At 42.3% G+C, this 72,089-nt stretch overlaps 1 protein-coding gene across 1 annotated transcript; it reads right to left on the bottom strand.

Annotated features, from left to right (window-relative positions):
- Positions 1–21,932: 21,932 nt before the first annotated feature.
- Positions 21,933–46,288, bottom strand: RAD21 (RAD21 cohesin complex component). The gene is made up of 14 exons (XM_084279850.1): positions 46,210–46,288; positions 39,079–39,252; positions 37,379–37,508; positions 34,932–35,031; positions 33,854–33,960; positions 32,780–32,983; positions 32,109–32,234; positions 31,799–31,921; positions 30,451–30,674; positions 29,916–30,081; positions 29,373–29,524; positions 27,746–27,895; positions 26,121–26,204; positions 21,933–23,745 (listed from the first exon to the last, which is right to left on the bottom strand). The coding sequence occupies exons 2-14, from the start codon at positions 39,220–39,222 to the stop codon at positions 23,554–23,556; spliced, it is 1,902 nt and encodes a 633-aa protein (XP_084135976.1). The 5' UTR covers positions 39,223–39,252; positions 46,210–46,288; the 3' UTR covers positions 21,933–23,553.
- Positions 46,289–72,089: the final 25,801 nt, after the last annotated feature.

Genomic DNA, 72,089 nt, shown 5'->3' with positions numbered 1-72,089 from the left:
CCAAAAATCTGTCTAGCCCATCATACCTCTAATAGCAGACGAAAGCTGTTCCTCAGGAACAGGATGAAAATAGACAAAACATTTTTTTGGTGCTTCCCCAGACAACTTTCCAACTTTCTGACAATTTGTTAGGGAGTTCCTGACCCAGGAAAAATATTTTGTTTTTAATAACACACAGTGATTTTCTGCTTCACTAATTTGTCCAGTCTGTCCTTGAGACCATGCAAACTTCAAGCCTCTAATTTTCTGTGGTAAGGAGCTTGAATTTGAACACGTGTTATGAAAAATACTTTCAGTGTCTGTTTTGAATGTAGTGCCTACCAGCTAACCCTTGTAGTGGATGAAATATCAAGCAGTCATTCCTTAGCCATCCCTCCCATGCCACTCGTGACTGCATAAGACCTCTGTGATATCTCCCTTCAGTCATCTCTTTTCCAGGCTGAAGTGTCTTCTGCAGTACCTAACAGCAGCAGCTATCAGGAAACCAGATTTCAACTTATTAAGCCTGCTTGAGAAGACCAGAGTGTCTCTGCTTTCTGCTGGACAATCTTCGAGGAAGAGCATGGGCAAGAAGAGTCTTGTGAGAAAAGGAGCAGGACAGGAACTCTGCATTCATTGGTTTGTCACCCACTCAGCAGGTGCCTGAGCTAAATGCCATTGCCCTTGGATGTGTCTTGGCTTCTTGCCTGTGGAGTGATGGTGTTAATATTTCCCTGAGCTCCCAAGCTCTTCAGAAGTTTAGATCACTGCAATGCCCAAGTCAACTGGCGACTGTACTGACACTCTTGTAAGAGCCTAGTCTTTGTCCAATACACAGCAAACCCTAAATAAAACTCAGCTGTGCACATGACGTGGTTGCAACATTGTACCCTAAAATTAAGATGTAAATGATAATCTGAATAGAATAGAATCAGAATAGCCCAGGGAAGGGACCTCGAAGGATCATCTGGTCCAACACGTCATGGGAAAGGGAGCTTTGGTGGACATTATCTAGCAGCCTGTTCAATCACATCTTGAAAACCTCCAGCAATGGGGACTCCTCCATGTCCCTGGGGAAGTTGTTCCACTGATTGTTCTTGTTATAAAAAAATTCTTTCTTCTGTTTATATGAAAACTCTGCCAGCGCAACTTGTTCCCATTTTCTTCTCCAAGTGGCTCCTTGCAAATACAGTCCCCGTCCTCTTTGCACCCACAATGATTAGGTCACCCTGAGCCTTCTCCAGGGAGAAAGACCTAAGTCCTTTAGTCTTCCCTCACAGGGCAGGTTCTCCAGCACACTGATCATCTTTGTGGTTCTCCTTTGGGCCTTCTCCAGTCTTTCCACACCTTTCTTAATTGCAGGGGCCAGAACTGGACACAGTACTCCAGGTATGTCCTGACAAGGGCTGAGTAGAGTGGGATGATCACATCTCTACCGCTGCCAGTAATGCTGCTGCGGATGCAGCCCAGGATCCAATTTACCTTCATTGTTGCAGCAGAACAGTGCTGACTCCTGTTCGGCTTGTTGCCCACTAGGACCCCCAGATGCCTTTCAGCAATGCTGCTCCCTGGCCACACCCATCTTAGACTGTCCTGGGCTTTTTGGTTATTCTGTCCCAGGTGCAGGACCTTGGGCTTGTTTTTGTTTAATTCCGTCCGGTTCTTGCCAGCCCACTCTTTCCACATGTCCAGGTCTCTCTGTGCAACGCCTCTCCCCTCTGATGTGTCTGCTGCATCACCCACTTTGGTGTCATCAGCTGACTTGGTGAGGGTGCTTTCAATCCCATCATCCAGATTGTTTATGAAGATATTGAAGAGTTTGAGGCCCAGTATCAGTCCCTGAGGGAACACCACTTGTGACGGCCTATGGCCTGAGTGCAAACCACTGATTATCGCCCTCTGAGTGCAGCCTGTTAGCTGATTCTCTAGAATCTCACAGACCACCCACCCAACCTGTACCTTGCCCATTTGTCCAGGAGAAGACTGTGGGAAACGGTGTTGAACGTTTTGCTCAAGTCCAGGCAAACAACACCTACTGCTTTCCCATGTTGAGAGACGTCATTTTGTCACAGAAGGTGATTGGGCCAGTCTGGCACAACTTGCCTGTGGTAAATCTGTGCTGGCTTTTCCAAATCTCATGCTTCATTTGATTAGTGATGCTTTCTAGGAGGACTTGCTCTGTTACTTTCCCAGGGATTGAAGAAAGACTAATGGGCCTGCAGTTATCTGGGTCCTCTTTTGGGCCTTTCTTGTGTGTGGGTATGGCATTTGCCCTCATCCAGTCATCTCCCTATCTCCCTGGCTTTTCCTATACCACAGACAAAGGCTTTGCACTGAGAAGTAACTCTTTTCCTTGCCCTGTTTAGCAGTGGTCCTGTGTCTTCCCTATGCTTCTGCTCAATGCTCAGGTATCTGAAGAGCCATTTCTTGGTGTTCTTGATATCTTTGGCCTATTTGAGTTCTAGTCAAGCCTTAGCCTTCCTGACTGCCTCTCTGCATGCCCTAGCAAGATTTTTGTAGTCCTCAGTGGCTGAATGGCCACATTTCCATAGCTGGACTATTCCCCCAAGACCTGTGACTGCATTTCTATCCCTCTTCTAGACCTCAGCTCTCAGTATTCACAATGAGGTTTTAGAATTAGTGTTGCTAATTTATATTTTTAAAATTAATTAACCTGGATATTAAAAATATTGTACAAGGTTTCTGCGCCATCATTAGAATGCTTAGAGAATTGCAGAAATTCCTTTTGCATTGTGTAGAAAAGAAGTCAGATTTGTTGTTGCCCTAAGCAAGAATGATACCACTGGCATCAAGCTTGAGTCAGAGAGAAATCCACACCAAAAAATATCCAAGATCAGTGCTATTAGAACCCAGGCAGGCCTGCCAAGCTTCAGAGCTGAAGATAGTAAAACTAAAATGGGAACATGGCATTCATACAAATCACTCTTCTGTGCCAATCAGTGGATTTTTTTCCATCTATCTGGCTTTTTGTGATGTCTGGGGAAATTGATTTGAAGTCTGCATTTATTTCTTAATGCTAGTGAGGACTAGAACATTGTTATTGCATATGCTTGACCATATCAAAATGGCACACAATTAGCTTCAGTTATGTAGAATATCTGAGGGATGTTTAATTTATTAGATTTTTAATTGGTCTCTGTGTGTAACGGACTAGGAGAAGGTAAGAAATAAGGCTGCATAATTCATCTGAAAAAAATCTTGTTTCCTCCCCTCATTCCTTCCTTTTCAACTGTTGGGATTTTTTTTTAATTTGTTGCTGTTATTTATAACTTATTTAATTATCTGCTTTGGAATAATTTTTGGTGGCTACTTGCCAGTTTACTAATATTCGCTGCCCACTACCTGATGGTGTCACAAACACACCATCTGTTCACTTGAGCCTTACGAAAGTCTCTGAAGTAGCTAGCTGAGTCAAACTGCAGGTGGTAGGATTGCTCAAAAGATATAATCACCAAAGTTCTAAATAACAAAACTTTTCTTTCATGTATGCTTTTTTTTTAAACAACATTTGGTTAAGGCTTTCTCAGCTCCCCTCCTATTACACACAAACTTACCTCCACCACAAACAAATCTGGCACCGTTACACTGAAGAAGATTAATGCCCTGCTTTCACAAATATTTAATATATTTTTATTTTTATGAAAGATTTATCAGCATCTTTTTTCCATGATTAGGCCAAAACTGTGTGTCCCAATCCTTGGACACATCTGTCCTGATACCCTACTCACCTGCCTCATGGTAAGCATCACTTGTTTGGTCTATATGAGAGGGACGTGAACACCACTTATCTTTGGCTGTACCCCTGCATCAAAGCCAGATCCCACCAGCCTTTGAGTCTCGTTCCCCCACTTCTCCTCTCACTCCTCTCCCTCTTTCCAGGTTCTCTCCTTTCTGAAAGCCATACAAAAACTTGTGGTATTTAGGTGCATTGGTCTTCTGCAGGGGCATACAAGGTGAATGGACAGTGAACTGAGCAGAGCTGCAGCTGACCAGGTGAAGAACAAGAGTTTGGGGATGCATTTACATGTACAGGTACATTAGGCCCACAAAAGCAAATCTAACCTAAAAGAGGAATCACTGAGACTTGCAGTTACTAAATTCAAGTAAGTTTACATATATTTAAATCACTAAGTTTACTTTAAGTGAAAGCTTAAAAGTAGAAATCCTGCTCGTCGGTTCAGAGAAAAATGCGTAGTCCTGATAAGATTTACTCATCACTAATGCCCTTGGCTTTACGACTGTCCTTATCTGAGTGTTATGCTGGTAAACTTTTCCAGGAACGGGTTTATGATCAAAATCTCCTCATAGATTCACACAAGTTTCGCAGTTGCCCCTGGGAGCCTACCCAGTATGTGATCTAATGAGCTCCCGAACGGCATTAGGCAACTATCTCACACCAGAGTTATTAGGCACATTAAATGTAAAACTCAGTCTTGGTTCATCTTTCTACCAGATTATGGCTGGGAGAGCAGATCTGAAAGCTGGGAGCGCTGGCTCAGCCTCCTGCTCATGCAGGACAGCACTTGCGGCTGGGCTGTTTGGCTGCTGTGCCCTTTCCTTCAGTTACTAATGAATTAATGCCCGTGAAAACATTTTCAAGTAAGAAATCTCAGTAGGTTACAAGAATAACAATATCATTCTTTGAAAAGGGGAAATAAAGCGATATTTTTGGTGGGATGGTGGATATCTCTGCAGGCTTTTACTTAACTCTGTGAAACAGCCAGTGTTATTTCTGCGACCGAAGATTAATTTCTGTGCCATTATCAAATGTAACCCTCAAGGAATTAATTGCATTTGTATCTCATATCGAAGTCCTATTTATATAATCAAGCAATCTGGAACAGATAAGCCCCTTCTTGGGAAACCTCTGCTGCTCGACAGTATTTGACTTTGCCTCAGACAGGTTATGGCCTGCTGGGAACTGAGGAGCTCACTAAAACACCATTTGTAATGCAACGTGACAAATCCCGGAGCCAGGGCGATAATCTCTGCAAACTCTGTACAAACAGTCCCTCTGTCTCAGCAAAGGTGATTAATGGGCTCTGCAGAATCAGCATATGGCCCTCAGTATTAATTACTTCAGAAGGACACTAAATGGGAACCCCAATGCCTGCAAAAGCTCGGGGGGAAGGCTGGGGGATTTGTGAGGTCAGGCTGGACACGGGGCCCTGCGCTCAGGCTGCAAGGTAGAAGGAACGTGAGGCAGCCCAAACTCCCCCTGGCAGCCTGGGGGAGGGCTGCAGACTTGGAGTGGGGTCCCCCAGGGTGCAGCCTTAACTTTAGCTGAGCTCCATGAGTGGGATCACACCGACTTGCCTGGGGTAGGTACATGGGCACCGAGCTGCTTCTGGATGCAGCTCTACTCATCCTGGCCCTTCCTGTGCCCATGTCTGGGCCGGGGTGCTGGTGGGTGAGAAGGCCTCCACTGAGCCTGGTTTGGAAGGGAGGACACAGAGCACAGTCAGGTGGGGACTGGGAAGTGGGGGGGAGGTGGTCATGCAGGAGGGACCGTGGTTTGCAGTATTCCCTCTGTCTTTACCATAACTGATGTGATTTAAAATGCATAGGCCCTTCGTAAATTATTGCAGCTCTACTGCAACGAGTGAAACCGTGCCGATTTATCTCCAGGGAAGATCTAAGCCTAAATGTTTTACAGAGAAAGAAAGGAGATGGAGAGAAGTGTGCATTTATCTTTCCACTCCGTTCTCTGGGCCTCATCCAAGGGGAAAACTTCTACATCTTGTCTCAGACCTTTAAATCCCAGCTGTGGGACTCTGGTTAGAGACCCCACGGAAAAGGCTTAATGAATTTACCATGGATTTCTTCTAATTCATTAAAAATATGTCAAATCCAGTAAAGCATGCTAGCTTGCCTGCATATTTTTCACTTGTCCCAGAGAAGTCTATGGCAGGGATATCATTGCCCATTACCCAGTGATGGCACAATCCCAGCGGCTCTGCTAGATATGATGTATTTATGCCCATCAGGCTGAGCTCCCAGGTGCTACACCAAGAAAGTGATTTGAATTGGGGTAAATCATTCGGTCATTCTGATTGTTCGGTGTGATCCGGTGACCACACAGGACTTGGCAGTGCTTGGACAGGAACTGTGTTGACTACTGATGGTACTACATCAGGTGTGGAGCCACCCTGACTAAGAAGGACTTGATCCTCTTGCCTGTGTAATAGCTTGTGCAGTCACAACGGACCTCAGCAAAAGAGAGGCTCAGTTCCCTGCCTTTTGTTATACATGAGGAAACAAAGGCAGAAATAACTTTCCCATTTTACATGGGAGGGGTAAAAATTACAGCGTTTTGGCTTCCTTGTCTTGTGCTTACCACAATGTCCTAATTCATTCTTAAAGGGCATGTTCATGTCATGGTCACCCTCTCGACTGAAGTCATACACCAACATGGATGAACAGGAAAAGATACCTACTGGGACAGTCACCAGTGCTGGGTGCCAGGGGATTACAGCATAGGGAAATGAATGGAACAGTTTTTCCCTTGCTGAAAGCACTCACTCGTTATGTATTACACCTGATTTCTAAAGGCACTCATCTGAGCAAGAGTTATAAACTCAGAAGCTTATGAATTGGCTGTAAAAACAGTACTAAAAATCCTACCAGTTGTCTGTCAGGATCTTCAAGCATCTTTAAAACTGTGGCTGTTTAACCTTCACCAGTGAAACCTGAACTAAATCTCCACAAGTAAAAGCTCGCTGTTTTCTTTGCACCACTCTGTCTTGAGAAGAAAATGCACAAAATGTTTGGAAAACAGCATAACGTTTGGCTTTACAGAGTATGTTCCCCTGAAATTGCCTGGATAAAGGCAGGGCAGTGAGAAAGCCACAGCCACAGCGAGGAGGCTGACATCTCTCTTCTGAGAAATAAGACAGCCTGAATTTTAAAGGGACTTTAAAAAAACCAAGCAATTAAATAAAATAATGATTCCAAACCATTCTGAACCCTGGTTGATGGGTGGGCAGGGAGGGCAAGGGAGGGCAGGGACAGCAGTCCGCGTAGGGACAATTAGTCCAGAAGGTCTGGAGGGAGGATACCCCTTCACATCCACATGAGGGGCTCTGTGTCATAAACAATTTGATGGACATTTTGTCTTGGAATATCAAATTCAGAGTTTTGGATGTGTTAAAAAGAAGCATCTTGAGGAACAGCCTTTCCCCAAGGCAGAGAGGTCAGGAGAGCAGTGCCTGGCAGTCTGCTGATGGCAACAAATGCTTGGAGAAGTGAAAGAAGAGTTGGTCTAGGGGGCAGCAGGCTTCTCTTTTGCACCTCCTGGAAGGAGTCTTCAGTCTTCTCGGGGAAGTCTCTAGCTTCGGTGGTATTCAGAGAGAACAGTTAACCAGTAACCATTGGCAGCAGGCAAGCACGAAGAGGCCGCCTTAGAGAGGAACCACTGAGAGCTCTCTGAATTGCATTTCCTCAAACTGGAACAGGACAAGATTGCGACATCTTCTTGGCATGGCCCTAAAACCAAAATGATTCTTCACTGGCTAAATAATTTCATGTGCTGGTTTAGACTACAGCCTGCAGCCTCAGATGGAAAGGAAGCTGGCTTTTCCTTAAATTCTGTCCCTTGCTCTCACGAGAGCCTGAAACACACCTAACATAAAGTAATTCCTTCCACTGCCAACCTCGGACTTCAGTTTGATTACTCACTGTGTTAATTTAGTGATTCCGTGATTTGAACCCATTGGTTTATTGATTTAGTCCTAATAGGAACCCTGATGCAATCACAGGATTGTTCCATTTTTAATTAACTTAGCAAAATTGTAGCAGATTAACCCTTGCTGCCTTGAAAATAAACCCCCTTGCCTATTCTTTTCAATAAAACCATTTGGATAAAAACCACCACACCAGTTTGTTCAGTCAGACTGCTCCACGGATCAGAGGCCCGAGTGCAAACCTAATTTAGAGTAAAGTATTTCCAGGCCACTTGATTCTTCCTTCAGATTAGTATGAATCCCACATACAGTACATGGAGAATGAGAGCAGCGCAGCAGGGAGCATGGAAAACAAAGCTGGCCAAGGAAAAAAGACCTGTTCTCTCATACCACTTATTTTTTCCAGAAACATGCCATTGAATCACATAATTATTTCTAACTTAACTACTGGCAGGTAGAAAGGTTCAGAAATGCGATTTAGACATGAACAAAATAACTGTTCTTACCAGTAGATGGATTTCCAGGTGTCAGGCTATTCAGTGGGGTGGCTTTAAATAATGGCCATAGTTCATATTTGTATGGTACCTTACAGTCTGTTCTGCCTTCTGTCACGTTTGATAAGGAAATAGTCCACTTACTGTATTGAAATTTCAAGTGCAAGTCTCTGTAGAGAGTAATCGTATGGTTCTTAGGGCATTTTACCTTCTGGCTGTCGGGTGCTATTATTGAACTTTGCAGCTAGTTGCCTGTGCTTTTTGCAGCATGATCATACCTTTCATTTCTTTCTCAGCACTCTTCCTGTTAGCAGCTGCTCACAGAAATCTCCAGTGATGGATGCCCAGAACAAAGTAATGCTGCAGAGTCCAGGCCCATGGACCTCTTTCCTTATTGTCCCCACATCTCAAACAGGGAGCTCCTGTGCTTACTATGTGCGTCTCTCTGGCTCTGTCAGAAAGATGCTGCTTTTCTCTGCCCGTTTCCCTGGCCATACATGTATTATATTTACACCTGGTACTCTTATTTGTACGAACCAGAGCCAGAAGAACTCATTGTGAGGTGAATGCAAGCTTTTCAAAAAGTGCTATGGGTTGGTTCTCAGATTTGATTTTTCTAAATCAAACCATGCATAGAAAGAAGGGGGAGAACGGGTGTGTTGTTTGCCTAGAGAAAGTAGGATGTCTGTAAATTAAAAGATGGGTAAGAAACACCCAGAAATTACCAGAATGTTGTTGCAGCTTGACTTGAGTTTTCAAAACTACCAGTGATAAAATGAACTGCTTCTCAAAGACTTGTAAAAAACCATGGGGCATTGACTACAAAGAGCTTGAAGCTGCTCTAATGAAATCATTGAATCAGATGTGTGCAAACAGCTGGAAGAGGAAAAGAGCTGGTGCAAAGACCCTGGGATAAATCGCTGACCAAAGTAACAGAAACTGCAGGAATATGTCAAATTTGTTAAGTGTCAAGGAGAAAAGGCTGCTGCTGACCACACTGCTGCAAAGGAAGAGGTGGCTGCCAAAAAAAATCAAAGGTTATGAGCCATGAAACATCCGCAGCGTGAACAAAACAGACCCTCTCTACTCAGCAGCTCTCACTGGGCCTCTTGCCACTTCTGGGATCTTGTAGAATGAAGGAAAACCAATGGCCAGAGCTCTTCGCTGAGCTGGTCCTGCACGTCCACACAGGTGGGAGCCTCCGCTGATGACAAGGCCACTCCAGGAAAACCCCTGATGATCCTGTGCTTTCGGCTGAGATGCACTGGGGATGCCTGGGACCTGCCCCGGGACTCTGCTGGGTCAGCGTGTGATGGGGAAGGACGGTGGCTTTGATCAGCATGGTTTGCCAGGGGCCATCACAGCAGCCCCACGGCCTTTGTTTTCCTGCGTGTGATGTGATATCGTAGTGCCGTCAGTATTTGAGCTGATTTTTGATACAGAATGAGCCCATCTGCTCCCTGCTAATGGAAATATTTCATTTATCGTCACGCTTTCTCCAGTTTTCAAACTTAGGCTGCTGAGCGAGTTCAGAGGTGATCCTGTGCATCTTGTGAGCGGGATAGAGCAAACAAAGAGGCCACAGCCCTGCCAGCTCACCCACTCATCCCTTCACAAATCCACAAATCCATGTTTTCCTGATAAAGTGCTTCACAAACCAATATTATACACCAAAAAGATTAAGCTTTTGAAATGAAGGCAGCAGCTGGTGCAGTGGGTGAGCAGTAACTGGAGAAAAGAAGCCTGCTTAATATCAAATACAACAGGAACTTTACAGCACTTGGTTATTTTAAATCTGGTACAATGGACCACCCTCACTCTATTCACACACACACACACACACAAGTAAATTAGATGATACTTAATTTTCTGTGTCTCCCGTGGAAGAGTAGGAGGTTGGCTCTACTCAGCCAGAAGAAACGATGTTTCCCAGAGTCCCCACAGTTTCAGTTCAAAGCTCAGATCAATAAGGTATTCCCATGCCTTAGAATAAAGACTTGTAAATATGTACTTGCCACCTGATTCTCTTTGTAATATAACCAGGGGGTATGTCTCAACAAGTGATAATTGGAAAACAACCACATGTGAGAAATCACCTTCCTTCAGCAAGGAGACAGCCAAAAATAGAACCGAGCAGATCACAGCCCCGGGCGCTCCAGGATCTTTCCACATGAATGAGAGCAAGTGGAAATGAAATGGCAAAATCAGAGCTGATGACAGCCTGCCTGCCTGCTAGATGTGACCTGCAAATGGATTTTAAAACATTTCCAACTACTGTCACAATTCAGGCTGCATATTCTTGTTACCTACACACAGAGGGACATTTTAGAGGGAAATAGGAGGCTTTTTTCCCCAGCTATACCTCTTAGTAGGTATGAGGTAACCCCAAAGCACTTGGCTTGGTCTGAGGTATCTGCTATGCATCTCTCTGTTCCAAGCTCTCCTAGTTCAAGTTCAGCAAATCATTTTAGGAATAATGAAACTGCCATTTCCATCAGATGTGAATGCTGTGCCAGCCCTGGCTGGGTGCTAGGGAGCAAGATCTGTTGTTCAGGTTGGAGCTTGGCAGGAAGAAGTGGGCAGGGCGGGTTTCAAGAAAGTAGTGGGGTTTTAAGAGCAGGAGTCCAAATCCAGGGTCTATTCGGTCTCACATCCCTTTTCAACAACAGCCAGGTAGGACAAGATATCCCAGATATCTAGGAGCCTTCTTCCAGGAATGTGTCTGGTCACCAGAGTGACCACTACAGAGTCAGGTGTCTGTACCTTATGCAACATCAAAAGCATTTTCTCTTTGCTTCTGACAAAGTGGGGCGAGAATGAGATACACTCAGGGTGCATCAGAGAGCCCCACCATACCTGGGCTGCTGCCACATCTGGATGGAAAAGTTGTCCAAGGAAGATGCAGTTGTGCCTAAGGTTATTTTAAGGAGGGATCGAACATCCCATCCAAATTCTTTTTCTTTGGCAGCAACCACATCTGGTCCCTACAGAAGTTTTTTCAAGGTACCTGTTGAGCACAGTAGCCTGATCAGAAGAAATCTGAATCAGTGCTCCATCACCCTCACAGGTGATGGCTGCCCAGAGAGGCTGTGGAGTCTCCTTCTCTGGAGACATTCAAAACCCACCTGGACACCTACCTGTGTGATTTAGTCTAGGTGAACCTGCTCTGGCAGGGGGGGTTGGACTAGATGATCTTTTGAGGTCCCTTCCAACTCCTAACATGCTGTGGTCTTGTGATTCTGTGGCACTGTGAATGGCAGGATTTGAGGACAGGCTTCTGTTACGGCACATGGCCTCCTCTCCTGCCCTTACCACACCAAACACCTTGAGGGGAGAGTGACCAAGAAGATTTTAACTGGGCATGGGAACAACTAGCAGACAGCTGATACAACGGGACAACAGCACAGATCAGTGATGAGTCTTGAACCCTGATATTCACCCCTCAGCCGATCCCCTGCCTTACTCCCTTCAGCCCGCTTGTGCCAAGAGAGGCGGTTTGCCCATCTCTCTCCTGAACCCCAGAGTTCACCATCACTTCCATCTCTCTCACCCAACCTGCAAAAAAATTAAGGTGCTGTCTTCCTTCTCATCCATCACAGGGATGTTTTCTCTAACCGAGTGAAGTGTACAGCAAGCTGCCCCGCGGCTACGTGCACACACAGGAGTACAGCACCTTGTCGTGGGCTTTACCAGACATTTCTGAGCATGCCAAGAACACAAGTCGATTTTTTTTTTTTTCCTGATTCCATTTACTGTAGGAACATTCTTTTTCCCCTGTTTTATAATAACCTTGCTCTGACGGGGGGACATCAGTTGGATTCATTGTACTTCATTTATCAAGTTTGCAAAGATACACAGAAGACATCCCTTGAGGGATGGGAAGTCCTGATAGTCAGAGAAATAAAATTTAATATCTACTTTGCTGGTGTAATGGAAAATTTTATTACTTTCAGAAATATATTTCAAGTTAGGAGACAAAGGTTTTAGGCAGATCTTTTGGAGAAAATTGTGTTTTATTGAAAATGGATATAGAAGCAGATTAAGTCTCTTCCCATACATTAATGGAGCGTACTTTGGTCTGCTACAAGAAGCCTGAGTCTGTCCAACTTCTGAAGAATCTGAGCTTGTATAACTGATAGTCAAGTTTAGCAGGGGACATCCTACATGTAAGCCCAGTGTTTACATTAAAGCACCCTGAACACTGGGATTGGTCTGTTAAATCAGACAAAAGAAAACAAGACAAACACCTGGGCTAAAAATCTCAAAAGCTGTAAAATAATGTAGCAGCAGTAACTTCAGCAGACAAACTGGTTATGTGTTGGAGACATAACCACAGGTTTGTCTTCTGTTCTTCTGGCAATGCCTAGGCAGTCAGCTAATGTATGATACCATTGCCTGAACATTAGTGCTTCAGAGTGCAATCCCATCCACTGGTGTTAGTGCTCTTCTAACTTGCCAGTAGACTTGCAAAAGAGAGTGCACAGGACATCACTAGTGAGCTTTAGGTGAGGTGAATCTCTTAGGTGGGTCTCTCATCACCAAGAAGGTTCGAGATGTTCATCTCAGCACTACAAAGGGGTGGGAAGGCAGGTCCAGCACAGCCCTAGGATGGGCTGTTAGTGCCACCGCTGCTAAGGAGGTTCATGCTGCTCTGGGACAGGGACAAAGCATATCGGACCTGCTGGAGCCTCCAGTGCCAGGAAATTGCCTCTTTCTGAAGGGTATCAGAGACTGATGCTGTTGTTAATCTGGTACCATCAAAAAAAAAAAAAAAAGTCTAAGAAGCTCCTTGACTGTAGGAAAACTGTTGTTCCTCCCCAAAATGCTTCTGAACAAATCTCTTCAGCCACACGTTCCCAATGCCCACAAATACAAACTTCTCTGGACAATTCCCTCTCAGCCCCAATGTATGTCTGTGACACTGACCTTGTATCCATCCTTCAGGGCCGTCAACATCTTTCCATATTCTATGTATGACCAGTGCATGGATGGCTTCCTGCCCAGGTGTCCTGACACAGCTGTCTTGGAGTGAACCATCTTCCTTCATGCTCCTTCTCTTAGGACCAGAAGCACCAGGTTCTTCCCTATGTCCCTACATGCCAGCTGACCAATACTGTTTTGTTCTGTGGACCCAGATTAGCAAACACCCCCCCATGTATACTTTCAGCTTGATCAAATCAAAGTGGATTCTGAAAAACTGGAATGTCATTTGAGTGCTGCTTCCATTTCATCTACAGGAGAAGACTAGAAACCAGGTGACTCATATGGGGGAAACGCAGGAGGGAACTCTTTTATGCTACTGGAGCTGGATTTGTGATGCTTCGCTAAGCTAAGCCTTGCTCTTGATAGCAGATCCGTGCCAGAAGTGCCCTGGGATGGGAATTTATGGGAGTGGAGAAAGAGCAATTGCCAGAAAGGGTGGGAATAATAGTCCTCCAGTGACCTCCTTGTAAAGAACATTCCCTGCTGGGCTGTTTCCGAGCTGGTTAATTTTAAATGAGATTTTATATTCTCTGTCCAGGATATTTAGCTCTTATGGGTTGTTTTTATCAGTTGAGCAGTTTGGGTGATTGCCTTTGCTAGCTGTGACTATTTCCAGGGATCATTTGTGCTCCAGTGCTGATCTCCTATGTACTTCAAGCCTCTTAAACTTCTGAAACTTTCCCTTGCTCCAGAGCAGGCCTTCTCTGTCTTGTCTGGCTGTAAACACCACCCTGAGAAGTACAGATCCTTCAACAGGAAGCTGATGGCACTTATTGCATGTAGCTGCCACCACATTTTGACCTTGGCCTATGAGATTTCAGTAAAGGCTCCAAAAAAGCTCATTAACCTAGACCCTAATAAAGAAGAGATCGCGCAACTGCTTTCAAAGTTGTGCCACGTGTCTGAATTACACAGGAGCATTTCTAAGATGTGATCTGGTTCTAACTAGCAAGGTGAAGGGACCCAGGAAGCCTCTTCTGACTAGAAGACCTTTCCGATTTGAGAACAGAAGATGAAGGGAATAGAAAGAGCCTCAAAATCTGTTTTCTATACAGCTGAACTTCTCCATGGCAAAGAAAGCATATGGTATGAATGCAGAAGCTCATTAGTGCAGACCTTTGGGAGACACCACGATTAAGCAAAACAGAGCCAGATGAACATTTGAGAGAAACAACAAACTGCCAGTGCTGGAGAAAAATAACCGAGAGCCAAGTGACTACAGTTGCAGACTCATGAAAAGAATCTTCAGGAATGTGATTTCTGAGAAAGGCTTTTTCCGAGAAAAGTTTCTGGCTCTGTGAGACCAGCCCAGGCACAGAGGGAATAGGTTAGCTCAGTCCTCAGCGGTGGTGTGGACAGATGTTCAGGTTGGTAGCAGATAGCTGATGACATTTTCCTGTGGACTGTCTCCAGCTCATATTATTATAAATATTTCGAGAATTTAGGATCCTTGCCTGGACCTCTTAAATTCTTGGTCCTTGTTTTACAGTGAGGTCCTCTAGAATTAAAATATCGGTGCAGAAATGCCATGAAGACAAGTTTCCTTCCCCTTCCAGAAGGAAATATGGATTCACGATGGAAGATAAATATATGTGACCTCACACACATCCCTCAGTCAGCAGGAAATTAACTCCTTTAAATCTTCTTTTCTTGGCCTTTTGCCCACTGTTATGTAGCTTTCATCAAGAAGTCATATCTACCAGGCTTTCTTGTGCTTCTAAACCCTAAGCCTGAAGATCTAGTTTAGCTGATTGGAGGAAGAAATATGGAGAAACTGCAGTTTGCAAGAGATTATTTTAAATGTTACTGCGTTTAACTGGGATCCAGAAGCTGGCTGTACGAGTATATGCTTTAAACACATGCAAACTACGCATTGTAGTGATGATTTGTCTAATTGTGAGCCAATTAGTTCTGTAATCAACCTTCACAAACTGGTACCTAATTGTTACCATTACCTTTCTCTTAAGCTGGATTTCTCTATCCCGTGTTCAGAACAGAATTGGTTTGGACAGCATTAATTAGAAGCTGAATTTTTCAAAGAATACACAGGTTTTGTAGCAGGATAGTCCCATGACCTAAAAAACATTATTTTTTTTTGCTTTAAACGTCAGACACAGATTTACTGTAACATTTCAAGTTGCCTCCTTGGATTTAAAACCTGGGATTGACTTGGTACCCCTCCACTGGAGTAGGTAGAAGGGTCATGGATGAGAGTTCATTAGTGACATCTGTGTAATGTACAGATGAAACTGGCTTGATTTCTTCTTAAAAGTTGTATTGTTTTCACATTCCTACTGTAAAGCATAAAGACATCCTTTTTTCCCCTCACCATGGGCCCTGTCTTTGTATTCCAGTGCAAATCACGGAATCACAAGGTTGGAAAAGACTTTTAAGATCATCAAGTCCACCCGTTCCTGTCCTGCTAAACCATATCCATAAGTACCAGCTCTATTCTTTTTTTAAACACATCCCGGGTCGGTGACTCAATCCCCTCCCTGGGCAGCCTGTTCCAGGCCCTGACAACTCTTTCAGTGAAAAATTTTTCCTAACATCTAATCTGAACCTGCCCTGGCACAGCTTTGTGCCATTTCCCCTTGTCCTAGAAGACAGGGTTATAGGACAGGGAAGACTTGTCAGTTCAGCAGACTCTGTCCTAACTGTGAGGCTCCTGGTGGGAGATGCTCTCCCCGTCTTGTTCCTCACCTCTGGCTCTGGCAGGTTGTGCTGTGATGGGGAACACAGTATTGGCTTTCCTCTGCGGCTGCATCACACTTGAAGTGATGAAACATCCAAGTGAAATGGCAGGGCACAGACCTTAGTCATCTTGAGGGGGTTTTCTCACATGGGCTTCACCCTATCTGGCAATGATCAGGCTTTCTAGCGGGACAGGCTGGGAAACTTCAGTGCTGGAGGGGAAGGAAAGTGGGCACGTCGTAGTCCTGGTGACTTGTCAAATGGTGTTCATGGAGAAATGATAACATATGTGTCCTTGCACAGCACATCCCTTATCAGCTCCTCTATATGGAGCAGGCAAACCCTGAGTCCACAGCAGGCAGGGAACCCTTGGCACAGTTGAGTACCAGACTTGAGTCCATCACATCAGAGCATCCATTTTCCTTTTGGCAGAAGAACACTCAGCCCAGTGTTTTTATCTGTGTGCTCAGAAGTGATGCGTGAGCCAGTTGTGACACTATGGGAATACAGCTACTGTGGGACACTTCTCACATGATGTCGCCCCCCTCAACTGGGCACAAACATGGATACCCTGAGCCTGTCTTCTTCACAGATGACAAGTTATAAACCACACATACCACACTGCCATGCATCCAGGCATTTTGCAACCCAGCTCCTCTTACCCTAAGGAAGAAAGTGTTACCACCAAAAAAATGCTGCTGTGTAGCTGTTAACCAAAACCATGTCAGAAGTGCCACAGGTAGGAGGTAGGAGCATGTAACCATGAAAATGTAAAGAGTAAGAGTAGTTCCCATTTTTCCTTCCAGTAGGGCAAGCATGTTTTGGTTGTGCTTTTCCACTGATGACACTGTATTTGCATGTGAGGTAAAGGTGTGCTTTGCTTTCCAGTACAGAAAGAGCACATGTAGCCTTGGTTCCAGAAAGCTGCTTCTTTGACAGAAAAAGTCCTGACCCTAACATTAAGCAGAAACCTCTCTGTTACAGCTCAAACTACTGGCCTTGGGGGCCACAGAAATGGAGAGGGTTCATGTTTGTGCCCAAGGATCTTTTGAGCAGCCATGTAACTTTGTCAGATCCTTGTTCTGGCAGCTGCACTGCGGAGGCTGGCTCTCATCCCGCTGAATCCACGTCCGCAGCTGGCAGACCTTATGCCTCCACCTCATCTGTGATGAAAACCCACAGTCCTCTCACTTTCAATCCAGCCTTAAGCCTTCAGAGTCCTATGGCTCTGCTACATGTATTCCCAGCACCCCTGGCTGGATTTGGTACTTGCTGTATTTCCCTTAGGGCATGAATCACACGTGAATCGGGGCACATCACACCAATGGAAATGATGCCTTCCGAGTCACGGGTACAAGGTCTGCCACAAACAGACACGAATTTTAGGTGAGGTTCTCTGCATACCTATCTAGCTAGACATATCACTCCCCTCTGAGGAGCTCTGCCCCCTTCTGCCCGGGCTCCACATGCTGGGAGCAACCTGTGCCAGCCCTCGGGGGAACAGCTCGTGGCCATCAGGACCAGGGGTACAAGCTGCATCGAAAGCACCTCCCGCAGTTGTGAGCACCAGAGGCTGAGCATCTTGCTCATCTGGTGCCTCATCGGAACCGAAGCAGCTTGTCGGTGAGGAGTAAAACGTGTCCAACACCCTCAGTGCTCCAGTGGTCCGGTCGCCCCTGCCGAGGGAACGGCACGTGCCAGAAGGGGGAATGACAGTGGTTTTGCCACTGACGTGAAGGACAGGTTAAGTATTCCTGATGCTCTCTTCCCGCAGGCGACAGTTCTGCTCTTCTCGGGTTTGGTTTTAAACCTTTTTAGTATTAGTGCTCGGTACATGCTCAGCTCAGACCGGAGCCTCCCTGTGATTCCACAGGCCGGGTGGCGAAGGCGACAGGGATCCCGGCCCCGATTCATACTGCAGGCAGCAGCCCGCCACAATTAACGAACTGGAACTGCTTCTGACAGATGTGAAGATGAAATTTAGCGCTGGGAGCACCCGGTGTCTTCTGCACTTACTTCAGTCTCGAGAAATGATAAAGGAAAAACTGCAGCCTGTGTTGCTAGGGAGCTGCCACCATAACAAACCTTCTAATGCCTTTTCTGGCTCATTGCTGCCTCCCTCAGCATCATCAGGACTAGCTGCAAGCTTGCATTCATGTAATTACCAAACACAAGATGGTATGTTTAGTTCGTTTTCAGGGTCTCTCATCAGTTATTTGACCAATCAGAGAAACATTCCCAAATTAAGCATCAAATTTGGCTTTTGAATCCAAATGCTAAGCTGCTTCTCCTTCTATTTGTTCCTCACAATATCGACGGTGGTTTCTTATTCCTTAAACATCAGCATTTCTTTTGTTTTGGAGGTTAGTCCCATAGTCAAGGAATATGAGAAGGAGCTTAACTGATACAAAAACAAGTTTAGCTGAACTTTTCTGTAAAAATACTCAGCAGTGGAACAGTTTATTGTATCCCGATCCCTTCGTTTCAGAGTTAATGATCGATGTGTGGTACAGGCTGCTGATAGAGCACGCGCTGACTCCAATTCGGGTTTACCCTCCCGTAACGGGGGGACTGGAGATATTAACTTTCCCAAAATGAACGGAAAACCAGTGCAGACACATCCTCTGGCAGAGGCTGGCCTTGAGCTCTCCCACAGAAACACCCCATTTGAGGGAGAACATTCAACCTTTGCCTTGGAAAAGCAGAATATTAACACTAGTGCGCAAGCTGGTGGCAAACATGCCAACCCACCAGTTTTAGCCAGCGCTGGGACTCCTGCATTCAAACAGCATTATTGTGAACAATTTTCTTAGCCTGATTTAACACACACTCAAAGCTGGCACAGCCATCCCAAAAGAAAAAGCAATCCTCACCCCATCACTTCTCTATTCTCTTGCCTGGTGCTTCTTGTGTTATGCTGGCACAAGTTTCTGTCTGGCTGCCCAGCGTGCGGGATGTAGGAATTGGTCCAGCTGGAGGAAAACGAAACAAAACCATGTTGCTTTTGGTGGGCTTTACCCTGAATCAGTTCCCACCATCCCCAAACCTACCTAAATCATACAAATTGCTGCCAGCACTACCTGGGCACTGCAAGGCAGGGAAGGGGAAACGTATTCCAAGACAGCAGTTGGCAGAGCAGTTTGATTCAGGGAGTCCTTGCACGGAGAACGCAAGTGGCTCTAAGCCTCCACCTCCTCCAGAAGGATGCTAAGTGTCGTGAGCAAACCTGTGTTCCTCATCACACGAATTCTCGATCAATGTCAAGCAGCGTTTATAAACGTCCGCGATTAAAGGTCAACCGCAGAGTCCTCGGTTAGCGAGCGTTAGTGGCAGGCGATGTTACAGTGTTTAACGCTGTATTGAAAACAAAAGTTGGGCAAACAAGAAAAGCAGGGGGGCTGGCGAGGGGAGAACACGTAGAGACCGAGCTCACGACAGCCAAACTGCTTCTCGTATCCTTCCTGGCTGCTGGGGAATAGCGAGGGCCAAATGAAATGGGAGGGTGTGTTCTCCTAGAAAGTTTCTGGCACTTGATTCTACTTATAACACAACATTAACATTAATGCTTGGCTAATACGAATATATTTTCTCCTAGCTGAATTTTTGGTGGTTTTTTTGGACTCTTCATGGAAACAGTTTGAAATAAAACAAATGTAAAAGCTGCTCCTGTGAGAATGAGGAGGGAAACGTTCCTTTTTTTCTATCTGCTTCTCTTGTCTCTCCAGTGGCTTTGCCAGACTTTCAGAGATTAGCAAGAAACACAGAGAGAAGGATCCTTTCTTTCTTGTGTGTTGGGACAACCTAGTTCCTGGTCCTTTAGCTTTTCTAGACACTCATCTTGCATGTAGCCTAGCCAAGTCTTGTAGGTATAACAAAAGAAAGAAAATCTTAAAAATAGCACGAGCAGGAACATGATAAAAAAAGCATCTCCTACATGTAGTGGGCTCGTGAGAGCTTTGGAAACAAAAATACTTACCAGTATCCCACTCCCACCAAAACAGAGATTCACATGTTACGTTCCACCAGACACACGCCTGTGGCAGTGGGATGACAACAGGGCGTGGAAAATAACCTTTTGGAGTGTTACTTCTGGAAAAGGCAATCCAGTGCCTGCAAGACAGGCACAGCTCAGTGCCCTTAAGCCCATATACTTGACACTTCAGCAAAGTCCCTGAAACCAAGTCGCACATGACGGCTGCTCTTTAGGACAGGTTGCCAACCAAGTTGGTTTAAAATCCTCAAGTTGGAGTTCCAGTAAGAGCTTCAGCTGGGATTTGTAACTAAGTTAGAACCTTGTCCTTGTGAATTATGAAGAGTCCTCTACTGGGGCCATCCTGGAAGCAGAGCTCCATTCAACCTACAGCTGTGGGAATGGTACCTGCCTGACTTCCTCCCTTGCCCCGGGGTTGGAGTGAGACCAGAGGTGTCTGCAGGGAGAGCTGGAACACTACGTCTTCAGGGCGGTCAGACACGCAGGGCAGGAACATGTGCAACATCATCTCTTTGCAGGACTCTTCCCTTAGATTGGTGAGCCATTTTCCTTGTCACCCTCCAGGAGGAGTAATTTGAAAGGAGCAGGCACTGACGTAAATACATGAGATTTCCTGACAGACAAGCCCATTGCCCACAGGAGGAATTCAGCACAGCGAGTTCCCCTCACCAGTGCTGCACCATGCTGCAGCCAGACACAGCGAGGCGTTCTGGCCCCAACGCTGAAGCGGCACAGGACGCATCTTAAAGTTACCAATCACACCTAAATCCCTCAACTGCCAGAAAAACAGCTTCTTATCTAGTAATAACTAACTGAATGCTTATGGTTAATGTCTTCAAAACTGTTTAGACATTTATTTGAGATCAATAATAAAATGCAGACATTATACTTTTTTTTCTCTAAGTACTCCAGTATTTTTGCAAAAAAACAGCAGCCATAAGGAAACCACACTGAACGCTGTGCTACCACAGCCTTTCTGCATCTCCTCATCCGTCTGCACAGCCGAGTAGGGATCTTACACAGGAGAAACAGAGAGCAAACGCTTTGCACATCGCCATCCCTTAAGCCTCGTGGGCGTATTACTGCAGCGCCTGCTTTCCAGGACACCCAGGCTGCCAGTATGACTTGCAGACTGTGCTGTAAACCTCACAACAAACCTGCACGCTGTACGGCGGAGCTTTCCTGGCCTCAGGCTGTAGTTACCATCATAGGGAGAACATGTTTGTGCAAAATCAACTTGTCACAAGCGCTGATCACAGCGCTGTAACAAGGAGCAGAACCGATGATAGAAACGTCCTACCTAGATCATTGACACAGGCAGGCAGAGAAGCCGCCTTTCACTCCAGCCCAGGCATCAGTCTGCATACTCTCCCTCAGAGCTTTAACCAAAGAAAGGGGACATCCTGCCCTCCTTCTCCAGTGCAGGTGGGTTGTACACACGGGCACACACCCGGGGGAGCTCAGCACAGGGCAGCCTGCATCTGGCCAGGCTGGGAGCCCAAACAGAACCAGCCCCACACTTGCACAGGTGGCTCAAAAGCAGCAGAGTCACCTCTGCATGGAGTCCGCATTGAGTTGGGTTTAGTGGATCCGGGCTGGTTCTTCAGCTTCCAGAGACAGCCCAGGTCAGGCAGAACTCGTGACCCTGGGCTCTGTGAAAGCTCTGCCCACAAGCGAGTGAGCCCATGGGCGATGCGCTGCTGCGGGGCTTCTAGGGGAACTGCTAGGAACTTCCCAAGCACCCACTGCCCCAGCAGGGGCAGCTCCAGAAGCAGGGAACAGCAGAGCCAAAGGAATCTCAACTGGAAACCTGGCGTTCAGAAGGGACCAGGCATGGAGATGAATCACATTCTGTACTGTCTCCCCTGCTTTTCCACACAGACATTCCTAGCATAGAAAGCTTGAACAGGACCACAGTATGGCCAGTAAAAATAACTCTTCCTTCCTAATGGCAAGAAATCCATTTACATATTCAAACTTTAAATCTCTCAGAGCAAAGTCATTACACTTCCAGTCCTAAGAGCAGACAAAGCAACTGCTAGGTGCCTACTGCTGAGAGGTGTGCAAAGAAGATACAGAGCTAATTCATAACAGCTTATAACACAACTTTTATTAGAAAAGTTATACATAACAGCATCAACTATTTTCAAGAATATTAACCTTGAAAAGCAACAAAAACAGACTAAAAATGTGTAACAAGAAACTAATGACCTTTTCTATAATTAAACATTCAAGTTATCTACAATGTCTCTTTTTACAAAGGGGAAAATAATGGTTTTACAGGCACATCATGTTGAAAATAAAGCTGCAGTAACTTTATACAATTAAGTTTTCCAAGGATTATTAAAACATGGTCATCATGTAGTCTCAGATTTTTTTAAACATTCACATACTTTTACAGCTGAGTATACACTGAAATTTCAGAGTCCTAAAATTATTTCACAAAAGTGCCAACATTAAAACCAGAACCTTCAGTGTGAATAATTTTGCCCTAAAAAAAGTTAAGACAGGTTTCCATCATCGACATATTCACATAATTTCTGGTGCTACCTGGTCTAACAGTAAAGCTTCGTTCTTTATAGGTAAAATCAAATGGGACTGCTTTTAGAAAAGCACAATAACATGTTTTGAACACAAGAGTGTGCATTACTGGAAGAATTGATTCTCAAACCATAAATAGATACAAAGAGCCATTAACACGCTACACAATTAAGTGGAACTGTGCCCGTTTGTACTGTATATTCAAGTTTGTTGCCCTTTCAGTACAGGTGGAATCTGAATTATCATTTTTAGAACGGCAATCTGTTCACCATCGCTTATTCTTACCTTCGTATCCCTGCTTAATAAAAATCAGATAATTTACAATCTAAAGTCCATTTTAAAAAGTCTGGAATTTATATACAGCTCTCAACAAACCCAAAGCAATTTGATAACCTAAAGGTTTAAATGAAACGACCAGAGTTTTCATTCGATGTTTATTAACAGTAATTAGCCATTATCAGTAGTGGACCATAATGAGGTGATAAGTGAAAAGGAATGTTTCGTCTAAAACGCTGAACACGTGTCCTGTCCCGTAATATCATCGCGCAGAGGAAGTGCTTTCCACAGACACCCGTTTCCCCTTAGCACAAGGGCTACAAAAATCTGACTGCAAGAATGCAGTGATGAAGCAAGCCAACAGATCAGGCACTACTTTCCTCATTGGCAGCTGAGAGACCCACAGTATGCGCAATGATCTAGGGAAGGTGGGGGTAAAACCTCACTATGAGAAGCAGACTGAACATTTGAGACGAGTTTGGCAAAGTTTGCAATTGGAAAATAGGTTGGCCATTCAGGTTTACTTGTAGAGGCTAATAATATCACTATTGAATCGACTAGTCAAATTATGGTAAGATGGTTTCACTGATACTCAGCGTTACATGCACCGGTATTGCACACATCTGCTCTGAGCTGTTAAAACAATCTTCACCTGGGTCCTTGAGCTGTCTGGTTTCTGCAGTTGGAACTCAAGCCACCCAACCAGCAGTTTCACTAAAAATTTAAGTGGTAAATTTAAAATACAAAACCCCAAATAACCCAAAAAGAAAACCAAGGACTTTATACAGACAATAAAATCTAAATTTTCTGCAATGGTCTGGTGGGCCCTACAGATGGGGCAATACACGTACGCACTAGTGAAACGAACACTAGCTCTGTCGCAGCTAACCATTCATATGATATGAAATCTGGGACCAGGTGTTGCAATGATGTCACTGTAAGGCTCCTCCTGAGTCAGCTCGATAGCTTGTTGCTTTTTAAGTACCAGGAAACTGTAGAACTTTGCGGCGGCTTGTTTCCTATTCGTGTTTCTGCACAGCTCAAGCAAACTGATAGACTGCGCTCCAGTCTTCGCAAGAGCTCTCTGGAAAACACAAGCACAGATACCACAAATTACCTCGAGAACTACAACCCATCTAGAACAACCAGTGGCAAGAGTCTGCTTGTCATCACCCCCAGGACACTGTGATGGTCTGGGATGGTTGTGACATGTACATAAAAAATTCCCACATGCACCTTATCTAAATGAAACCAACTGGGCTTCCCAGAGACGTGTGAAAAATCCATCTTGAATCTGTGCAACTTAGAGTCACATATTCCAGAAACACTCTACTACAGCACAGGAGAAAGCCTGCTTATTTCTAGAAGTCCTCTGTCTGTCTGAAACCAAGTACCCAAAGTCGTTTATATTTTTTTTCAAAGTCTTGGCCAGATAATTAAAAAAAAACCCCAAAAATCCCTACGAAAACTCCCCAGGAAAATACATCTGTTTGCTGGCTAGAACAACAACTGATGTCTTCAATTTAAAACAGAACTGTCTGCTCTGCGATATCTACTAGATGAAAAGATATTAGGCTGGCCAAACCAAATTGCTGTATATTAAACAGATCTTAACTTGGAATCTCATTACAGACTTAATGTTTCAGCCATCCAATATGATGCTCTTTTGGGCATACAGACGAAAAAATGGGAAAAAAAAAAAGAAAAGCTAGACACAGTCCAGAGAGAATTCTGAAGCTCTTTTCAGAAACTGTGATGAAAGACTCAGAGAGAAAAACATCACACACCATTACTGACTAAACATCTGTATGCTTAAAAAATTATTTTTCAGCAGCAGTTGTTCTGGTTTGGGCTGGGACAGTTAATTTTCTTCACAGTAGCTCACACAGTGTTACATTTTGGATGGGAGCAAATGTTCTTGTTTTGAGGCAAGTAGGTTGGGGGTGCACAAAGCTGGGACAGCTGACCACAATTGACCAAAAGAATACTGCATACTGTATGTCGTCATGCTCAGCAGATAATGCTGGGGGAAGGAGGAGGAATGGGGCAATGCTTGTGGTTATAGCATTTGCCTTCCCAAGTCACCGTTAGGTGTGATGGAGCCCTGCTGTCCTGGTGATGGCTGAACACCTGCCTGCCCATGGGAAGTCGGGAATGAATCCCTTGTCTTGCTTTGACTGTGTGTTCCAGGCTTCTGATTCACCTGTTAAACTGTCTTTATCTCACTTTCCCTCTTTCCATTCCCTCCCCCATCACAAACCAGGGGGTAGGTGACAGACCAGCAGCGTGGGTCTTAGCTATTACCAAGGTTAAACCAGGACAGCAGTTTAAAACAATCTTACTTAAACTAGCAGAATTCTTGCAGGTGTGCAAGAGAACTAACTGAAATCACGTTAGTTCACAATGTAATCGGAAATAAATTTTTTATAGAGATGTAAGCAGCTAATTCTTACAATTTAAATCTAGTAACATTTAACAGAACTGTAAAGCTTTTTCTTGATTAATTGATTTTTGAGAAACTTAATAGAACAGAAAATACTCAGTTTACTGAAAACTCAGCAGCATCTCCCCCCTGCCCCGATCCACAACACTGGAACTTCAGAGATACAATAATGACAATGAGCTTTTATCAGCAGAGACAGAGCCCAGCAATTTCACCAAAAAATCAGGATACCTTTAGAAAACAGTAACAGTTTAGAGGGATGGAACTGAAACACTTCAGTGACAGCACAATCTCAGGAGATGCCAACATGTTTAAGGGAACAAAGGTGTAGCAAGCTGCAAGCTTGACTGAAAGGTAAAGGTAGCCCAAGAATATATGAAGTACATCCATAGAGACCTGTACGCAAACAGACAGCGTCTCATGCTGAAGTTCAAGTGTACACCAGGGATATTCAGTTATCAGAAAAAAGCTCTTTAATTTCAGCAAGCAAGAATCCATCCTACAAGGATTATCTCTCTGTGCAGACCGAAGCCACATGCTGCACCTCAGCCAAGGTCAGATTCAGCCAGTTGTAGATTCAGCTTATCATAGCATGGAAGTTTTCAAGCTAGCCTAGCCAGGAGTAAACATCCTGTAAAACTGTTCTATCCCTAGCCCGTGATGGGGTTTGCCTGGGTCTACAGCACAAAGTCAGAGGTGCTAAGGTTTCATTAAAAGCACAAGCCAAATTATTTTAAAATTTGAATTTCTGTGAGTCTGACTTGTACTCCAATTGCAGACATGAAGGTTGAAAAGCAGTTAAATGAGTACTCTTTCTACAAATGTTCTTTGGAATGAAATGACAGTTATATTACCATTTAATCAATTACAAGTCTTTTTTTCCCCTCTTTCAGGCAAAACTCTTATTTTAAGTCTGTAGTATTTCCTGCAAAGAAAACTCATTTTTTCCACAGATCAGAAGTGTTGGTAGGCACATTCAAAAGCTACTTCAAGAGAAAATAAATTGTCATGTGTACCTGAAGTCCGTGAAGCATCTGTTGAGTCCTCTTGTTCCATCGCCTTTCTTCTTGATCCTGATCACCCCCTGTGCCGTCTTCCTCCTGCAAGCAGCCAAAATCCACACATTTACAGAACAGTAATTTATTCATCCACTGAGTTAGGAAATGAAAGTGGTATTTCTAGGTACCACTGTAGCTCTTTCATAAAGCCAGAAGCTTTAGATAACTGGAGTCATTGGACCCATCTGGGAGAGGCAGGAAGACAGAGGAAGAAACACGCAAGGTGATGTACCGTAGTAAGGTTGCCTGCCACAAAATGTTACCTACCACAAAATGTTCTGCTAGCAGCTAGTAAAACAAAGTTCACTTATAACAGCTGAATGAGAAGAGACACTTCAGTCTAACCTAGAATTGCTAGTACCGAACACCATTATCAACAATGCCTTAATTTTGCAAACAGTAACAAAGCCAGATATGTTCTCATTTCACTGTGGAAAAGCAGGCTGTTGCTGAAGGCTGAGGAGGCCAGCTGTAACCCACTCCCCACACCCCGTGAAGCACTCACCTACTTGTTTACGGAAGGTGCATTGTATGTGGCTTTTTAAATCAGAACTTTATTTCAAAGCAGGTATTACAAAAATCACCACAAAAGCAACACATGCAAGCAGCATCTGTTCTGCTTCCAGTCTTAAGAACCTCAAACTGTGTGGGAAAACTGGTTGGCTTTTTTTTTATTTCTCAAAATAAACCCGTGTATTTCTTTCTCTCCATCACGTTACTCTTAAAGTAACATTTCTCTGCAACCAGCAGTATCCCAAATCGGTCAGATAGTTGGACTAGACGCTTGTTGTAGGTGCTTTCCTACTAAAAATACTCTATTCTAACAGCTTTTGACATTCCTAGGAAAATAATCTTGGCTAAAATAATCAAAGAAACATAGGGGTTGGAAGGGACCTCGAGAGATCATCGGGTCCAACCCCCTTGCCAAAGCAGCTCCCTAGGACATATTGCACAGATAGGCGTCCAGACGGGTCTTGAATATCTCCAGAGATGGAGACTCCACCACCTCCCTGGGCAGCCTTTGTTCATGTGACTTGTTACAGAAGGAAAACTTCATGAGTCTAGGCATATTCTTTTTTTCCAACAAGAAAATGGTTTTAAAAAACCTGATTTAATATTATGCATCAAATAATAAGAATCAATGAAACTTGCTTTGACATCAACAGAACATTAAACTTTGTAGCTAAGAAGCAACTTCAGTTATCATGTTAGGACAAGGATGGTTTTCTTACCAGAGTCCAGTTTTATTAAGTGGCCTGAACTATTTAAAATGGAATCATAAAATTAAGTTCAGAACTTCTTGTATAAGGCGTCATAAATATACATAGCAGTTTAATCCAACTATGTGTGAGAACAGGAAAACCCTCTAATTCAAGGGAAGCCTCTAGCTTAAAGAGGAAGGTCTATGCAATTTATAAAATGGAATAATATGAAATGGCCATGGCATAATTCCAAAATCTGCATTTCCAAGGGTAATAATTTCTCAAGTGAGGACTGAGGATTTATTCCCTACGCAATTTTATGAATCCAATCTCAAAACAGTGCTGGGAAACACACAAACCCTTTCTGCACAGAGTTCTTACCTCTTCTTCTTCCTCCTCTTCTTTCTCCTTTTCCTTCTCCTTCTCTTTTTCTGGAAGAATTTCTAGCTCTGGTATTAGCTGGCAGATATTTTGAGGCTCCTCTGGAGGCATTTCTACAGGTGGTATTTCCAGCTGTTGTGATGGTGGATGCTTTAAAGTACATAACACAGTAAAACCGATAGCATCAGTGCTTTATGGTACAAACAGTGCTGATGCTACAAACCAGTTTCAGAGAAACACAAGTCTCTACCTCTTAGCCATGTCAGAATTTTCATTCTTTGAAAAATGAAAAGCAGTTTGTTTTGCTGCCCATACATGTATTTTTAATATTTTAGTTTCCATTCAAAGCAGAAATTATAAGACTACTAACAAGGCAAAAGTCTTTCCAATAACTGCACTTAGTCCACCACCCAAATTACTGATCTCATTTCTTGGATCAGCACAAGTAACTTTAAAATCCCCCCATAAGCAGATTCAGTGCTACATGAACACTTTAACTCACTGGAACAAGACATCTTCAAAATACCAAAATGTTGTTCTTTGCAATAAAAGCATGAAGGAATTAAAACACTGATACTTTGTAAAGTTAAAAAAAATATGTGTGAGTGACTTTAGTGCTCAAGTTTCATTCTCAGAAAATATCTCTATCAAGAGAAAAATTCAGGAAAGCATTTTAACAGAACTTATGTAGGTAATTTTAGTAAAATTAAGGCATAATATTCTCCCCTTGAATCTACAGTTAGGTGTTTGCCAGTGAAGTTACCCTGGCACCTGAAACTGTTTCTACACATAACGTAAACCAACTAAAAATAGCTTCTTTTTTAGAGTCATAGAGTACCTGTATCACTACATGTACACTGCTAAAGGCTTGGTGTGCTCAAAGAATTCCCAACACACACCAGTAGCACGGACTTCAGCACAAACAGCTGATGCCAATTTTACCCAATGACATGGCAAAGAGGAGCAGCAGCTGCCACCCTTTTTAATAAGATACTGTAACATCTAACAGTCTCATTCTACAGTGAACAACCTGTTAGTCAAGAAACATGTGAAAAGTGAGGTTAAAATATGAAGAAAATGAAATAAACCAGGACTCTTCTCATGAGGTAAGCATTCAAAAACCACCTTTCACTTTGTCCATTTCCTGTCCCCTTCACAAATATACCTTCCTTGCACACTCCATCACAGCTCTTGCAGAAGACATAGACAAAAGCTAGTTTCTGAGTCTACTAGGAAACCTCTCCTAATGATCAGTTTTTCTTTGAACCTACAACCCTAGAACGAGTATCTTAAAAAGGAAGTCTGTACGGCTAGCACAACGCTTCCTTCAGCAGTGAAAGCTGTTTATATACGCTTGCCAAGCAGAGGAACTTGATAGCTTTCTAAGCAATACACTTTACTTCTAGAGGACTTTTTCTGAAGGAAACAATGCCCCTTTTAATCCTACCTGCATTTTAAATGTTTCCACTTAAACACCATAAAGATTACCCAGGGACAAAGATTCTGATACTGCCCCAGCATCTCTCACAACCCCACAGAAAGCTAGTGCCTCAAACACATGTTATTTCTGCTCAAAGACACTTCTCATTCTCAAAAGAAAACAAAGAGTAATAAGAATCTTACTCACAGGTAACACTGGCTCTGGTTCTACTTGCTGCAGTTTGCGTTTAACACCTGTCTGAGGTGGTGGGGGTGGCATAACAGATTCATCAATGTTGGTTCTGCTACCTTCCATTATTGATTCTTGTACATGACTTGGTTCTTCTATAATAGGCTCATCTATATTCCACAAAAAAAAAAGAAACAAATCAGTTTTAGATGTTTTAATGGGACCTTAAACCATATCAAGTCCAATCTACCATTAATTTAGAATCGAGCGCTCTGAACAGTCTGCACAGCTTTTGCAGTGACAAACAGAATTGGTACAGATGTGCACACAACCCAACCCAATCCCCATTTAAGCCACCAGATCAAACTGAACCTGCGTCTTCTAAGAAAATAAAAACAAACTATTTTAAGTCACAGATTGCCTACCAAGCTAAAAAAAAAAAACCCAAAACATTGCAAAGCTCTTTGCTTAGTTCATAATCTTTGGCAACAATATAAACCACAAACAAAAGAGAAAAATAAGCTCCAAGGGAAAGCAGGGCGTCTTTGACAAGACACAAACCAATGACATCTCGTTGTTGCTGCTGCTGTTGTTGCTGCTGCTCCTCTCTGGGAACCTCTGGGTTTTCAAAGTCTTTAAGGAACTCATCAAGGTTGTCAGCTTCTCCACCTTTTCTCCTCTTTCTTAGGTCTTCTGGTACCAAGGGTGTAAGACAACGAGTAAAGAGCTATGGGGAAAGGTTACATTACTCACTATGTGTCTGATCTGATGCACGTGTGATCTCAGTGTCCTTAATTTCATTTCAGATCAAGTAATTAGGGGCCATATGCCTTTCCCATTTTTTAAGTTGCTCTCCAACAGCAGTAACATTAAACAAATTAATTTATTTCTGTAACTGATGTGTATTTTAAACACCGGGATCATCTTAATTGTATTAATGATGTTTAAAATGATGAATACTTCTATCTCTATATTGCTATTCATATACATATATGCCTCATAGGCATATATATATATATGAGGCATATATATAAATATATGAGGCACAATCTGAATGTAGTCTATCTAGAAACACCATACCCCCAAAAAACATTACCTTCAGTAGCCTGTTATTCCACAAAGGCTGTGCAGGCAGAGAGAAAAGCTTTTCAACACCGCCAGTTTCTTTCCACATCATCAGCTTCTTAGTAGGAGGTGCCAAGTCCAAAGTAGTAACAATATCAGAGTAGTCACTTAATTGGGCTCGAATAGTCTTGCTATCCAGTTCTTTCACACTGTCCACAATCAGCTTTCTCTTCCTCTTTGCTTTGGTTTCCTTGACTGTTGAGATTTTTACCAAGTAATGAAAGTTAGCTCAAAAAGACACCAGCCCGTAGAATTCTGCTGGTTCTCTACAGGTCTTACTTGCCCATGTATAAAGCTGCCTTTGAGAATCTACGGTAACGTTTGCATTCCTTCTCCCAAAACTAAGCTGCAACTACTACAAAAGGACAAACATTATTAATGCTGTCCCGTAACATAAAAATTCTTCTGTGTAGAAATGTAGTTCTACTTAAGCTTTAATGTCCTCAGCTGCACATGCCTCCCTCCCTCACAGCTTGTTTGTCAGGCTGGTGTTCTTCAGGAGCAAACCCCCAAGACGTAAGCTCCCCCTGACTAAAGTCAAAATACTACTCCGAGCTTGACCCCGAAGCCCTATCTGAGCCTTGGTAGTGACAATGTGGATGTTATCTTACCTGTACCTCTCATCCTGCTCTAGAATGACTTTACCTTAAACTGCTTACAGCCTGGCACACTGCAGCAGACCCTGAAGCTCAGCAAGCGCTGTCTTTGGTGGTCCCACCTGACCAGCTAGGACCTCTGCTGATAGCTTTGCCACGAGAGGGCAGTGCTAGGGCTTTTTAATTGGTCAAGCAGTAACTCAGGGCCTGGAGTTCACTCTGAAAACACAGGACAAACTACATTTTTTCCAGATCTTTTTTTTTTTTTCAAAGCAGGGATTTGTTTATAATGAGCCAAACACAGTATCAGTTAAAATAAGAAAGTGTCTTGGATTAGAAAAAAAGACAAGGAACTTCAAATACAAAGACGCATCTCCTGAATTCAGCAATTCATTTAAGCTTGTTCTCAGTGTAAACAAGTCACCCCTGGCCACAAACAGCCTATCAAGAATTGTCCTGCACTACAGATACCGTATTAAAGACATGATGAGTTCTATTACAACTCACTGTATTTTAACTGGCATGTCTATCATAGCTGCAGTAGCATGTTGCTATGCACAGACTGCAGAAACTACTAGCTAGTATCCTCCAGGACCATCAATGTAAGCTGGTTTCTCTTCCAAGTGAGATGCAGAGTCAGCAGCAATGCTAGAGATTCACTGCCACTCCATCAAGCTAAGGCAGTCTCTGATGACCCAAGTAAAATATTCCCAAATAACTCACCGGTTATGTCAATGGGCTCCAGAGCAAAAGCTTCCTCTTCATTGGGAACAAGTGTGGTCTGATCAGTCATCGTTGGTAACGGTTCAACTGGATCTACTGAGTCTGGGCTGTCTGGCCCACCCACTGCCAATCAGAAAAAGTACCTTGTCAAAACATTAAAGAACCATGCTACCCTCCCCATCCCCTCCTTCAGACCTTGAAGTGGCTTACCACATGTCATACTTTTTAAACATGATTTTAACGAATTAAAAATCCCAATCAAATTAGTTGAAAACAAGTCATTCTAGATTCAGTCCTAGATCATACTCACTTGATACATTATCATCATCGTCCATATCATCATGGGGAGGTTGCTCTGGCATCATGACTCCACTTTCTGAGAGTGCAGGTGGGTCATCAAAAATACCACCATCATTATTACTGAGAAGTTTGTCATCTGAAATAACCATGAAACAAGCATAGGCAAATTCATAAAGAAGCAAAGACAAATTTATGATAAAACACAGATAAAGACAGTGCAAAGGTTAGATAAACCTGTACTTTCAAACACGCTTACCACTTATTTGCATCTTACTAGGTTCCTTAGCAGTCCACAGAGAAGTAATCAATACAATTCTCAACATACTAATTAAACTCCTTCCAAGGCTTTAAAAACAAGAAGAGTTGCATATTGACTTTTCTCAAAAGAATATTAAATATAGAATGGAAAAAACCCTGGATGATTTAGTTCTATTACATTTAAAATCACAGAATCATAAAATGGTTTGGGTTGGAATGGACTGCAAAGATCACCTAAAGCCAGCACTTAACATGCTATGCATCACCTATATTGGTGTACCACTCACAAACCAGAATTCCACTGCTAAAAGCGTAACTTAGAGGGACGTTGGCAACAAAGGAAAAAACCTCCTCCCTGCCCCAGAAGTAGTAATTACTGAGGCAGAAGGAAGGACAGAAGAAAATCAAATTTCTCACACATACCCAATATTCCACCATCATTTCCTTCTCCAAAATTATCATCTTTGTATTGGTCTTCATATTCCAGGTGATTAGATTTCTCGTTGAGGTGACTGGTGCTCTGTTCAGGTTCCAGCAGGAGATTGGAAGCACTGGTGCTCACAAGCATGTCATCTTCAAACGCACTACCTTCTCTCATCATCTCACGATCATCCATCCCAAAGTCACCTGCAGGAATATAATTTCACTACTATAAATTCTAAAGAATCAAGAAGCAAGAGACCTAGCTAATCAACCAGCAAAGGCTCAAATCTAAGACCAAACTTATTTTCACATTATCTTAACTGCAGAGTTAATGACAAGATGTATTGCCCAGCAATACCATGGCAAAAAGCATCCAAAGAATTATAAAAATAAACATATCTTGAAAGCACTCTATTATACTTACCCCAATTCCTTTTAGCAATATCCTACTAAATTTTACCTGCACTGAAACCAAAGAATTTCAAAGAATGAAAAAAAATGTTGTACCTTATGTCTCAGGGTTGGGTTTCATGCACAGAGGTCAAACCAATGCCAAATCAACATCACCCAGATAGTATTTTCAAACATATTACTAAATTATGGATTACATTATTGTACTCTGGAAGCTAGATATTTAAAACAACTATCTTTGGCCTTTGATTCAATCTTAGAACGTTGTCCATGAAAAGATACTGAATTAAGTAAACTAGTCACCACTGGCTGCTTCAGCTACCTTTTAACAGTTTCAGTCTGAAAACATGCCCATTATTAAAATGATGGCTGTCTGATATTCACACCAAGTTTTGAAAATTATATTTGATGTAGTACTTTACTAATTAACCTGACTGAATATCCTTCAGTTTTGTATAAGAAGCTAGATGCTTGCTGAATATTAGACAACAAGCCTTTTGAAAAAATGAACACATATAAACTAAAAGTCAAATGTATGGTAACACAGCATGTTTGCTGCCATTTGTTCTGTACTTTGTGGGAATTCCACTGTAATTGCAAAACCTTAACTTTACAGTTGTCAAAACTAGCTTAGTAGCACTTAAAAATAAATGAGATTTTTACCAAAGTCATTATCCTGGAGGATACTGATGTTGCCTACTTCTTCTCTCATTGTAATTTCTTCCACTCTACTCTGGTTCAAACTGAACTGCTGGGCCACATCAATATCACTTAAACAAAAAGAAAAGCAATTATTAAAAATTTCCATTTAAAAACAACCTCCATCCTCCCAATATCCAATAGAGAATGCTTGCTTAGATAAACGTGAAATTTGTTCCTAAAAAGCACACAGTACACTTAATTAATGGAAAAGCTGATGGTGATTTACAGAATAGAAAACACAACTTAAAACAGGAAGATCATTCAAGGTTGAACACTGTCATCCAAATTTGTGGTAGCTTCTGGGAAATTCATTTGTAACCTTTCTTACTCTTTGCTATGTTGGGGTCACTAATTTTAGAGGCCAAATTAACAACTGAGAACAGATTTCCCTCACTTCACCCTGAAAATGCTATTAATATAATTCACCAAAAAGTATATCTAGTAACAGTACCAAGTTAATACTCTGTGGTGCATTAAGGTACGTTTCGTAGAACACGATCTTTATGTAATTTCTAATTAGCTCATACTTTAATCTCAATATAAACTAAATAGAACACTAAGTAAAGCAAACTGTAACCCAGAAATTCCATTATGAATAATCCAAAAGGATAACATCAATTTTTTAAAGATCAAGAATTATTCAAGTTGTATACTTGTTATCATGTCTACAAGTAGCCCGGTTTTAAAAATTAAAAGTGCCACTACAGAAGGTCAACAAGGACATTCCCATAAAACCCAAGAACATATGTGATGTGCCTTGCGTAAGAGAAAAAAAGAAAATAACACATATCTGAGTTTTTAAAAGATTCTGCAAAGACAACTTTAACTTTGGTTAAAATTACATGCTACTACAAACTTAGAATCAATACAAAGATGATTGTGTACTTGCTTGATATGAGACTTAAGAATACAAATTCCCTACAGGTTTCTTTTTTTCATTCAGCAATCAGTTTGCTGTTCAAAACCAGGGTGTCCTCAACTAAAAACTGAACATATTTCCATGGAAATAAAAAATCCCCAACAAACAAACAAAGCTTACTCTAGATCAGGAAGTGGTTGGTCGAAATCATGAAATTCCTCAGGTAAAGTAATAGCATTGTAAGCAGCCTCTCTGTTTTCCTCAGGCAAATCGACAACCCCTGCAGAGAAGAAGACTCAGACATGAGTTCCCGTTCCTGACAAGGACAGCATTTTTCCCTGCGCCTTCAGCATCGTTCTCTCTGCATGAGCTTCTTGTATTTAAATTGTTGAACTGAGCCAATGCTAGCCACCTATGAAGAAACCTTAGATAATGTTAGTATTGAGATTCAGTCTAAATTCAAAATATACACCCTCAAGCCCTTGTACTGTTTCATATAACCCAGGAAGCCTCAAATCACTCAGTAATGTTTGTGTAGCACAGTGCAGAGCTGTGCAGCCAAGGCAGGCATTGTATTTCATCACAAACACTATGCAGGTACCTGCTACAAAATTGTTTTACTGCGATGCCTCAGAGGAGCTAGCTAGTCCTGTATTTTGGCTTGGGTAAAGCAGTGGCAACACAGTATGACTACTTTTGTTACTGGTCATTTAATAAGTTCAATTAGCTCTGAAAGTCCTACTTTTCGGCTTCTGCATTTAAGAAAGCTGGATTACCTAAACTGGGTACACACCTTCCCTTACCCTCCCGAAATGCTTAATCTGCTATCCAGTGGGCACTCTCAGAACATCACATAAAACAGTGCCTTTTTAAAGTTCATGGAAAATGCAGGTTCAAAGTCTTCTGTAACTTGCAGAAGATTTGAGCTCTATGCTCTGCCTTCACACCCACACAACACAGGCAATTCTGAGGTACAGATACTTCAGAAAATAATGTCCACTGTGTTCCCCTCTTCAACAGATAATCAAAGAACCACCGCCCACAGAGACCCAGAACAAGCATACTTCCCTAGTTTACTTATCTTGGTACGTGGCTAGGAATAAGGAAACCCTGTCCATCCTTTCATTCCATTGTATTTTTTACCTGTTGGTTGCTTAAAATATGTAAACAATTCTCAGAGCAGACAAGATCAAAACAATGCCTAAGCCACAGAGCTGATAAACTGAGAACAAAGACAAGTGCCTCAACTTGTTTCGGATCTTGTTTTAAGGCGCTTCATGCGCTCTGCTGGGAGTAAGAAAACTACATTGTCTTGTAAAATTAGACAAATGTATGTGTTCTCATCACCCGTGCAATAATAAATACAAAATTTGCAATAGTCAACAAATTGCCACTGAAAGTTACATAAAGTTCAATGCCTGAATCACAAGGTCAAGATGATGAAATTAAGAAAAGGCATTATTTGCCTTTTCTCAAATTTATTGTTGCACTGGCTTTCAAAACTTGCCTTTTAAAAAAAGTTTTCCTTAATTTCAGCTTTTAAACCTATTGCACTCACAAGCTTATTAAGGTATAATCTGATTCCACAGCTGTGAATATCCAGCAGCATCATTACCACAGCTATACTGCAGCTGTAAAAAAGTTTACTAGGCCAGAATTAAAGAAAAAACATGTGTAAGCTAAGTAATTAATTGCTGGATGAAAAGTAATTTCAGGTATTAATATGTCTCTCCATCTTCACGGAAAAATCTTAAAGAGTAAGTAACAATATGAGGGGGAAGTTGGATGTCACACATACTTTAAAGAAAACATCTTAGTTGTGCAGATTGCATTCACAGTATTTCCAGAAATTAAAATATAAAAATGGTTAAAAACCCAGTTTATTTCTATGTTTCTTTTGTAATTCATGGCAAGGCAAACTTCACCCTTGATGGAAACAAGCTCCCTTCTGTGCTTCTATTTAGTATATGCATCTGGCCCTTTACAGACTTATGACAGAAGGTAAAAACCATGCAGCATATTTCCATTTAACATCATACACCAACAACAGCCAAAATCACAACTGAGATTTTACTGAATCAGCACCAACAGGAAAAGTTTTCATTCAGAATTCAATTAAAAGCTGTTTTTCAGCATACAACTCAGTTACACAGCCCATCTGAAGCTGCAGTAAATAACTTCTTCTATAATCACAGAATCACAAGGTTGGAAAAGACCTTTGAATATCACCAAGTCCAACCATTCCCATCCTATGCTAAACCATATCCCTAAGTACCTCACCCACCCTTTTTTTGAACACATCCAGGGATGGCGACTCAACCACCTCCCTGGGCTGCCTGTTCCAGGCCCTGACATCTCTTTCAGTGAAAATTTTTTTCCTAACTTCTAATCTGAACTTGCCCTGGTGCAGCTTAGTGCCATTTCCCCTTGTCCTACCTCCTGTCACCTGGCTGAAGAGACCATCACCCACCTCTCTGCAACCTCCTTTCAGGTAGTTGTAGGCTGCTCATCCTGTATAACTTTGATATAATTCTTCTACAGGGACAGGACAGTAGAATTGCATACCTTCTTAACAAATACTATGTAACAAGATAACTTTTCAGAGAAAGCTTTATCTAAAGGCATACCTGGACGAAAAGCCATCTTAATCTTAATGAAAGCCTCATTACAGTCTGCAAGAAGATATTTTGCTTTCCTGTGGTAGATTCTAACAACGCCTAGTAGGAGATGTCCTGAGGTTCGAAGCGCCATCTTCACCTACAAACATGTACAACCAGTAAATTAGATGTAGCTTTACTTTTTTTCCTGTAATGAAATTTCAGTCAGTTTTGCATGAGTCTTTCAACATCAAATATCAAAAACAAGTATAAGCATCAGCAGAAAGATGAAGAAAGAATTCAAAATTCAAGATGAAACTCCACATATTATTTATGGATGATCTGGAAAATACCAATAAATTAATAGCACCTCACTCCAGGAATTCCCAAACACTGCTCTGTCTAGTAAAAAGAAATACAAAAAAAAAAAAAAAAGATGACAAGACAAACCCCATGTTTACATCATCTTTTTTTTTGGCATCTTTGCTCCTTAAAATTGGGAGGGGGGTGGGGGAGTGTAAGATACATAAATTTGGACATCCATAAAATACGGTTAAGTAAAATTTGGTTAAAAACTTCATCTTCTATCCTGCAGTTAAATGGATGGTGTGGGGTGTCAATAAAGCACTGCCACACTACAGTAAGTTTAAGTTCTTTCCATCTTTAACCTCACTGCTGGTATTATGTAATAGAGTATCTGCTGTGGGAACAGAAAACCAATTTTAAAAAATTCCATGGGAGGATCTTAAGTACTTCAGTCTGAAAGAGCATGAGACTTGTATTGAAGGACACATGGAATAACTGTCTCCCAGAAACATTACACCATACAGGGTTTAATCTCAAATTCTAACCTCTAAGAATTCGAAATTTTTATTCTCTTCTGTTTCCAATATCCCAGCTGATGAAAGTGTTACACAAAGTTAAGCATATGGAAGAGTGCCTATCAATTTCTTCTTTTTCCTAAAAGAATGCTGCAGCTCACCATGAACATTAACTTCCTCTTTCTAAATGCTTCAGAGCTGACACTGAAGCAAATCACTGTTCTGGAATAGGATCTCTGTGACTCTACTGTGAATTTTTTGTTTATACTTAGCAGTTCTTCAAAAATCCAGAATAGCATTATAGAAAGTTATATTTGCATCAAAAAAAAAATATATAACCAGAGACTAAAAGCTTCAAAAGCAAGGCTTTTACATTACAATGTAGTAGTTTTATTATATAGAAAACTATCTTCATGCACCCGGTAACATCACAAGCTACAATACTGCCGATCTTTTGCTGTAGCCAAGCAGAAATATGCTTTGAGCTTAGATCACTAGCATAAGCAAAAATATCTGAAGTATTATTTCTACAGCTCCCAGTAACAACAGCACTGAAAGAATGTAATCATATGGCCTTTAAAGTTACTTCCTAGAAAGCCTGGGCTTTCCTCTCTGCCAAACCCTGGCTTCTAGTTGATGCTGGTAGGTTAAGATACAACTCTTCTATTTATACAACACAAAACATTCTGTAACTCAATAGTGTGATATTTTAGCATCAGAAAATTGAGAAGAAATGACTCTCCAGAATCAGAAAGTCAACAGAGTATTTTCACATTTGAACAGATTTTTCCACCTTTTAAAAGAACAACATTAAGAATTTTGTTTTGGTGACCCCAACAGTTAACTTCCACCTCCACAAACAATTTATTTTCACTACAAGATGACACTGTATCAGGGTAAAATAGATACCTTTGGTGAAATGATACTCTCCACGCTGCTCTCCAGATTACATTCGAAAACATGGGCTTTGGTTAGCTTCTTATCCCAGTGGGCCGCCAGCCAGATTTTGGCCAGCGGCCCACGTTTGCTGAGGACAAAGTGGGCATAGAACATGGTCCCAGAAGTCTAAAACAAAGTGCAAACCTATAAAGAGAAAAGCAAATTTACTTTTTTTCCTAGAAACCTTCTTTTGATGAACATCCTCATAAACACACCCCTTACCCACAGTAAGCAAAGCACATGCTTGCTGTTCAGTCATTAAGGGCAGACTATTTGTATAAAATATTTTCAAAGCCAACACGTATAAGTAGTGGCCATATAATAAGGTACATATATTTACTGTAGAGGAAACAGCAATAAATTATCATCTGCATAATTAATTATATTATTTTTCTTGCTGGATGGTAAACAATCTTGAATATATTTAACTTCATAAGATAGCAAACCCATCTAATGCAAACAAACATGTCTCAGCTTTCAGACCACAGTAGTTTCCTACCATTTCCACTTCTTTCTGATCTAAATTTAGTAGCTACTACTATACTATACCTGTATATATTCTACATTGTTTAAATAAAACATTCAGAATTATAAAGTATGTAGTCCTAAACTTTTTGGATTTCACCATACTTTTTTAAACAGAAAGTACAATTATGTCTTCATTTCTGGACAGACGGCTTTCCATTACATTATCCTCTTAGTATCACTTCATATTTTTGTTCAAGCATTCATAAAAATGGTAAGGAAATTTCTCCTTACTCCTCCACCAGAGAGAGGACTGGACTTCCTTTGATCTACATATCTAACAACTGCCTTCTTACAGCTGATAAGATACCAATATATTAAACCATATGGAAGCAGAACAGCATGATAATTTATGATTTAAACATGCCAATTTCACGCATGAGGTAAGCATATGATGATTCAAATCAACTAGAAGTTGAGAAAAAAAGTTTGCTTTAAAGCAGCAGAAGATTCTCCACAAACAGCTTTTTCTCCAGCAATATCTGTAACTAGGGAAAAAGAAACAAAAGAGAACAGGAGGTGCAACAAGTGTTTCAGTTTTTCTCTCTGCCTACAGAAAAACTGCCAGAGGGAGTGCAGAAGCCCAACAGTAAAAGCAGAGCATTTTAACCAGTGTAAGGAGCATCAGTTCCTAGCCATAAAAAAACCCCAGTGTTTCCCAAATGTATGCCAACACAACTTCTAACCAACTGGGGAACATGTGGAAACACAAAGTGATGGTAAAAAAGACAGCCAGAGAGAGTCTCAGGAAGCTAATTCCTAAACCATACCAATTTACTTGTAGGTAGAAGAAACGAGTTTCAAAGCAGCTAGGATAGAGCTGTTGGTATTTATAGGGTATGCTTCACAAAAGAAAGAGAAGCATAGTTGTGAATACCAGAAAAATAAGTACAGGGGCAAGACAAGCACTGGTATTACTGGTTCAGTGGAAGTAAAGCCAGCCACAAGATAGCTGGGTAACAAACAAAAAATTGGTAGATTTAGGGGTAGAAAATACCCCTTTACTCTGAAAGTAAAGACCAACAATATTTCTGTGGGATTTTTTTTGTTGTTTTTGTGTCTTAATAAAGAGCAGTTGAAAGAATATAAAGGACAGGGAAATTATATGTGTAGTGGCACCATACTTTACACTTGTACCCACTTGTAGTTACCACTCAATGTGCAAGATGATGAAAGCTTTGAATTTCAGGTACATTAAACAGAGAACAGAGTTGTTTGGACAACAGAACCAATTATCAAGCTTATCTGTCTTAATGATACACTGGGCACTGATTCTGTTTATAACCAAGAACTGACACAGTGGAGAGGATTTAAAGGAAATAAAGACCATGTTCAGCTTCAGCAAGAGTTAGCACGGTAGATACAAAAGATTAAAACAAAAAACTACTCTTAGGAGTGAAGTTGATAGCTTTGAGTCATAACAAAGCGGACTGACAAAAAATTAAAATGACATTTTTATTTGTTGAGATTAGGGAAGGGGGGCTAAGGACAGCACTGCAGAAGGATGGACATGAGCAAGCTTTCCTAGGAAGCACAACACAACAATTTTGTAAGTCTCCTCGATGAAAGTTACTTAAAGGAAGATATTCTATACCCCCCTACCCCAGAGTTTTCTGAAAGACATCACACTGATTCAAAAGTCAGTTCCTTGTGTGTTTTCAAAGGTCTCACAATATGCTTTTATATACAGAGATATAACTTAGTGCAGTATTTGTAGCTTGAGTTGCTACACATCCATACACTGCTCTGGTAACAGCAGACCTGTAAATTACCTCTACACATGAGGAACAGGGGAAAACACAAATGTACAGTTAACAAAAACACTTGTATTATTCCACTAAAAACTTCCAAAACAGTTGCAAAAGAATGTACTTTGATTCATGGAGTCTGGCATAATTATTTACCAACGCTTTACATCCATTAAAACATGCAATATGAGCTGCACAAAACTTCAAACATAATTAACTGTAGCCCCAAAAATATACAGATTTCCCATTAAATGTGAAACATACTATTTGGACAACTTGGACAAACAGCTTATCACTTTAAATCCCAGATACCAAGGGTAATGTAATGAGAAGACAAAACATTTAATAGAGCGAAGAGGAAGCAGGGTTCTCCCAAAAAACCTGAGGTGTCAGGATCACACCAACACTAATGATTTCACAACTGTTATTTTTCTTTTAACCAGAAACATTGTTAACTTCTGTCATTTAAAGACCTAACAATCCAAGTCAAAGTGCTCCCTCTAAGAGAGCAATTCCTTAGCAATTAAAGAACAGAGGCTGAAAACAACTGCCAAGGGAAGGCACAGAAAAAATAAGTGGTCACCTGCATTTGTGGTCTCTCCTAGGTTTGACTACCACTCAGTACTGGAGTTATGGACCAAAGCTAAAGCTTGCCTGTAAGACTAATTAGAAGATTATACTATACATGCAGGTTACTTTTGGAGTGCATAAGAACCAAAACCAACTACCTTCTGACAGAGGCCATCAGTTTCTCTTAATCCACTTAATGAGGCCTTGATACAGCAAAATACATGAGGAGAAACGACAATCAGACTACGATAGTTTTAGTTTCAAAGAATGTTTTAATCCGAACTGTTAATAATACTTCTATTGCCTGGAGCACTAATTTCCTGTCACAGTATGAGTCTCTACCACTTCCAAATTCCAGCAGATGCTCTGCTCTGTGTGGTAATACCTGGGATATGGCAAATGAACAAATCCCACCTTTATGGTTCTGAGCTGCAGCAGTTCAGCTACTAGTGCTGAGAGCATCAGCACAACTGCTCAAAGCAAGGCCCAATGGTTGTTCTCATTCTCTCCTGATTTTTTTTCTTTCTTTACAGATAATCCTTTTCCTTATTTCAGGCTTTCTGTCTGACCTTTAATTCACAGGGCAGTATGCCAATGCAGTGGCATAAAAGGAGAAGAAATAGATTTTCTGGTATAATTTGAGATTGGGATGAATTAGAGGAATTAAGAGTTTCTTGAGAGTGGCAGTGCTCACACTGTCACATAAAACAGATGTCATTAGCTGCAAAAGCAACTTCTAAGAAATTTCAAGAGTAGCTGACAGCTGTTAAAAAGCTTGTAAATTAAGTTTCTGAAACTGACTGGACATGAACCAGAACATTAAAACTTATTCTAAGAATTCACTCATTTTTCTATCTTCCTTGCACTGCCCAGAAGCAAAAATAATCTGTACTCATACAACACCAGGTAAAGCCAAGTTCTGATCCTGTCAAATTGTGCTTATGAAAGATTTTAAACTTGATTTAAACTAACTTTGAGTTTGCTTCAATACACCACAATTATCCTCAGGTTCCTCTCACTATACTGGTCCTCAAAAATTGCATCATCTTCTTTGTAATATTTTCTAATATTACTAATACCATACAGATAGTCCACATGGGATCTCATCCAGCATCTGCCTCACATTCTCTCGTCCATGTATCTGGTGAGTGATCCTTCCAAAGAAGCAACAAGAAAATTGGGTCGATGCTACCTATGAGCTGTAGCTTAATCATCAATTCACAAATACTAAGTCTTAAAATCCTCCTGCATATTAGAATGGCTAACTAGCTAAACTGTGAAAAGCATGCTCAGGTAGCTGGAGTCCCACCCCTCAAGACATTCAGAAAGTTTCAGGAACTAACAGTTGCCAACACTATTGCAGACAACTGATAAAATATTCACCCTATTTTAATTTGATCCTGATTCACTCTAGTCCATTAAATCCACCTGCCTGTTACTGTATTAGGTCAGGTTATGTATAAACACACCAGATTCACAGATTAAGTTCTGTCTTCATTTATTTTATTGCCACCTGTTCTTGTTCCTGTTGTAAGGCCACCCCAGAGCCACATTCCACCACCCTCTAGCAGAGAGCTTCCATACTACAGTTTAAAAATCAGCCAGTCATTTTACTTCACTGGTTCTGATGCTAACTCCTCCGACCTCTCTTCTCTGGTGGTTCCCTCTCACGCATGTCTTTTCTTCCTGTCCCATCCCTGTTTATGTTTTGCTATGCCAAAGCACTGCGGGTGACACGGGGAAGAGTGAGCTCACCCTGTGCACCTGCAGCAGGCCAAGGTGGGCCTGCCAGGCTTCAGAAATCCAGGATAACCTTGATCCTCCAATTGTACTTTGAGTTCTTCAATTTTCACTCGTAATCCTTCCTGACACACTCCTCCTTACATGTCTAAACCTTCCCTGGTGTGGGCACTTACTAATGCTGTCTCACAGCAGGTTTCATTAGCACACTGAACACCCGGTGTCACCGAAAAAAATTAATCACAGGACCAGTCTTCAGAAACTCCACTAATAACTCCTTACAGCTCAGTGCCTCTTTTCAGCACTACCTTATTTCATCTCCTTGCTTCAACCACCCACCTTTATAATTCTCTGGTTAATCCTCATTTTTCTGAATTTCAATATATATTTTTTGTGGCACCTGCCACTTTACTGAAGTTCAGTGACAAGTCACCTCAATTTCTCATGTCCACAAAATCAATTACTGAAAAGATGAAATTGAACTGGTCCAACTTGACATACCTCTGATAAATGCATACAGCATTTTCCATTTGTCTCCTGGTCTTGTTTTTTTCCATCAACGTTTTTCCTGAAATCCTATGCCTGAGGTTGCACTACCCAGTCTGCAATTGCTCAAAACACATCACTCCTTACAGGAACAGCATTCACTGTTCTCCAATTACAATATAATACACATCTACATAACCAAACTGCTAGAACCAGCGTCCCAGTAAGCTACTAATTCAAAAGGCAGATCACTCAGAATTATTTACAGAGCTTGAGATAACTGCTCACTATGAACACTGTTCCCCACCCCACAACTCCATTTTCCTATCTAAACTCAGCAGTTATCCTGCCCTTGCCCCTCGATTCAGTACATCCACTCATCCAGTGGAGAAGAATCTTTTCAACTTTAGGCCCCATCACTACTATTCTAACTGCTGTTCCAAGACAAACATCCAGAAACCATGTATTAACTAGCTCCTTAAATGTATATAAATTGAGTAAGAACATATAATTCCTTATGTTACTGTCTTTTACAGCAGTTATCCCTCTTCACTGATTACCAAAAGAGTCCGAATGTAAAAGAAAACCCCAAACTTCCTAACCTTTTGCCTCAAAGAAGTTAAACTCTTGTATTAACTGGGGCAACTATTCTCATTTCTATCAGAAATCCCATGGTATCAGCAACCCCGGTGGCAAGACAACACTAATTTAACTCTGTGGCAATTTAAGTTTATTGTGTTAGAAACTTTTTTTGCTCCTCCTTTTATTCCCCCCACCACACTTACTTCCTCTCTGGTTAAAAGTTTAGATCAGTGGGCTTTGTGTTTCTAGGTTTCACAGCACTTCAAATATTTACAAACAAACCTTCACAAAATAAAATGCAAGCCTTGCCCTACTAATGCTTTGATGTCTCCCCACTGTAACAAGTTTTACTGAGGAAGATTAATGAAAGCACATGCTTATTGTACACATTCGTACAATGTGGCCTACATGATAACTTCTCCAAACAGTGTTTTCTTCCATGTGTCTAAATTTAAGGAAAAGTCATTTTCAGCGAAACAGTGCAATGCCTACTAGTCACAGTGACCCCAAACTTCCTCTGCTATTGATAAAAACACACCACTTTGTTTTATATTTAACAGAAGCCTTCCATTCAGGATCGGAGATAAATCTTAAAAACTATAGCAAGATTTATATCAGTGTTTGAAGCTGCTTCAGTAAGCTCTTAGTTCTTCAGGAGATAAACGTTTTAAAGGGGCATTTTATTTGCATATCATCAGTCACAGTGCCCAGAAGGTGGTTCGTATGTTACTAGTGAGGATTGCATGAACATTCAATCGTCTGCTTTATTCAAGTGAGAAGCTAAATTACATTAGAAAATAAAAGGCAGATGAAACGGTGCTCCCTTCCGCCACCCCAGACAGCGGCAGCCCCGCAGCTCCACCGGCCCATATGCCACCCAACAGCCAGGGACCTGTTACGAGTATCGCTGATCCCCAACCCCGACGCGTGGCTACCTCGGCTTCCCTGAGGGCCGTAACTCCCGTGGAAGAGGGGAAACCACTGCCCTTCTCGCGTGTGACCGCTCCAGGCTTAGAGACAGCTCAGCACGGAGCACACACCCGCCTCTACCTCCCCCCCGCTCCCCCGGGGTCCTGCCCGTGCTGCCACCAGGCCGCAGACGGGTCCCCCCGCTGCGCCCGACTACGACCCAGATCACGCTGACCAGCCGGCTCCGCGGCCCCAGCCCCGCCGCAGGGCCATCCCCACCGTCCAGCCCCTCCCGGGGAGCCCCAACTGCCGGACAGGCCCTCCCCTCCCGCTCCTACGCGCTCGTCCCCGCCGTGGAGGGCTCAGCCGAATAGCCGGCGCGGCCGTGCCCAGCCGCGGGGGGCCGGCAGCCGAGCCCGAGTAGGCCGGCAGCGCCCCGAGAGCCAGGCTGCGGCCGGCCCCCGCCGTGCTCTCTTCGGACGACGACGAGGGCGAGCCCGGGTGTCCAGCGGGAACGGGCGCGGCCGGAGTCGCTCCTTACCCTGGTCCAGGGACAGGGGGAGGCTGGCGTGGCGGCGGGCGAGGCCGAACTCGGTAACCGCTCCACTCCTCCTCCCCGATCCGAGCCGCTCACTCAAACAAACAAGATGGCGGCCGCAGCCCTTCCTGCCGCCCAAACCAGCCGTTCAAATCGGCAGGATGTTTACTGTTAAAATGCCCCTTCCTCCCCCCGGCCCGGGCCGCCACGCACTGCGCCTGCGCCTCACTCCGTGCCGTGGGCCGAGGGGAGGGCGCCCAGTGGGAACGGGCCGACTGCACATGCGCCGACTTCCGGCGCTCCGGGCCGCCGCCCGGGGGAAGGGGCGGGAAGGGGCGGTGGGGCTGGCGGAAGGTGGATGATTGACAGCGGCACGCAGCGCTCGGGGGCGGGGCTAAGGGGGGATTGGGGGATGTCTGTGCCGCTCCCCCAGGGTCGCGGCGCCGTCCCGGGGTCCGGCGGGAGGTGGGAGGGAGCGCGGTAGCGGCGCGGCGTGGGCCGGACACAGCCGTGGGGCTGCGGCGTGGGCTGCGTCCGATGGCCGGCCCGCCGTGTGCCGGCCCGCGGCTGAGCGCGGCGGGCTGCGCCGGGGTCGGGCCCGGCCTGGGAACGCGGTTGGCTCGGGGCCGCAGAGCGCAGCTTTCGGGTCCGGCCTGAGCTGCCCGTGGGGACCGGCGTGGTGGTGCCAGGGCTCGGCCGGTTCGGTGCCCAGCGAAGCAGGAAGCACGGCCTTGGGGGTGCTTCCCCGAGCTTGCCGGTAACCCGCTCTGGAACGAAAGTCTCTTAAGTTCTTTACAGAGAGAGTGGTGAGGTGCTGGAACAGGCTGCCCAGAGAGGTGGGGGATGCCCCATCCCTGGAGGTGTTCAGTGCCAGGTTGGATGGGGCCCTGGGCAACCTTGTCTAGATCATGCCAGGAGGTTGGTGGCCCTGCCTGTGGCAGGGGGTTGGAACTATGTGATCCTTGGGGTCCCTTCCAACCCAGACCATTCTGTCATTCTCCAGTAAAGAAGGCATCCATCCCCTTGGCAGCCTGGCTTCTGGAGGAGTCTTTTCTCAGAGGCACTGGGAAGCCTGAAGCTATGAGTACTCAACATTCTGGATCAACAGTGAACAGTCTTTAGCCCGAAGAGACACAAAATACAAAAACCTTATGAAAATAACATCTCAATTCTTTTTTTAAATGTGTGTAATTGGGCATCAGTTTACAAAAATAATGTTAGAATACCAAGAAAAATCTTCCTACCAAGGGTTTAAGAAGTGTTAACTGCTGTTTGTGATGCTCCCTTCAGATAATACTATCTTAGTGGATGATAACATCAACAGATAATATGTAAAAGCATGCAGGCTCAGTCTCTTGATCTTTTCCTCAGATACAATTTTGCAGATTTCAGCATTCATATTCATTCATAATGTCTCACTAGGACCTTTATACAGAATAAATGCTGATTCTCCCTATGCCCCACGTGGAGTTCTTCTAGGTGTAGTACTGTTTCACAGTGGCATTTTTAGTGCAGGGGAAACACCAGCTGCATCACCACAATTTACTGCCTCCTCTGTCCCTATAAGAAGTAAGTTAGCAGCACAGACATTGACCCAGGGAATGCCTAGGCTATAGGCCGTTGGAGCACTGATAAGTAACTGGAATTAGTTTAACAGTGCTGGTAGCAAATCCAACAAAAGTTCAGACTGGCAAAATACACGTCATTTGCTGCTATAGGAAAACAGCCCCTCGTGGAGAAGGGGAAAAGGGGGAACACCATACCAGTAAAATAATAGCACAAGTGGTGAGTCAGAAATCTAACCACTTCATACCCTGACCACTGACATTACTGAAAAGTCCATAGCAAAGCCTTGCTTTGGGTCTTGCCATGCTGAGTGCTTAGCTCAGTCACATGCATTGTAATAGCAAATCCTTTCTCTGTCTTGGTGACTGACAATATTCGTGTTTTTTTGCCCAGAATTGCTTTTCTAGCTAGTATTGGCCAGTGTTTGCTGCTTGCCTATCTAGAAGCCCTACATCATACTGCCTTTGATGGATAGCAGAAATTAATGATGGGAGAGAATTTTGACCGTTTTAAAATTTATCACAATTATTTCCTAAATTATTGCCCATTGTTTTTCATAAAATAATAAAAAACGGGGGTCAGATTGTTTTTCTCAAGCTCTGTGTCACTTGAGCAAGCGATTCTGTCTATAAAAGGCATCTTTTTGAAACCAAAACTAGGGATATTTTAACCTTAAGATTCTGATAGTACCTACCTACCATCTCATTAAAAGCATAAAGCTAGTACATAGGTCCAGTCCTTTCCAGATAATTCTCTGTAGTTGGGTTTTGCAGTTCTTCTAAAGTTTAGTTTCCCATCTTTCCATACTTGGTTATTACAGGGCTTTAAAAGTACATACTTCAAAGAAGCAAGTGTATGCAAATCCCAGAGAGTTTATAGTCTAAATTTGGCTCAGTTTAAATCTAAAGGATTTGAGTTGTTATCACATCTGTTTCTCATGGCAGTATGTGACTACTGAAAAGATCAGTCTGTAATCTTGTCCTCTAATTTATTCTTGAAATTATTCTAAAATGATGCCAGCCTAATTTAATGTCTTGTTTTTTCCAAGGTCCTTTAGTTTGGTGCTTTTCTGCTTCATTGAAAAAGAATGCTTCCTTCTGTCAAAATCAAGACAGTTTGTTTGCATGGCCCAAAATTAGGGTTAATTCCCCAATATAAAAATGTTTAATTTTTACTGTGGAGATGAATGTACTTAATGAGGAAGCTTAAATACTAACTTCAGTATAATTTTCAGATTTTCTGCTAAAATTTAAGCCAATTATAGTACAGTAAACATGGAAGATCAAAACACAGTGTGTTGGAACTTATGTCCATTGAGTTCCATCCACTGGCCTATCAGTTGCAAAGAAAATAAATTAGCTCTCTTCATTATTGATCATATATTAACTTATTACATGACTCTTTCAAATGTTTCTGATCATGTGAAATGTTTTTCAAGAGTAGTCTTTTGCACTACTGCTAAGAATTTTTTAAGAAATCCATTCTTAACAAACCCCCATGTTCTTCATTGCTAACATTTGTTTACAGTTTTCTTTTCACTCAGGTTGGAAAGTATCTAGACTGTGCCGACCTGAGACAGACAGCGTAACTTATCTTCCTGCCCCAATTTATTTTTTCTGAAGAACTACCACAAGAAAAGCAGCACACTGCTTGATTTGTATGCAGCACTCAGTGCTTTGCTGAATTTCTCCTCTGGCTCTGCTCAGACACATGCGTTCCAGATGGTACTTAAAAAAGCAAGCTTGTGACTATTATGTACACTATTGCTGGCATATAGCAGATCACATTATGCAGTGACATTTAGAAAGAAACTGAGGCAAAAAGCCTATTTTCGTTTCCAGCTTCGGTCAAGTGTATCTATCAGGCAGCACACCCGTGATTTTCAAGTACAGAGCAACTCACTTCATGTGTAAATAACTTTCTTTTAGGAGAAAGGACAATGTGTCATAATTCTTTTTGAATAACTAAAGTAGTGTTTTTTTCCTGATAAACTTTTTCTCTTGAAATTTGAGATCCAGATCCTAAGTTGTACACCCATCTTCCATTTCCTTCCAATCTAAGCTATTTTGCCCAATCATTTCCATAGTACTAGCAACATGGTTGACAGATAAATTGCTTTTTTCAGCCATCATAAAAGAAATTTAAGGATGGTCACAGTCATGCTTCTGTCACGTGAAGGAGCAGAAAAAAAATAACCATCATTTGTAATTTGCTTAGAACCCATGTGGTCTAAAAACTTATTCATAGAATGGTTTGGGTTGGAAGGGACCTTAAAGATCATCAAGTACTATCCCCCTGCTATGGGCAGGGACACCTTCCACTAGCCCAGGTTGCACAAAGCCCCATCCAACCTGGCCTTGAACACTGCCAGGGAGGGGGCAGCCACAGCTTCTCTGGGCGGCCTGTGCCAGGGCCTCACCTCCCTCGTAGTGAAGAATTTTTCCCTGATATGCAATCTAAATCTATCCCCTTCCAATTTAAAACCATTCCCCCTCATCCTATCACTACTTGCCCTTATTAAAACATTTCAAGACAGATAAACCAAAGTTTGTCCAACGTGTTGGACCTTCTTTGAGGAACAATGTCATCCTGTGTTCACAGCAAGTCAACTCTGCTGCAGCTGTAGGGAAGAGCAAGAAAGGTGCTAGAAAGGGACCTCCTGCAGCAAGCACACATGGACAGGATTTCCAGCCGTATGCCACGACTGCCTTCAGACAGTAGGTGTAACGGTTTCTGAAACGGGCTCTCAGCTGCCACCACCAAATCAGCATGGTACTTTGTTCTCACCGTTGGAAGACAAACATTTGCACTCTAGCTGGTGCTTCAGACTTCCTGTTTTCGGTGTAAGCCACCTGGCTCAGATTCCATGTGAAGTACATGAAAGGTGGGAATCACTGAAAACATTGCATTCTTGCCTCTTCAGCTTTTTGTCCACAATACAACCTGCTGCATGTAGGTCCTGGCAGAAATGTTTTCTGTTTGCTGGGGATTCTTTACGTGGCAAGCAAAAGATGTTTCCTGCTGCTTTATTTCATTTGAGGAACGCAAAGAGATACAACTGAGGCAAAAAGTCTAGTTTTCCGTAATCGCAGTAGAAATTCAACACTTGACATCTCCTGATGTGTGGAACATTGCTAAGATGGAAGGAACAGTGTGGTCAGCAGGACTGAGGAAGTGATCATGTCCCTGTACTCAGCACCAGTGAGGCCTCACCTCGAGTGCTGGGTTTAGTTCTGTGCCCCTCACTACAACAGAAACACTGAGCTGCTGGAGCATGTCCAGAGAAGGGCAAGAAAGCTGGTAGAGGGTTTAGAGCACAAGTGTTATGAAGAGCAGCTGAAGGAATGGGGGTTGTTTAGCCTGGAGAAGAGGCGGCCAAGGGGGGCCTTGCCTCCCTCTACAACTACTTTCTGAAGGAGGTTTTAGCTGGGTTGGTCTCTTCTCCAAGTAACTGGCAATAGGTCTCAAATTGTTCAGGGAAGGTTTAGATTGGGTATTAGGAGAAATTTCACTGAGAGTGGTCAGGCATTGGAACAGGCTGCCCAGAGAGGTGATGGAGTCACAATCCCTGGAGGTGTTCAAAAGATGTGTAGACGTGGTACTTTAGGACATGTTTAATTTGACGTGGTGGTATTGGCCTTGATCATCTTAGAGGTGTTTTCCAACTTTAAAGATTCAATGATCTGACATGACACAGCAGATCGTGCACCACATAATTAGTGCAAATAAACGTGATTGTACTGGGGTTTTCAAGGTCTTCATAATTTTATTTCTTAGAATGGAACAGATTTTTTTGTCATCTTGGGAGAAATCATACAAGAATTACAAATTATAGACTCAGCATTATGATACTTGCTTTTTTGACTCAATTACATATCAGCCCACTTCTGCTGCACAGCTTTTAAAAGATTTAAGTTTGTTGTTACTCAAGAAGAAAACTTAGCCTCCTCCATTTCTCTTCCTAACACATTTTGTTTCCAGTAAGCTGAGACATGTGCTTAGCTATCTGTAATATTAGTTTTCTGGAACAGCATTTTTTTTTAATTGCAGTTTATCAGATTAATTTTTTCCTACATGCTGGAGCTTAATAGACTTCAGATTTAACCAATAGATACCAGTAAGACTTTCTTGACCTTGAGTGTTTGAACCTGCTGCTTAGTTGCAGTCTTTCTTCCTGTCTTCTGCTACAGTCTTCCCATACATTTGTGCCTTTCTCCTCCCACCCTGCTGATGACAATTTGTGGTCATTTTTTACTTCTAAAGTTGATGAGAAGGGTGAAACTGGTGAGGAAACTGGCTGGTAGCAGATGGCCCAGGGCAAAAAGCACAGACACAGGTCTGCAGGGAAAGGAGGGGCTGAAATACATCAGAAATACAAAAGAAACGCTGATTTTTAAATGGACTTTCAGTCAAACCCACCAACTTGATAAATAACCGTGAGTGCTGATGCTGTACAGCATTTTAATTGAGAACAGTCTTACATTATGTAAACTCTGTAGAAATGAAACTATACAATCAGTGTGGTGATATTCATGTAACACTTGCCCTGGGTGGTATTCATTCTGAAAATACTGTTAGGACCATTTGCTCCAATTTATAGAACTAGAAAGGTGTATAATGCTGACATATATGAAAATTATCTCTTACTGATAATGTCTGAAAGCATTCTCAAAATACAATGCACAAGAAGTTACACCATTTCTCACCCATTATAACCCACCATCCATTTATCTAAATAGAGAACTTTTTAAAAAAACAGTACATAATTAAAATCATTAAGGAATCATGAAATCACCTTTAGCTGTGGCTCTGAGGTGAGTACATCTCTAGGAGATAAAATACAAATTAACTAGATTTTGGCACACTGTAGTAATTAGATGGATTAGAAGATTTTAGAATTCATAATGAGAATGTTCAGGTTGTATTGTTGGTCCAGTTGTCCTTAGGCAATGTGATTTTACCATCCTCCCTTTTATCCAACTTCTCAGGCTCCTGAGAAGTCAGTTTATATATCATTATTTTCCATGTGTTGACCTAAAAGGTGTTTATATCCAACTACTGTTTTATATATCTTCTCTACTTGTAGCATAGCTGTGCTATGTTGGTAGACATAAGTCTTTTGAGTTAAAATTGTGAAAGAAGATAAATCTGATGCTTTGGAGAGAGTATACTTGTAGAATTTCTAAATTACACTTTCCTGTATTTCACCATTTGCTGAAACTGATAGTTATGGTGCAGGCAGTGACCATAAAATCTTTCTGATGATGTACACCAAGATGCAGCAAAACTCTTAGTAATCTCCTGGTAAGCCCTGAAATGTGGGAATCTATTAAATAACAGCACCTGTCTTTATCACAAGATTTCTTACTGTCTCTTCCTCACTTTTAACTTCCCAGTGACAATGTGGAGTGCTGAGCTGCCAGAGCAAAACAACCTCATGTTTTGATGCTCTGCAGAGCTCACCAGGAAAGTACCCATCTTCCATCTGGTCACCTTACAGCTGCGGGCTAACTGTACCTCATGTAACAGACACTGTTTTCCTCAGCTCTGGAAACAGTTTTGCATGGAACAAAGTCGCTCCAACAACCCTCCCGCTGTCGCCTGTGTTTTTCACTGTAGTGCTAAGATGTAGCTGCAGTTGTGGAGATGATGTCAGTGGCTGCATCTGGCCCCCAAAGGTGCAGTCACCCAGTGGCGATTTATCAAAGACAGAAGGTACAAGTTGTACCCTGCTCCAAAACACTGTCCACGCAGCACAGAAGACTCTTTTGGAAAATTATATCAGCATCATAAACCTGCCTAAGATGCTGTCCTGTGCAGCCTACTCTAGGTAGGGGGGGTGGAATCGATGATCTCCAGAGGTCCCTTCCAACCACTATCATTCTGTGATTTTGTTATTATAGTTTGATAAGGTGATAAGTGACATCTGGAAACACATCCCGTCACTTTGAAGCTTTGATTCTGTACTCAGAATTACATTGATTTCTGACCTATCTGGCTTCTGTTAAATATCCTTCAGCCTTCATAGAATCTGTCCCCCAAAGCATGGTGTTTGAAAGGGGAATGAAAAGAGCAGCATACCTCCTCCCCAAGTTGAATCTGTCATTCAAAATAAATTCTGTTCTCTTTACAGAAACAATGCATCATGGTAAAGTAGAAGTCAGTTCATGAAGCATCCCTGTTAGTATGACATGACTGCTTTGGTGGGTTGACCCTAGCTAGAGGCCAGGTGTCCACCAAAGCCACCATGTCACTGTACATCCTCAGCTGGACAGGAGAGAGAAGATATAACAAAAGGCTCATGGGTCAAGATAAGGACAGGGAGAGATCACTCACCAATTACTGTCATGGGTAAAACAGACTCAACTTGGAAAAAATTGTTTAATCTATTGCAAATCAAATCAGAATCGAGTTGAGAAATAAACCCAAATCTTAAAACACCTCCTCACCCCTCCCTTCTTCCCGAGCTCAACTTCATTCCTGGTTTTCTCTCCCTCCTCCCCCCAGCAACACTCCTCATACTCTTCCCCTGATCCAGCCTGGGGTCCCTCCCACAGGAGATGGTCCTCCACCAACTTCTTGACTGTGAGTCCTTCCCACAGGGGCTTCAGTTCTTCATGAACTACCTCAGTATGGGTCCCTTCCACGGGGTGCAGACCTTCAGGACCAGACTGCTCCAGTGTGGGTCTCCCATGAATTCACCAGACGTGCCGGAAAACCTGCTCCAGCGTGGGCTTCTGTCTGCATGGGCTGCAGGTCCTGCCAGGACCTTGCTCCAGCGTGTGCTTCCTATGGGGTAGCAGCTTCCTTCAGGTGCTCCCACCTGCTCTGGCATGGAGTCCTCCATGGGCTGCAGGTAGATATCTGCTCCACCACCATCCTCCTTGGGCTGCATGATGACCTCCACAGGCTGCGGGGGAATCTCTGCTCCAGTACCTGGAGCACCTTCTCCCCCTCCTGTTTGGTGTCTGTAGGGATGTTCCTCTTACATCTTCTCACTCCTCTCTGGCTGCTGCTGCACAGACATTTTTCCCCATCTTAACTCTGTTATCCTAGAGGCACTACCACTGTCACTGATGACCTTGGCCTTCACTAGTGACATGTCCATCTTGGAACCATCTGGCATTGGCTCTATCAGACATGAGGCAAGCTTCTAGCAGCTTCTCACAGAATTCACCCCTGTAGTCTCTCCCCCCACCCCCCCCCCCCAAATCTTGCCATGCAAACCCAATGCAACTATAATGAATATTCTTACTGCAAGGGAACCTTCTTGTAGGCAAGGTCTTGGAAAAAATTATGGAATAGAGATTCTCAGTCAAACTGTGTAACATTAATGGGTGTTGAGCAAGGTTGTCCAGTGGCATAAATCAGTCTGCACTGGAAGTCAGTAGAAATACAGTATTTCATATTAGTTAAGTATCAGGTCTTAAAATCTTTCAGGAATTCAGAGGCAGTTTTCTTACTGATCGGGGTTTTTCTTTAGCTGCACACTTTTCCTTTGTCAGTTCTTACATGTCACAATTCCTGTTTGCAGTTGCTTAACTCTTAACAGTGGTCATTAAAATATTTTTCAGAATGAATATCTGGGACTGCCTGTTGAAATTTTCTCTGTGATATTTTACTGTTGTATATAGGTACAGGTATATAAATATTTCCCTGAACAAGCAGAACAATTAATTAAACCATCTAAGGGGGCTACATCTTCTACAGAGAATTATGATAGAAGTTAAAGCAACATGGTGGATCAAAATAGCTGTTAAATAAAGAATTAAGCCAAATGCTACACTAGCTGTGCTATCCAGTTTCTACTACTATTGAGCATGTCAGCATAGTGACTGTCTTTATAATAATAAATTATATGTAACTATACATTTCATGTATCATGTAATTATATATGTGTAGTGATAGGACAAGGGGTAATGGTCTTAAACTGAAGGAGGAGAGATTTAGATTAGATATAAGGAAGGTATTTTTCCCTGTGAGGGAGGTGAGGCCCTGGCACAGGCTGCCCAGAGAACCTGTGACTGCTCCCTCCCTGGCAGCATTCAAGGCCAGGTTGGATGGGGCTTTGGCCAACCTGGGCTAGTGGAGGGTATCCCTGCCCATGGCAGGGTGCTGGAACTAGGTGATCTTTGAGGTCCCTCCCAAACTAAGCCATTCTGTGGTTCTGTGATTCTGTGAATGATTTTTACATGATACAGTAACTTAGTTCTGTTAATAATAAAGATCTGTTTTATTTAAGATAACAATACATTTCTGTAGATGAGTCATACTTTATATGAAGGGCACAATTATACATACTTCATGTGGAATTAATAGATTATCTATAAATGTTATAAGTTACAGCTACATATAGAATAAGCTGATGGTGTCTGGAAACATTTAAGTGGAAGATGTTAGAGATTTTCATATATCAAGGTCATAAGCAAGCTATAGGCTGTTATGGTGGTCTTGAAGAGTAAACAAGTTGTTTGATGTAGGCTGATAAATCAGAAGAGTCTCTTCTGGTTGTCATTCTTCTGTGGATAAATGTCATGACCTGGAACAGATCAAGGATGATTAGAGCAAGCCAGGGAGAGATGCTCAGTAATGGAGCATCTATTTCCATTTGCCCTCTACTCATTTAGCCTTCACTTACCTTCTCCAACCCTCTGCTTGACACTGGTGAGGTCACATCTCAAACACTGTCTAAGGGCTGCTGTCAGCAGGCTGTAGAGCACTGCTCAAACATTTGGTGAAGGGAGTGTATAGTGTACGTGGACAGGCAAAGCGAAGTGGACCTCAGCCTAGAGAAGAGAAGGCATCAGTGGGCTCTAAGAGCAGTCTTCCACTATTTGGAGAGGGCTTTAGAAAGGACAGAGACACCATAGTGAAAGAACAAGAAGCAGCAGTTGCAGGCTGCAGGGAGGGAAATGTTGATTTAAACAAGAAAAGAAGTTTTGCCATGGTTTAGCTCTGGAGCAGGTTGCCCAAGGTTCTGTGAATGTTTGGCTTCGGGATATTCTTAAAAATCAGCTGGCTGAGTAGGAAAGAACGTTGCAGCTTTGTTAACAAATCCATGTGAATGATACTGTGGATATCAGGGCCCTGGATGATCAGTAAGCCTTAATTGCCTTGATGGGCAATTAGGACCTCCACCCTCTTCCCAACATCCCTGGATTGCCATTTTTATTCAGTCCTGCCTGGGACTTCAGGGGTTGACCTTGGGCCTGACCTATTGCTTTGCCTTCATCTGATGGTCACTGGGCTGTCACCAGACACTGTTCATGACACCCTTGCTCAGGGGTGGTGGGAGGGTGCCCAGTCAGCAAGGGCACTGTCTCTGCTTGTACAGGGCCAGCCTCAGCACCTGGCTGATCTGCCCTCATGACACTGTTGCTGCTCCCTGGCAATGGGACTGGAAGGGAGTTTTCTGTAAAACACTCACGCACTCTCACACTCCACAGACAAACACCAGGACATGTATGCCCGGGTAGTCCTTCCAGAACGGGGGCATCAGGATGCTTGGATCCAAGTGGTCAGTCCTGGAGTCCTGTTGATGGACAAGGACAGTGGCTACTGAAACCTCACCTTGTCTCCTGCTGGAACTATGTGCTGATTTTTGCACATGCCTTTTTGTACGCTTTAGGACCTTTTGGTGAACACTTTCTCCATCCTATCCCACAAGCTGTCAGCATTTACTCATCTGGGCTTTGTCTGTGATCTGATTGTCCTGAGAAGCTGCTATCTATGTGCTAGAATTTTGATGACCTGCTAATCTCTAGATGCCTTCAATATGAGGTCATTCCTACTGCTCTCCTCCTGCCTTTGATCCTTCCTGCTGGTGCTTCCACACCCTGTGATCTATCAGTGAATCCAGCCCTGCCTTGGGCAGCAAGCTTGGACTTGATGATCTGCATCAGCTCCTGCAGTTTACCTTTCTTATAATTCTGTGACATAGTCCTAATGATATAATGCAGCCAAGGATTGTCTCTCTGAAAAATTTTAGGATATCCCATCGCCTAGAAAACGTTTATGATAATGGTACTGAGCACCCAGGATACTGGCCTCTTGGGAGTCTGTTATGTGAGTGGAGAAGTGAGAGGAATTATGATGAGTGGAAAAGACATCTGGTTTTAGCACAAAGAAAACAAAATCTGATTAAAAGCTACACAAACAAAGGAATAGGTTAAAGAGTTGGGAAACATTGCTAGCTAAAAGAAAGCATTTATATTAATGAAAAAGAAGATATAAAAAGTACTGTGTCTCATCTCTCTGGGAAATTGGATATAATGAGTAAAAAGCAATTGAAGCACCTATAATGTAATTATAAGGGGCTTACACAAAAGAAAGGGAAGAAATTAGAACAAACAACACAGAATATGAAATTAGCTGTTATAGGGAACAACGGGGACATAATGAACAGCAACCATCTTTGCAAGGCATAAAATGTTCAGGAAAAAAGTAACTAGAAACCGCATGTTCAGAAGAACTGTTAAAGGCAGTTTGGAGTGGAACAGATTGCAAAATGCTGGAGACTGTCGATGGGTATCCCCTATATAAGGGGATACACAAATTAAAAAAAGAAATAGGTTTGCTATTCCTTTTGATCTGTGATTGTTCAAAAGGAAATAAAAGGTTTGTGAAGGGAGTGAATGAAGTTTGACAGAGATCTCCCTCAGGTTTCAATTTAGACATAGATGCAGTTCATTTAAGTGTTAGTCTGTCATTCTCTGAAGATTGAATATCAAATGGTAAAATTTAGGTATTTCTGAGCCTGGTATCTCACAAGAACATGTGTCAGGCAGCCACAGAACTAATCGGAATGGTGCTCTATTTGATCTGTTGAAAAAGTGATCATTGAAAAATACTTTGAAATCAGTGATCAGAAATTAGCTCAGATATAAGTTAATGGCAGCTTCTAAGGGCCTCAACTGCAAAAGGTCAATGTGATGCCATCCATGTAACATGTCCATGAAAACAGAAAATGCTATCCTCATCAGTATCAAAGTATTTCCACCAGAGGTACTGACAGCATGTAAATGAAATCTTGTTAATATCTGAAACTCTGTGGCTATATCTGTATTAGTAAATAAATAGTTCATAAGCTTAAATTGCATTCCCCCTTCCCAACTGCTACTCCTGAAAGAGAAGTCCAGGATTCATCTCAAAGCATCTACTGGAAATGGCCATGCCTTGTGCTATCCCTGAACCATGTATTGTCTGGATGGATTGTGGGTGCTGTGGGCTGCCATTGTGCTAGGGAATGGGCTAGCATTTTAGTAGTATGGGTGATCCTGTACTTGTGTCCTCATGCCCTGGTACTGCCTACTTTTTTATTGGTATGAATATCATCTTTACAGTTTCCCATTCCTAGAAACACAGACTTGACTTGCAGTACTGGTAGGTGGGAGTACTGAGAGAGTCAGGAGAACAGGGAAACTGTTTCTGTCAAGAGAGTAAAAGAGATTGGTATATTTAAGTTAATGAAACAAAAGCAGAGAAGGTTATGATGAATTTATGGCAAGAGGTAAATGTCAGAGAAGGTGAAGATTCAGTTCAGCCAACTGGCAGTAATGACTCAAGGACAAACACATATAACTTTTCCATAGAAAAATTGAGGCTAGAAATTAAGATTTCCAAACAGCAGAAAACTATGACTCTAGGATAGGAAATACAAGAGTCAAAAGAACTCCCTGGTTGTTGGTTTTTTTTTTTTTTTAATATAAAGCTCGTCTAGTTTGTGAAGAGGGTAATATAACGTGATTGGCAGATTGTTTCCTATTCAACATTCCTAAAGCCTGTGATTTTATTTCCTAAACCTTTACAGATAATCTCTTTTCAAGAACAGCATTTCTATTTCAAATACCGATAGCTAAAATGAGTTTAAGCTATTTTGTTATCTTTTCAGTACCGAAAAAAAAAGGCATCAGTAATTTGTCTGAGTTGTAACCTTTCCTAAACTCAAATACTGTGCTGGAGATGATTATATTTGTTCCTAAATTATACTGTGATGGGCCTAGTTCTGAACCGCTTCCTCAATCACAGCTCCTTGTAAACTGTGAGAATCTAGTCAGCAAAGGAGCAAAGCAATCAAACTGAGATCAAAAGGCAGGAGGGTCTGGGTCTGAGTGGAAGTTAGACAAGGCATACTGTAAGACAAGTGATAAAAAGGGAATATACTAACAATTAGCCTACCAGAGACCTGGGGTGCCAGGAAACAGTAAGGTTTGAAATGCCTCCGGCCACTATCCAGAAAGATCAATGGAAAAAGTCTTATTTACATCATTGGGATGCAAAGTTTCTGTTGGAGTTTATCTTTCTTGCATTGCTCAAAAGTCTTATGTTTACTCTAATTTAATAGACTAGGCCTTGTAGCCTTAAAGAAGTCAATAAATGGGTAAGATGGAAAAGGAGGTGAGATCATAGCCTGCCCCTAGTTTGTAACAGGCTGCAAAGTTTAGCCACTAGCAAAAACTTACAGTAGACCCCACAATGCAATTGGAAGGCAATATTTCTAAAATTACTAAAAGAAAACATGGAGCATCTAACACAAGACTGACGCATGGCATTCATGGTCAGACTCAGCTCAAGGGCTAAGTGAGGTACATTAACATACTTGGTATTCATATAGATAATATATTCACATTTAGGCAGAATCCTCTCCAGTAATATAAACCCTGTATGTCATTGCAGAAAGCCACTGCTACTGTGTTATGAAAACAAGGGAACATCTTGTCCTTGTACGCAGGTTGTCTCCAAACTGTCTGCCCCGTAATTGTTCACTGCAGGGCTTCCAGCTTTTTCTGCTGGCATCTATTACTGGTAAACGTTTTATTCTGTGATACTCAGATAACACATTTTGATATAGAATATATGTTGTCTAATAAAAATAGCAGCAACATGAAAGCAGTATGAGAAATTAAGATACAGTTCACAATAATAAAAGATGCCGGAAAATAAATTGGCATTGTACTGGTTTCCCTGCAAACTCATCTCTTTCATTACAGCATATTTTTCAAGCTCACCTTCTGTTGAGGTGATGCAAAAGATAAAGGAATTCTTGACTCTGATAATATTGTTGGTACTTTAGAATTAGTTTTTGTTTTCTGGAAGAGCTTTCATGCTCACTGTAACAGATATATCAAAAAAGATACAAGTATTTAAAAACTAAATACTGCAAGCTAAAATCTCATCTTATAGTTAGGAAAGAAAAACAGAATTTGGGATTTTTACTATTGTTCTTCCCTTTGCCTAAAGTGCCCTTCTTGTTGCCACCAGAAATATCGTTGTGTACCTGAGGTTCAGATAAAAGAGAGTTAATCAGATATAAATACATACAGGTCAATAGGTATCTGTATATATACATATCACAGTTTTTCTGACCTTCTTGCCAAAGGTGAGTTCAGCAAAAAGGCTTATGTGTGATGCCATTATGATTATGCTTAATAAGCAGGAAGCCACATGAGCTACAAACCTATTTAAATCTAATTTCCTAACAATCTGTGGCTGTGTTACTATGTAGTTCCTCTGCTCTCACTTGGGCGAACACTGTCCTCCCTCATGGCTCCTAGTGCTTTGCATTGTCTTAAAATATCCCCCCTCTTGTCCCTTAAGCCTTTTTTTCCACCCACTTTATCCTCAGTTTCCTCCCACAGGCAAGGCAAGTGAAAGCTTGTGCTGGAGCTGATCCTGGATGTAGCGGGATGCCAATTCCCTGACTGTATGGCTGCTGAGGAGCTGCCTGGGAGGCCAAACAGAACAGGTAACTTGGGCTCACGTGTCTTCTCCTCTGGGTATGCAATATTTAGTTCTTCCTGCTTTTCGTATTCGCTTCTCTTCTGAAAGCTTTTAGGAACTTCAGACTGCAGAGACTTTCGTCCCCTTGTCGTTATTTTTTTAAACAGACCATCTGGTTCAAAAGTTATTAGGGGAGGATTGACAGACACCTTAATTGAATAAGCCTCATTTCCTTTCAAATTTGGGCTAACAGCTTGCTCTGCTGTAGGCAGCATTTCGCAGAGAAAGCCAAAGGCAGATCAGTAGGGCCATGCTTCTGTTATGACAGGCTCCAAATTCCTACTTCAAGCCATTGGAAAACTAAACATGCTAAACCCATCTAAAACAGTTAACGTGGAATAAACAACTGATTTTCTTGTTGTGTGGCTCCCTGTGTTCTGAAAAAGAGATTAATTGCCTTTGGTTGAAATTTGGAAACAATGCTAGTATATCATCACCTACCTATGTTATAATTTCACTCTAACAAATCCTGCTTACCTCTCTCTGATTTAGAGCAGTCTCAACATCAAGAGTTATTTTTTCAGTTAGTAACTATATCTATTAGTGTGAACGTTTACAAGCTAACTGAGGCACAACAATCCCAGGTTTTTCCCTTGCCTTTATCAGTACAGTGTTTTGAGGATGAAAGCCATATATGAATCCACATGTCCTCACATCCTATTCTGAGGTCTTTATGTATCCTCAGAATAAGGTTTTGCATAAACATTATACAATCTTTCAACACAGCAGAGAAGTTCACCTAGTCAGCATGTTAGTTTTTTTCTTTTTTATAAAAGTGAAGTTTTTTCTTATATAGGAACAAACCAATCCTATATGCCTGTAGTGTGATAATATTCCCTTGGGGATAAAATTGATGTCACTGAAGCCCACCTGAGTTCTAATTCAAAATCTAAATATTGCCAGAGGTGTCATAACTAATATGCAGAAATCCCTTAGCTCTGAGCTTTCCAGTAAACTCCTTGTGTATCTAATTTGCCCAACTCCCAGCAGCTAAACACCACATGTTGTTATAAATTTGGTTTTAATGTTCCTTCAAAGTAAGGTAACTTTACCTTCATATTGTTACCTTGGCCCAGAAAAAAATCAAATCAGACTGTAGGAAATCATCTGAAAATCACTGCTGATGGGAGGATGTCCACAGTGACCCAGGGAGAACCCTGGGTCACTCTACATGAAATGCAAATTTCATAAGAACATTATTGAGAAGCATAGAAATCTCTGTTCTGTGTATAGGGAGTAAAGTAGCTTTCCTCTGATTAATTTGCATCAGCTGCACAACTTCACGATTTCTCTTTCTGTTATTTGCTCATATTTTTCTCTAGAGTTCAGTAGAATTTCTTTTCACCTTAAGTGATGAAAGGAAACAAATAAACAGAGGTGCCTTGCAGTGGGCATCTCCTGCATGACTAAGGACAGTTTGGTAAGGAGATGCAGTCTCAGGAGAAGGGAAAGGGCAAGGGAAAGGAGAGGGAGAGGGAGAAAGAAGAAGGAGAAAGAGAAGGAGAATGAGGGGATCTGATTTTGACTGAAGAGGTTTATGCAGAGTGAAGCTGAGGCTGGACTTACCTGACCGTTGGTCTTTGCATGGTCATCCTGGGCCATCCTAGTTTAGCAGAATCGCCGACTTTACCATGCCATGATCCAACAGGACTGAGATAACAGAACTAGCAATAGCAGAAATAACCAAGGGGCCACACTTCAGAGTAGAACTTGGACTAGGGGAGAAAAGAAAGGTATTTCTACAGTCAGCTGGGTCTGCTTACCTCTGAGAGAGTGTTACACGTGAGCAGGTTGTAGGGTGGACAAGAGTGCCAAACCATAACCACTTGAAGTTATGGGGCTAGTCAGACTCCTGGTGTCTAGTTTGGATACTTCATTTGGATACTTGACTTTGGTACTTTCCATGACAAGCTTTGGGCCAGACACACTTCAGCAGCTTTTGTCTGACACACAAGTTCTGTGTGTTGTCTCTGTGCAAGCAGAAATACTGGGGAATACAGTGAACAGACATCTGAATGGCAAAACACAAAGCTAAAACGGCACTGTACTGAAATTAATAAACATAGCAGGAGACCACTTGAATTCATGCTGGCTGACTTTTTTAAGCTACCACTTAAAAATAAGCAGAAGTGGTTTCATTAAGCACCAATTTACTCCTTGGACATGTACAGATGACTTAGCAGAATCTGTGCTGACAGCTGAAATCCTATTGTACTATGATTTTTAAAACAGTTTATCACACCCATAAAATCAACATCTGGTTTCTTTGCTATAAAAAAAAAGCTCTCTAAGAGCTACTATTTCAGACAGTTATGGGTTGTATTGTTTATTTTACAGCAAAGTATGACATTGCAGTTAGTGCGGTACAGTATGTGTGGAAATCCACAGTTTAGTGGGGCTTAAGCTGGGATTCATCCCACATAATGTTAACCGCTTGTCCAGGTTGCCTGAAATGGAAGTGTCTCGCTCTTGGCTCCTGCTTTAGTCCCACAACAGATTTTAGCTGGCCTGAATAGACTTTGAAAGTGTCTTTGTCACGTTCATCTGTGAAGCCCTGTGGTGTGCTTGTTACTCTCCAGGTTCTATAGCAAGTCTCTAAGGCAATTGACACCTCCAGTAGGTACCTTGGAAGTGTACCTAAACAAAATCTCAGCTTTACAGTAGCCCCAGTGCAACAGTACCTCTGTGGGAGCTTTATCTCACTGACCTTCAGTCATGTAAAAGGTGACATTGTCGAAGCTACCTGTCTTCACATATAATGGGCTGACACAGGTACATCCAGAGAGCAGTTCCTCTTATTGGAGCCAAACAGACATCTTGATATGTGTATCTTTACCCTCTGAAGATTCTTGTCTCCATCCACTGACTGGAGAGGTTCCCTGCACTACTGGCTTCAGCTTGGTGCCAATTCTTAGATGACAAAGGTGAAGTTAAATGCATCCTGGATCATCAGATAAAGGTCCCTTTGAAATGTTTAGGGAGGAGTTACCACTGATAGCATTGGGTGCAGACTTACATTTTGAGACCAGATCTGTATAACAGACAGTCAAATGTTGTAGATCCGGAAGACTGTCCAATGTAGAAAGATACTTTTCCTATAGCAGCTTTATTTTCTTCAGCTAGATATTGATTTGAACATTTACCAGAAAATACATACACTTACAGAAGAAAATTTTGTTATTTTGGGTCCTCAAACACATTTTTATTTATACATTTATGAAAAACTGTATTTCTACAGTTTGTTTCCTGTGGCATATTTTGTATCTTTAGTTGTTTTTTTCCTTGTCTTCCTAGAACAGTGTAATACACCTTTTAAGATTATTATTGAAAATAAACTACCATCTAACTCCAGCTTGGATTCCTAAACCTGTGCAGTGATAGTATGTCACACCATAGAAGAATTTTGTTCCCAGCGTGATATATTGCTGAGATACCTTTTCACATACAGCAGAAACTGAGCACTGAGATGTGAGACAGTAAGGATTTAATGGAAGAAAACGCAGCAAGGTCCTTTTACAGAAAATGGCAGGTTTCAAAAGGTGACCAGCAGAGAATTTTTTAAGTGTCATTTGTATCCTGTTTGTGTTTCCTTAAAATGTGCAAAGAAAGCTCGAAATGTGTTATTTTTCTCAAAGCCAGTAACAATTTTGAAAAGGAAGTGTGTTTTCAAAGAGTAAATTTTGTGCCTGCTATGGAAAAAGTGACAGCTATGAGCAATGCATACCCGGCTCCGAAAGCCTCCTCGTGCCAGCAGTTTGTACTTCCAGCTCACTCATCAGTTTAACCACAACCATTCAAGTGTCAGCAAGTGCTTGTTCAGAAAGGGAGAGGGGTCCTTACAGCTGTGTGTGTATAAAATAGGCTATTGCAGCACAAACATAATGAAAACAAATAATGTTTCCACTAAGCATTTACCTGGTTTTCATACAACTTAGCTTTGGGAAAGACCATTAGTTAAACCAAATTCCTATTTAAGGCTATACTTGTGTATCCTGTCTAGAAACCAGGAGAAAACTGTGAAGTTTGGGGTTGGAGGGAGATGTGAAGGCAGTTTAAAAGTCTTGATTTAGGAAAAAAGGAGATGGGAGAGAAGAGGACAGAACATATAATATCCTTCCAGACCATGTTGCCGAGGACTGCGTGTGTGCAACAGTCACATTGCCTGCTCACTGACCATACTTGCTGGGAACTGTAGACCACTGCTTTAGGCAATGACTGAGTTCAAGTCCATTAAAGAGGTTCAGTGCATGTTCTTCAGCAGTGCTGGTCCCAGTCACATGTGCTAGACTGATGCCAGGGGTCTTGGAATGTTTTGGTCATGCTAGATGAAAGAAGTTCCACAGACTCCCTGTAGAGTTGAAATAAAATGGCAAGTACTTAATGCTGAAGATTATGATAATGTTAGAGATTAATGTCAGTGCTTATACTTTAAATCCTTGCATACTAAGGCAAGGTTCTTTTTAAAGCTTCTTTGGTCAGCGGGGGGGGCTGTACTTTCTTCATCCACACAGTGTCTTCACAGGCTGACTCGCCCTGCTGCTGAAGGTTCGCCCAGCCGCATCTGTCTTCTCACAGGATGCTGCACACGCACCCGTGGTGTGCACATTGCACGCCATTAGCTCTACCTCATCTCTTCTAAGGAATAAATTACCTTGGTCTCAGCTCTGTGATACCAGTGCCCAAGTGTAGCTGTTTTCTGTGATGAATCTCAGCTTCATACACTTTGGGATTCCAAGTTTGGGTAGTCTGCAGCATTCCTGTGTATGGTATCCTGTACCAGCTAGGGATGGGGGGAAGAAAACGCTAGACCACTGACCACCTGGGTCCACTAAGCTGTCACAACTATGAAGGGGAGTTTTGTGTAAAGCCCCATGAGCTATCCTTCAGAAAGTGTTTGGCATTTGCTGTCCTCCCACTAGAGGCCTCTGTTAGCATAACTAAACGGACACAAGCGTTTCATTTGTGATGGGCAACGAAACAACATACAGTGGGATGAGTGAATTTATCGAATATGTGCCTGCATTGGGATCGTTAGATGCTGGTACCCCTATAGTATCCTTACTCCTGGTCTTTGCCCAGCGCCTACACCTAGTCCTTCTTCCTGTCCTCGAGGCCTGCTAGGTGTATCACAGTGTCTGTCTGTCCTGTCTGTTGCTCTGTGGCTCTCAGGCTGCCCTTTCCTTCTCCCTCCTCAGGGCGGCTCTGGGGAGAATTGCACCGGGGTAATGTCTCCAGTACTCAGGTGAAGGGGACAGGAGGAGGGAACAGTTCCATTGACACCTTACGGGCTGAAGTCTCCCTGGGACAGCTCCTAACACCAGCCAGGTCAGGTCACGTTGAAGAAAGGATTAGTAATAGGAAAGAAATCATGGGCATGAAGTACAAGTTTTAAGTTCCTCAATAATTACATTGTTAAAAATAGGTGTATCTTAATTGTTTTTAAATGTATATAATTAGACTTAAATTGAATTCTAGCATGTTTAAATGAAATGAAATGTAAATCCTGAAACCCTGATTTTCATTTGTTCTCCCTGGGTTTCCTTCTCATTTATAAAATGATCACGTACATATTTTTGTGACTTAGCTGCTACTTAAAGGTGCCAGCACGAGAAAGGGAAGTCCTGTGATGATTCACAGGACACATACAATGAAGTTTCAAAACTGCAAGTTGCCCTGCACCATCAGTACAGGTGTCCTAGTAATACTCTGGGAACACTGAGAGGAAGAAAATGTTTCAGCCTTGTAGCCGTGTGGTTTTTAGCTCCTGAGGAGCCACCGCCACACATCGCCAACTACACGGTCAAACACTGTGCTGGCTTTTCCATGCAAGAATAAACTCACAATGACTTGCAGCTGTTATTAATGAATTCCAGACCTGGATTTGTCCTGGATTTCTGGTGCCCAGGATATTTTTCAGCTGTGATGACTGGTTTCTGAATCATGGGGAAAACTACAGATTTGTGAGATGTTCTATCTCTACATTTCTGCTGCCTCAAAGAACTCCATGTCTACTCATCAGTCATGTACACTTTTGATTTTCAAGCACTCTATGCAACTCTCATCTGCCAGATTTTATCATCCTCTTATAGTGCCTTTAACTTCTCCAAGTGAAGATTTCAAAAGTTGGAAGTTCTGTCAATATCTACACGAGATACAAGAGAGGAAATTACATCTTTCTGTGTTTCTCCCTAGGACAGACTACTGCAAATGAGAGAAACCAAACATTTTCTGGAAAGATATTCTGGGTGTCTTTCTGACTAGAGTTTTACCAAAGTTCTTGCCTCTTATTAAACATAAGTGGGTCTGTCTTGTAAGAAATCCATACAGTATTAATCATCAGGTGTAATAATGTATAGATTTGTGTAGATACTCTGAAGCTTTTGTCAGCTGAGTTTCCTAATGAGGGTAGGCAGTCTCTGTACTTAAACCAAAAAGTATATGTAGTATTTGAAAAAAACCCACCTGAAGACATCCTCATAACCATGCCATTTTTAAATAGAAAGCTGACCACAGTGTTGCTGATTTTGTGTTGCTAAAAAATTAATTTTCAAGGCAAATAAAATTCAGTCTTTTAGTTGTGATTTGAAGGATAACTTTAAAAAAATATATATATTTCTTGTTTAACATATTTACCAAGATCATCCTGCACAAAGTCCAGTAGAAGAGATAAGCCCTATTTAATGAACTTACTTAATCATAGAATGGTTTGAGATGGAAGGGACCTCAAAGTCCTTCTAGTTCCACCCCCTGAAATCAGCAGGGACACCCTCCACCAGACCATGTTGTCCAAAGGCCAATCCAACCTGGCCTTGAACACTGCCGTGGAGGGGGCAGCCACAGCAGCCTGTGCCAGGGCCTCACCACCTGCACAGTGAAGGATTTTTTCCTAATATCTCATTTAAACCTCTCCTCCCTCAGCTTGAGTCTATTACCTTATGTCCTATCACTACATGCCCTTGCAAACAGTCCCTCTCCAGCTTTCCTGCAGGCCGCTTCAGGTGCAGGCAGGCTGCTCTAAGTTCTCCCCAGAGCCTTTTCTTCTCCAGGCTGAACAAGCCCAACGCTCTCATCCTGTCTTTACAGCAGACATGCTCCAGCCCTCTGATCATCTTCATGGCCTCCTCTGGACTCTCTCTAACAGTTCCTTGTCTTTCCTGTACTGGTAACCCCAGAGCTGGATGCAGTACTCCAGGTGGGGTCTCACCAGAGCAGAAGGGCAGAATCACCTCCCTTGACATGCTGGTTTTGATGTAGCCCAAATACAGTTGGCTTTCTGGACTGTGAGCAATTATACTAAGGGATATGATGGCAGGTGGCCTTTTAAAAAAAAAAAAAAAAATTCTTATTTTCATACCATGTATTATTTGCTAGTCTTCTACAGAAGGAAGTGGGAACAATATATTTAGAAAGCTCTTTTTACAATTTCTTTATCTTGTCCTGTTGCTGGGAAGCGAGGTGTCATCTGCAAGGATGTATTTCCTGTTGGTTACAGGGAGAGTGCCCTAGTGTTCAGTGCTGGATACATAAAGTCACTGTTATATTTCAGATTAAGACACAAGCCAGCCTGAACACACCATAGTCAGTGGCTTACTGTAGGTCAACAATTTATTCCATGCTCAACTAATACAGTGCTTCTAGCATGACTAATGATCCACCAAGTACAATGAGGGTGTGACATACAGCAGCTCCATACTGTGCTGGCACTGAAGTGATGGATATTTTACTGTCTGAGGCAAACTCAGACACTTGAATTTGCAAGGGGACTGTAGCCTTCATGGCAGTACAGGTGTAGCACCCAAGTACCAGTACAGCCCACTACATCATTGTTGTACCTTGTCTTAGAACTGGGACAAAAATAGTTGGTGCCAAGGTGCAAGTAGAGCCTGTCTTTTCAGCAATCCTTCTGAGCAGCATAAACGTTTGGTAAGTCACAAGTAGTTTGGCTTTGGCCTCCTTTGCCATGAGTATTTAATCACTGTAGAACTGTGTGTCCTGGTTTTGGATCATTTTTTTTTTCTCATAGCTGGTATAGTGCTGTGTTTTGGATTTAATATTAGAATAATGTTGAGAACACAGCAACATTTTAGTTGATGCCAGGTAGTTGTAGTATCTGCACTAAGTCAAGGACTTCTCACAGCTTCTCACGTCCTGCCAGATGCAGAAGAAGCCAGGATATTACAGCCAGGAGAGCTGACCCAGCCTGGCTGAAGGGATATTCCCTACCACATAGCGTCATGCTCTGGACATAACTGGGGAGGCCAGCTGGTAGACAGGATCACTGCTTGGAAACAGACTGGGCATCAGGCAGTAGGGTTTTTTCTGATGGTGAGCAATTGCAGTTGTGCATCACATCATTATTATTCCTTCCTTTGTTATCCTATTAAACTGTCTTTATCTCAACCCATGAGGTCTTTTCCATTCTCTTTCCTACCCCCTTATTTAAATTGGGGCACTATGGAAAATCTGTGCTGACTTCCTAAACTAATCATCTAGGTGCAAGTTCTCCCAGACCACACCAAGTAATTTGATCTTCTAGCAACAGCAGCCTGCCTTGATACTTCAGCCTCAAGGCTGGTGTGGCCTCAGTAGTCCCTGTAGTCTCCTCAGGAAAAGAAAGACTGAAACTAGGGGTCCCCACAGAGTTTTATTCTGTAATTCACAAGGACTGTAAATCTACCTAATTTACCCTAATGAGTCTCCAAAACATTTACACCTCAATGCTAATGGCTCGATTGCCCCATAGCTGACACAGTCCCTAGGATATTTAGTCTACTTCTATTGTACTTTCATGGGCTGGAAGGCTTCCATGTAAGTTAATCTTTTGTCTCTCCTTCAGGATACAAGGTCAACTATAGCATCAATATGATATACTGCGCTACACTTATTGAGACTTCTGGATCTTGCAGGTTCTGGGGACAATTTGCAAACCTTTGCTAATATTAAATGGCAAGATCACCTTAAAGTCGATGAAAACTACGTTGGTTTTTCTGTCTCCACTGTTTGTCTCAATTAAACCTCCCCTTGCTTTCTGTGCCTAGAGGGTAAGATTTCTGTGGTGCTCCCTCTCTATTCCCTGTTTGCCATAGTCCTGCTGCCCGTTGTTCTCCTATTCCTCAGCTGTTTCTCTGCTGCCCTGCTAAATTCTCTGACTTCTCTCAGTCACCCTGAAATCACAGTTGTGCTTTCTGCCCTGAGCTTTTCCCACACCCAGGTAGATCTCCAAACATTCATTCCCTGCTAGCATTTACCAGACTTTTAGTTTTAGTATCTGTTGAGACCCCCTTCACTGATGTACTTTCCTAGCCAAGCCAGGGCTTTCCATTCAGATCCTCCTCACTGCAGCTTTCAGGACCACTGCCGCTTCTCTGCTTCTTCCTTTCCCCCTACCTTTTGGTGAGCCTATGCTCTCTGTTTTCTACTTTTACCTCAAACACTGTTCTCTTCAGCACATTCTCTGGTAGATCCTCCCACTCCCTCTCCACTATCTGTTGGCACCCTTCAGATTTTCACCCTCAGTCCTCCCCTCCTCCTTTTATCTTTATAGTCTCTATTTTGACTACCTCATCCTCCCCAACAGTTTCTGTTACAACTTTTTTTCCTGTTGTGAATTTTTGCCTTCTTTGCTGTTACCACGACATCTCAAACTCCCTTTGGATGGACTTTCATAGCTGTCTCAAAGATGTTCTTTTCTCCCTTGTTTATTCAGACTTTTCTGTCCTCCTTCTCTTGTAGCCTTAATGTCACCTTTGATTTCTCATTCTCCTGTTGCCGCCCCATCTACACACTTATTAATCAAAATAATTTTATTCAGTGTGACATTAGCAAGCCTATCCGTGGCAATTTATCTTCATTACCGAGATACTTGACCATTTCTTCCCTCATTTCTAAACATTCTTTTGCTTTTATCTAAAACTAATTTGCTAAACTCATCTTCACCTTCTCATTTCTAACCATGTCTTCCTCCAATCTGGATCATTTCACCTGCTTCATAAATCTTAATCTGTAATCCTTCTGCATGCTTTGTGTAATCTGTTCCTCCAAGGACCTCTCTGAATTTATCTACAACCCCGCTGCTTTTTTTCCTCCTAGGGTCCTCATTTCATTGTGCTTTCTTTCCAGGCTCCTAGCCATTTGGGGAGGAGTAAATATTCTGAGTCCTGTTTCTTCATCCTGTCTCTGCCACTAGCAGTCAGATGAATGCCTTTCATGCTGCCATGATGCTCACACCCAACACCAGCATATACATACTAGAGGGGCTACAGATATATACAATGGGGTGAGGCTTCTGAACTGAATTTATGTCACTTTGATTTGATATTGATTTATTTACATTGATTTCCAAAAATCTCGTATCACTGCCAGTGATCTGCAGTCAGCATCCTTTTGTCTCAACAGCCCAGGGAGATGGGGGGAAAAAGTTAATAGGGAGACAATTTTTCTGTGTTCCCTATATGAATCATGTCAGATGAAGGAATAGCCTCATTCCTTTGTAAGAAAAAGTAAGCACTCCCCTGCAGAAGCCAGCTGGGAACATTAAA

This window comes from Gallinula chloropus, assembly GCF_964237585.1.
Source record: "Gallinula chloropus genome assembly, chromosome: 2".
In the NCBI taxonomy this organism is placed as follows: Eukaryota; Metazoa; Chordata; class Aves; order Gruiformes; family Rallidae; genus Gallinula; species Gallinula chloropus.
Note: the sequence above shows the minus strand (reverse complement) of the source record. Positions and strands in the feature narration are given on the sequence as shown.

What these genes read in the sequence shown, in the direction of transcription:
- RAD21 (XM_084279850.1), bottom strand. Translation starts at nt 39,222, where the DNA reads ATGTTCTATGCCCACTTTGTCCTCAGCAAACGTGGGCCGCTGGCCAAA. An exon ending in CCTCCAGGATAATGACTTTG is followed by an intron (nt 32,984 to 33,853) that starts GTAAAAATCTCA and finishes ATATTCCTGCAG; the next exon opens with GTGACTTTGGGATGGATGAT. An exon ending in CGATGATGATAATGTATCAA is followed by an intron (nt 31,922 to 32,108) that starts GTGAGTATGATC and finishes TCTGATTGGCAG; the next exon opens with TGGGTGGGCCAGACAGCCCA.